Source organism: Lycium ferocissimum, chromosome 9 (genome assembly GCF_029784015.1).
Source record: "Lycium ferocissimum isolate CSIRO_LF1 chromosome 9, AGI_CSIRO_Lferr_CH_V1, whole genome shotgun sequence".
Classification (NCBI taxonomy): domain Eukaryota; kingdom Viridiplantae; phylum Streptophyta; class Magnoliopsida; order Solanales; family Solanaceae; genus Lycium; species Lycium ferocissimum.
The window spans coordinates 1,712,345-1,784,433 of NC_081350.1; the positions used below are offsets into that span (position 1 = coordinate 1,712,345).

The following is a 72,089-nucleotide window of genomic DNA, read 5'->3' on the forward strand; positions in this document are numbered from 1 at the left end:
ATCTTGAACTTGTAAAAGTTTAATAGTTTCTAAAGAACTATTGATAGCTATGGTTGATTCACAAGTCTTGATGTTGTAACTTTTTACAAAATCAAACTTTCCTGTATTATAGATTGAACGGAATGGTTCCTTAGGAATATTCCAATTTTGTAAATCATTTTCTACTTTAGCTATCTTAGTAGCTACAGCTGATAAATTGTTACTATTTATTATCTCTTGTTTATCTGAGGTTAAACTCATGATTAATAAGAGGCTGAATATTTACGAAGTTGCTTTTTGTGCCACTTCTTATTCATTCTTGTTATTAGCAAATTTTCTTTGCTAATCTGTATTTGGACTTCAAGATTCCAAATTGTTTCAATAACATCTTCTAAAATGATGTTTCTATTTGGATCACCTTTATTATAGGCTTCCAAACACCTGGGGTTCATTAGACTTTTAGTAAAGGCTAATTCAAAATCTAAAGAATCTAGTTCTTTTTCTTTTTGTTTTATTTCATTCCTATAATCTCTAAGCTCTTCGTTATAAAAAGCTATTTTTTGAAAATAGGGAAGGGTTTTCATTTTTACTTAAAACAGATTTTCTTTTTTGAAAAGTGGTATGGGTGTATACTACCTTCTATGGGTACATCTACTCTCACTGTTATCATCCCTTATGTTCTTCTTCTACGGGAGTCTACGGTTCTCTTGTTTATCTTTCTTAATTCTTAATGTCCGTTCCTCTAGGGTGCTAAGTGTCTAAGTCTCTTGCCTATGTGGTCTTGGGGATGGGAACACCAAACCGTGTCCTGCTCATTTCACGGCCTCCTGCCTTTCGAGTGACGGCGGTCTATTCAGGCTTACCAACGTCTTAGCCGGTACTTATCCGGTTACCTCACACTAAGACCTCAAGACGGTTGACACTGTTTTGACACTGGAAAATAAAGACATTAAAGACTGAGGAAGATGAACAGTAGTTCTGGACTACTAACAGTTTTAGAACATGGAAAGATTATAACAGGATTTCGACTGAACCCTAAGGTAGTATGAGATTTAGCCACTCATACTTGGCTCTGATACCATTTTTAAGGTTTAGAAACTGTATGTAATAATTGATTTGTATAATTATTTTGTTGGATTATCTTATTGATATCCTTATGTTTAATATCGGCATTGGAATCCATACCTTCTCTTTTAAAGGGAGAGGCAGTTATGGTTTCTTTACCTTTGGTATTATTATTTCTTCTAATGGTGAAACTAGGGACTCTATGGTTCCTCTATTCCTAGTATACCATTTACTAACTATCATGGATAAATATCCTTTGTTAGGAACTTTTCCAGTCTTCTTAAACCAACTAAAGAATTTTATATTCTTTCTGGTTCTTCTTATGTCATCTAACCATTCTATCTTATGGTTAAGTCTTGTTTTGAAATGTCACGACCCAGCCCCGTGGGCCGCGACTGGCGCCCTACTTGGACGCCCAAACAGACTTTCATATCAAGTCAATATATTTTAGCTAGCTCAGACATTACATTCACCATTTTAGGCAGAAGTGGAAATAAATACCATCTTAAGCGGTCGCGCGTACAAAAATATCATATCAAAACCAAAAGAGGCGGCGGAATGCACATCGGATATAGGCACACACATACGGACATACGGGCCATTTAGGCCGTATCCAAATACAGTAGATTGGCGGAATATACATCGCCGGATACATACACGTATATAGACAAATGGCCGTTATGGCCATAGTAGCAAACGGGACCGGCCGTAAGACACGGATCATAAACAAACGGACACACACATGACCCATGCCCACATATATGACTACGGCCTCTACAAATCGAAACGAGAAACATATGGCGGGACGGGGGCCCCCGTACCCCAAATAATCAAATATACAAAAGCATAAACATCGTAGAAGATAGGTACCAACATATGGGCTCCGGACCAAAAGGAGCACTCGTAATAGCGAGAATGTGCGGCCTACCCGGCGGACCAGAATCTCACCTACGGGCATGAAACGCGACCCGAAGAAAGGGGTCAATACGAAAGATGCACTGAGTATGTAAAGCATAAGGTACAGAAATCCAAACCATAACTGAAGTGAAAGGTATAGAAAGAGAGTACCGGATCAACATACCAAAATCTGTACTGAAGACATAGGTATATAATGCAAACAAAAATCATGCATAAGGCTCGGGAACGTGGTCACCACTCGACGCCGGTGCACGCCAAGATACTCCAGAAGGTTTCAAATCTCCGTACACCCCGAACACAACATATCATATCATCACACATATCATAAGCCATATCACAGCATAACTCCATAAACGGAACCCGGCCCTATGGCGAGGTCTCGGGAACCGTAACACGAAAGATTGCCAAATTTATCATGGTGCGCACGATCACAAACCGGCCGGAACCGCGAACGATGTCATAGTATAGGCACGAGCGAGTAGTGCGGAAACTAATGCAATTTACATATCAAAACATTTATGACACTTGACATAATCATATGGTAACCAGATTGGGTAAGCTAGTCAAAACAACCGATCAACACACAGCTTATCTCACAAAAATACTTTTGAAATCGTATTTATAGTTTAAAATATAAATCGAATATCATGAAGCAATCAAAACGTTGTTCTATAATAGCCAAAATCATAAGCAAAGGTCTTTTCACATTATGCAAAGATAAGTGTATTAGGGCAAACGAAGGAGTCTCGGGGCTAGTGGGCCCACCTCGGGTCAAGTCGAGGTGGCGGACCTAATTTACGAACATTAGACTCTAGGGAGTCGTCCATGTAAGTTTCAAAACGATTCTATCACATTTGTGCAAATTATGGAGGTTCGGATAGTTTTCCAACAAACATAAGAATTATAATTCAATTACATTGAATGAATAGTACCTAAAATCATACTCGGATTTCGATGAACAGAATTGCCCCCGAGGCTCACATCTCAACCTAGTATGTCTAGGACATGCCAAAAGAAGGAAAGGGATGGCTTTACATACCTTTTCCGCCTCCTATACGTCTCCAAAATCAAGTCTCAAGTTCGCCAAAATCTACAATTTGATCATATTTACCAAATGTGAGTTATAGCTTCTAAGAATTCAACTTAAATTCATATTTGTCTACCGAAATTTCGGCAGCATTTCCCCTATAAATTTAACATCCCCGAGACTTAGCTAATTTTATAATATCAACAACAACAACCACAACAATAACAACAATCATCAAAATCGCAACAAAACGCATTCTAACAAAATTTTCCCTTCCTTTCCACATAATGTAACTCTTCCATTCTAACTTCACACCATCCAACTAATATCAACATTTTTCCACATTCATTATCTAACTCAAGATTACTTAAATATATTTCAATAACATTTCAAGCAACACTCAAGGATTCAAGCAATTCCGCCAATTCCATATTCTATCCAAAACTTCAACAAATGCGACGAAACTACCAAATCACCTTGTTTTCTTCCAAGTTCATTAACAACAACCATAATTCACCTTTAGAAACTTACTTTCATAGTTATATAAAAATTATATAAAAAAACACATAATTTCCCATAACTACCTCCAACCAATTTCAATGCCAACTCAAGCCATTTAATCTCCATTTACATCATAATGATCACAACAATACAGCTAACATATTAAACAAAATTAGTTCATCTCCATTTCTTTCTCCCTACACCACACGGCCATACTCCATAATTCTAACCATAACCAAATTCATTCAACTTTCATTTCCAATATAAATTCCACCATAACCACAACTAGAATACAACATAAAATTCAACTCATATCACCTATACATTGACACACACACACGGCCACATGTTCATATGCACACCCACTTTGCAAACTTCCATATTTCTATAAATTCTACTCATTTCTACATACTACAACATAAACACACCTTCATAACATAATAAAAAGGAATTAATTCTTACCTTTTTCTCCAATCTTCTTCACTTGACCAAGTTGTCAAATTGATGAAACAAGTGCCCTTTCTTCCAAAATAACTACCCAAGTTGTAGAGCGCCCTTGAATTAGTAAGAATACCGCAAGAGAAAAAATTTTGGAACAAGATTTCAAAGGGTGAAATTTTTTTCACCATGGCCGAATGGCCCTTAGTTTTTGCTCTTCTTGTTTTGATTCTCTCCTTTTCTTCTTCTCTTGAACCTTCTAAATGATAAAGACCCCTTATATTAATTATCACATGGGAAATTTGCCATGGGTTTTGGGCTTGTCCATAGGCCACCCCATGGAAATTGGGCCTAAATTTTTCTTATTTTATTTGAGCCCAATTTATTATGGGTCTTATTTTGTAATTCCCGAAACTAATTTCCAAAATTTCAATTTTGCCCTTGGCCTTCCTCCGTATTTCTGCATCAATATTTTTCATGCATATCACATATATGTTGAATAAAATAAAAATATAGCCTTATTTCTCACAAGGCAAGGTTATTCCAAATTTTTCCAAATGCGCAAAAACGCGGAACATAACACGAAACTATGAGTTTCTTTATACCATTCATATTTCTTTTTATGACTTTTCATTTCTGCATCTATGGTATAAACTCTTCTTTAATCATACCTAAGGTATCTCCTTTAGGTTCTTCTGCCACTTCTTATTCATTCTTGTTATTAGTAAATTTTCTTCGCCAATCTATGTAATTTTTTATAGATTTGGCTTTCTGCTAAACCATCTATATTCCATTCACTAATATCTGATCCACTGTGAGATACACTAGTTAGATAAATATCTTCTTCAAATTGGACGTCTGGAAACGACGGTCGTTTGTAGTAATTCTTTTTTGAAGGGTGTCTTATATTGGTTAACCTTTGAATTTCTTTAGAATTCGGGGAAACAGATTTGAGAATTTTAGTTGTGGGGTTTGAGTTTTATTTAACTCTTTCCATCTTTTTAACTCTTCTTCAATTCTTTAATACTAAGTTTTTTAGTATTATCTTTTGGATTACTAGAAGTTGCTTTGTTAGCAATCTTGGTTTCAGTTATTTTTAACTGTTTATTAATTTTTTCTAGAATATCATCATCTAGATTAAATTCTTTATTTAATTTTGGGAATTTAGAAAATTCTGGTAATTTAATAATTGGATGTTTCTCCAAGCTTGATTAGTAGTTTTACGGGAATTTCTTGTTTACTAGTTTCTTTTATCATTTGTTTAGAAACTGTATGTAATAATTGATTTGTATAATTATTTTGTTGGATTATCCTATTGATATCCTTATGTTTAATATCGGCATAGGAATTCATACCTTCTCTTTTAAAGGGAGAGGCAGTTATGGTTGGTTGAATATATTATTCATTATATTCTGAAATTATGATGGGGCATTCTTTAACCCAAAAGGAATTACGTTCCATTCATATTGTCCAAAGGGGACATTGAAGGCTGTTTTATATTTATCTTTTTCAGCAATTTGAATTTGCCAAAATCCTGATTTCATATCAAACTTACTATAGACATTTGTTTTGTGAGTTCTTTTTAATAAATCTCTTTTGTTAGGTATCGGGTACCTAATCCATTGTAAAACCTTGTTTAATGGTTTATAATTAATAACTAGTCTAGGAGATCCTCTTTCTTTTTCAGCATTTTTATTTACATAAAAGGTTGAACATCTCCAAGGGGATCTAGAAGGTCATATTATCTTCTTTTGTAGAATATCATTGATTTCAGTTTTACAAACTTCCATTAATTCATGGTTCATTTGAATAGGCCTTGCTTTGGTAGGAATAGCCTGTTCATTAAATCCATCAATATATGGGAGTTCTACTATGTGTCGCTTTCTTTCCCAAAAAGCATTTGGAAGATCAGAACAAACTTCTTTTTCAAGTTGATCTTGAAATTTCTTAATTTTCCCTATTATTCCCGGGGTTTTTTAAGTTTGTTCTATCTTTTTAATCTTAATTTCATTTTTTAAGAATGAAACTTGATTATATAGACAATTAATTTTAAAAATTGTTTGATTTTTAACTGAATCACTTTCCTCTTGGGAAATGGCTGTCAAATAAGGAAATTTAATTTCCTTTCCTAAAATGGTGGCATAGATTGCGTCTAGACCAGCATAATAAGGTTTTATTTGAGTTATAAATGGTGTTTCTAGGATTATTGCTTCATTAATATCCCTAGTAACTACAAATTCATTTATAAAACAAATTCCATCATTACAGATGTGGCCTTTTGAAAGCTTATAATTTATTTTTAGCTTTTCGCCAGTAGCTGAATATAACTTAGCAGTACTTTTGTCTAAGTACTTAGTAGGTATTAATCCTTCAATGATGCAGTTTTTATCTGCTCCTGAATCTATTAATGCTATCTTGTCTAGCACAATGTTACCTACTCTTAAAGTGATAAGGACGTGCCAGCTTTGGGCTTTAATCATTAAAGTTTTATCAATAGTTTCACTATTGTTGATAATATCATTGTGGTCTGTGACATCATCCGTGACGTCATTATTTTTGGAGTCTTGTGATGATTGACTGGATACATCACTTTCATTATCTTCTGCAAGAGATTCCTTTCTTGTCTGAGATAAGATTTGATCAGTGATGTAATCCATTTCAACTTTATTAAGCCGACTTTTAATATCTTTAATTTCGTTTTTTACCGAAATTAATTCTATCTGTAAATCTTGAACAGTAGGTTGTTGTTCTTTTGAACTAAACCTATTCATAACATTTTTCATGTTAAAGGGTTCAATATGGGGTTTATCCCGGCCGTGAAATGAGCAGGACACGGTTTGGTGTTCCCGTCCCTAAGACCACATAGGCAAGAGAGTTATGGCGTTAAATCGCCATTCATCTTTTGATAAAATATCATCCCATTTTATTAACTTAGGGACAAAGGTACTACTATGTTCTTGGCTTGATTCCATGAGCATAGTAACTCCTTTGGACTTACTATTTTAGCTTTTGGAGCTAAGGTAGTTTTCATTAGTCGTAATATATTCGTATATTACAACTATTTCTTTTTGTATTAACTTTGCTATTCATGTTTCTAGTTTTTATATTAAGGGTCAACGTATCTAGTACGTTTTGGTCATTAATATCTCTTTTGAATAATTAGGATAACAATTAAAGTATACCTACTAAGTACTTAGACAAAAGTCTTTTGCTAAGTTATATTCAGCTACTGGCGAAAAGCTAAAAATAAATTATAAGCTTTCAAAAGGCCACATCTGTAATGATGGAATTTGTTTTATAAATGAATTTGTAGTTACTAGGGATATTAATGAAGCAATAATCCTAGGAACACCATTTATAACTCAAATAAAACCTTATTATCTTTGGTCTAGACGCAATCTATACCACCATTTTAGGAAAGGAAATTAAATTTCCTTATTTGACAGCCATTTCCCAAGAGGAAAGTGATTGATTAAAAAATCAAATAAATTTTTAAAATTAATTGTCTATCTAATCAAGTTTCATTCTTAAAAAATGAAATTAAGATTAAAAAGATAGAACAACCTTTAAAAACCCCGGGAATAATAGGGAAAATTAAGAACTTTCAAGATCAACTTGAAAAAGAAGTTTTTTCTGATCTTCCAAATGCTTTTTGGGAAAGAAAGCGACACATAGTAGAACTCCCATATATTGATGGATTCAATGAACAGGCTATTCCTACAAAAGCAAGACCTATTCAAATGAACCATGAATTAATGGAAGTTTGTAAAACTGAAATCAATGATCTTCTACAAAAGAAGATAATAAGACCTTCTAGATCCCCTTGGAGCTGTTCAGCCTTTTATGTAAATAAAAATGCTGAAAAAGAAAGAGGATCTCCTAGACTAGTTATTAATTATAAACCATTAAACAAGGTTTTACAATGGATTAGGTACCCGATACCTAACAAAAGAGATTTATTAAAATGAACTTACAAAGCAAATGTCTATAGTAAGTTTGATATGAAATCAGGATTTTGGCAAATTCAAATTGCTGAAAAAGATAAATATAAAACAGCCTTCAATGTCCCCTTTGGACAATATGAATGGAACGTAATGCCTTTTGGGTTAAAGAATGCCCCATCAGAATTTCAGAATATAATGAATAATATATTCAACCCCTACAGTCATATGTCTATAGTTTATATAGATGATGTTTTAATATTTTCTGAGGACATTGATTCTCATTTTAAACATTTAAACATTTTCTTTAAAATTGTTAAACATAATGGGTTAGTGGTAAGTGCTAAGAAGATTAAGTTGTTTCAAACAACCATTAGGTTCTTAGGACATGACCTCTACCAAGGTACGTATAAACCCATATGTAGAGCCATCGAGTTCTCATCCAAATTTCCAGATGAAATTCCTGATAAAACCCAATTACAAAGGTTTTTAGGAAGTCTTAATTATGTTGCAGATTTCATTCCAAATGTCAGAAAAATCTGTGAACCCCTTTACAAGCATCTCAAAAAGAATCCAGTCCCATGGGGTCAGAGTCAAACAGAAACGGTCAGAAAAATTAAGACCATTGTCAAAAAACTCCCATGTCTAAGGACCTTTTGCAGGCTAAAATCATATACTTAAAATACCTGCTAAGTACTAGATACGTTGACCCTTAATATAAAAACTAGAAACATGAATAGCAAAGTTAATACAAAAGAAATAGCTGTAATATACAGAATATATTACAGACTAATGAAAACTACCTTAGCTCCAAAAGCTAAAATAGTAAGTCCAAAAGGAGTTACTATGCTCATGGAATCAAGCCAAGAACATAGTAGTACCTTTGTCCCTAAGTTAATAAAATGGGATGACATTTTATCAAAAGATGAATGGCGATTTAACGCCATAACTCTTCACCAAAAATTTGAACCAGAAAGTTCAACTATTAAGCAAGTTATTCGGCACCGGACGGATCTATTGACCTAAAGTTTCTTAGATCCAACTCGGTTAATGAATCATCTTCAGGTAGCCGAATGTCTTATTCAAGACCTTCGTCCAGCCATAGAATGTCTTTTACAAGACCTTCTTCTTCTAAACCCCCGGAGGAAGTAGGTACAAATAATAATAATTTCGTGGATGAAATTAACAGAAGGCTTAAAGGAGTAGATTTTCAACAAACTATCCCTAAAGTCTATTATCATTTACAACAGTCAGAAGTTAATTCAACTAGTCCAACAGCTAGTGATATGAATTTACAAGAAGAACCTAAAGGAGATACCTTAGGTATGATTAAAGAAGAGTTTATACCAGATTATAAAGGTATAGATGCAGAAATGAAAAGTCATAAAAAGAAATATGAATGGTATAAAGAAACTCATAGTTTCGAAACAAGACTTAACCATAAGATAGAATGGTTAGATGACATAAGAAGAACCAGAAAGAATATAAAATTCTTTAGTTGGTTTAAGAAAACTGAAAAGTTCCTAACAAAGGATCTTTATCCATGATAGTTAGTAAATGGTATACTAGGAATAGAGGAACCATAGAGTCCCTAGTTCCACCATTAGAAGAAATAATAATACCAGTAGGTAAAGAAACCATAACTGCCTCTCCCTTTAAAAGAGAAGGTATGGATTCCAATGCCGATATTAAACATAAGGATATCAATAAGATAATCCAACAAAATAATTATACAAATCAATTATTACATACAGTTTCTAAACAAATGATAAAAGAAACTAGTAAACAAGAAATTCCTGTAAAAACTACGGAATCAAGCTTGGAGAAACATCCAATTATTAAATTACCAGAATTTTCTAAATTCCCAAAATTAAATAAAGAATTTAATCTAGATGATGATATTCTAGAAAAAATTAATAAACAGTTAAAAATAAACAAAACCAAGATTGCTAACAAAGCAACTTCTAGTAATCCAAAAGATAATACTAAAAAACTTAGTATTAAAGAATTGGAAGAAGAGTTAAATAAAACTCAAACCCCAACAACTAAAATTCTCAAATCTGTTTCCCCGAATTCTAAAGAAATTCAAAGGTTAACAAATATAAGACACCCTTCAAAAAAGAATTACTACAAACGACCGTCGTTTCCAGACGTCCAATTTGAAGAAGATATCTATCTAACTAGTGTATCTCACAGTGGATCAGATATTAGTGAATGGAATATATATGGTTTAGAAGAAAGCCAAATCTATAAAAAATTACATGAAATGGGTATTGCCATAACGGCTTACAAAGCTAGAAAATTTGGTGATAGACATGAAACAACCATGATTGTTTCGGTTTCACGGGAACATTAAAAAATTGGTGGGATAATTATCTTACTGAAGTAAATAGAAACCAAATTTTAGGTGCAATAACAATTGAAACCACTTTAAAATTAGAAGGTGATTTACAATTGGCAGTTGATGAAGCTAGAGAAGACGCTTCAGCAACATTAATTTACAGTATTGCTAAACACTTCATTGGAGAACCAAAACTTTTCCAAGATAGGAGTTTAGAATTATTAAACAATCTTAGGTGCCCCAAATTAGATGATTTTAGGTGGTACAAAGATATTTTTTTAGAAAAAGTCATGATAAGAGAAGACTGCAATAATGATTTCTGGAAGGAAAGATTTATTAGCGGTTTACCATCTTTGTTCGCCGAAAAGGTAAGAACAAAAATTAAAGATAGATTTAATGGAAGAATTCCTTATGAGAATCTTACATATGGAGATATAATTAGTTTTATTAATGTTACAGGACTTGATCTCTGTACAGATTTAAAACTAAAAGAATCTCTTAAAAAAGATCAACATCAATCTCGAAAGGATTTAGGAAGTTTTTGTCAAGACTTTGGTTTTACAAAAATATCCGCCCCTTCCAAAAAATTGAGAAAATTAGAAAAAGGATCATCTAGTTCTTCAAAACATAGAAGAAAGAAAGATCCAGAAAAATCTTATAAAAAGAAAAGATTTAAAAGAACCCCTAAAAAGAATTTAGGTGATACATGCTGGACATGTGGCAAAAAAGGCCATAGATCTAATGAGTGTAAGGTCAACACTAAAAAGAAAAAGAAGATTAATCTTTTAGATGTTGATGATAAAATTAAGAATGAATTATATTCAATTCTTGAAGAAAATGATAACTCATCATCTTCTCCAGAAGAAGATAGTGATATTGAAATTACTACAGACAGTAGTTCTGCAGATTACTCTTCAAACGAAGGATGTGATTGCACAGGAACTATATGTACTTATGGTCAAAATTCAATAAGAGTTATTAGTAAAGAATCTAAAGAATTCTTATTTGATATAATTAGTCATATAAATAATGAAGATGTTAAGAAAGAATATCTAATAAAATTAAAAGATATCGTTCTTAATAGTTCTAGGGATAAACCCCATATTGAACCCTTTAACATGAAAAATGTTATGAATAGGTTTAGTTCAAAAGAATAACAACCTACAGTTCAAGATTTACAGATAGAATTAATTTCGGTAAAAAATGAAATTAAAGATATTAAAAGTCGGCTTAATAAAGTTGAAATGGATTACATCACTGATCAAATCTTATCTCAGACAAGAAAGGAATCTCTTGCAGAAGATAATGAAAATGATGTATCCAGTCAATCATCACAAGACTCCAAAAATAATGATGTCACAGACCACAATGATATTATCAACAATAGTGAAACTATTGATAAAACTTTAATGATTAAAGCTTTAGTGATCCAGATAGAAACATCCTATTAGAAGATGTTATTGAAACAATTTGGAATCTTGAAGTCCAAATACAGATTGGCGAAGAAAATTTGCTAATAACAAGAATGAATAAGAAGTGGCACAAAAAGCAACTTCGTAAATATTCAGCCTCTTATTAATCATGAGTTTAACCTCAGATAAACAAGAGATAATAAATAGTAACAATTTATGTTTGTAGCTACTAAGATAGCTAAAGTAGAAAATGATTTACAAAATTGGAATATTCCTAAGGAACCATTCCGTTCAATCTATAATACAGGAAAGTTTGATTTTGTAAAAAGTTACAACATCAAGACTTGTGAATCAACCATAGCTATCAATAGTTCTTTAGAAACTATTAAACTTTTACAAGTTCAAGATATTAAAAGATATCAAAGAAATTTTAATTTCTTGCACATAGGACTTGTCCAAGTTGCGGTCAAACCTCTTTACAGATTAGGTTTAGATACGCCTTTATGTCTCTTATTAAGAGATGATAGATTATTAAACTTTGAAGATTCGTTATTAGGAGTATTACAAAGTAACCTAGCTAATGACCCGGTATACTTTAATTGTTATCCTAATTATTCAGTAGATATTAATGACCAAAACGTACTAGATACGTTGACCCTTAATATAAAAATTAGAAACATGAATAGCAAAGTTAATACAAAAGAAATAGCTGTAATATACAGAATATATTACAGACTAATGAAAACTACCTTAGCTCCAAAAGCTAAAATAGTAAGTCCAAAAGGAGTTACTATGCTCATGGAATCAAGCCAAGAACACCTAAGATTGTTTAATAATTCTAAATTCCTATCTTGGAAAAGTTTTGGTTCTCCAATGAAGTGTTTATCAAAGTTTCTTAAATTAATGTTCTGAATCAAGCTGAATGTCTTCTCTAGACCTTCATCAAGCCAACAATTGTAAATCACCTTCTAATTTTAAAGTGGTTTCAATTGTTATTGCACCTAAAATTTGGTTTCTATTTACTTAAAGGAGATAATTATCCCACCAATTTTTTAATGTTCCGTGAAACCGAAACAATCATGGTTCTTTGCGTGTCTATCACACAGAAACAAGGAGATTTCTAGCTTTGATTAAGCCGTTATGGCAATACCCATTTCATGTAATTTTTTATAGATTTGGCTTTAAAAACCATCTATATTCCATTCACTAATATAAGATAGAATTGTGAGATACACTAGTTAGATAGATATCTTCTTCAAATTGGACGTCTGGAAACGACGGTCGTTTGTAATAATTCTTTTTTGAAGGGTGTCTTATATTTGTTAACCTTTGAATTTCTTTAGAATTCGGGAAATAATTATATTTGAGAATTTTAGTTGTTGGGGTTTGAGTTTTATTTAACTCTTTCCATCTTTTTAACTCTTCTTCCAATTCTTTAATACTAAGTTTTTTAGTATTATTTTTTGGATTACTAGAAGTTGCTTTGTTAGCAATCTTGGTTTCAGTTATTTTTAACTGTTTATTAATTTTTTCTAGAATATCATCATCTAGATTAAATTCTTTATTTAATTTTGGGAATTTAGAAAACAAGTAATTTAATAATTGGATGTTTCTCCAAGCTTGATTCCGTAGTTTTTAAGGAATTTCTTGTTTACTAGTTTCTTTTATCATTTGTTTAGAAAATTATGTAATAATTGATTTGTATAATTATTTTGTTGGATTATCTTATTGATATCCTTAAGATCAACTTGAAAAAGAAGTTTGTTCTGATCTTCCAAATGCTTTTTGGGAAAGAAAGCGACACATAGTAGAACTCCCATATATTGATGGATTCAATGAACAGGCTATTCCTACAAAAGCAAGACCTATTCAAATGAACCATGAATTAATGGAAGTTTGTAAAACTGAAATTAATGATCTTCTACAAAAGAAGATAATAAGACCTTCTAGATCCCCCTTGGAAGATAGTTGCCTTTTATGTAAATAAAAATGCTTTGACGAACATTAATTCTCGATAGTTGCTAAAGAAGATCATCGGAGAACCAAAACTTTCAAGATAGGAGTTTAGAAAAACCTTCTCTCCTCTCTCCCAATGTAAATTTCCCTTTCAAGCTTTCGATGTTTGAATAAAAAAGCTCCAGGCTTTGATACCATTTTAAAGGACCTTTTGCAGGCTAAAATCATATACTTAAAATAAGTAAAATAAATGCGAAAAATAAGAAAATACTTACAAAAGCTTGGAGCTTTTTTATTCAAACATCGAAAGCTTGAAAGGGAAATTTACATTGGGAGAGAGGAGAGAAGGTTTTCAGAAATCGGGGGTGATTTTCTGATGATTTCTAGTTACAACTTGAGAACCTTATATAGGCCTCTGAGAAATTATTGACACTCTAGGATGTCTACACGTGGACGGCTATCTTTAAAGATGCCATTTCTTCTTTATGAAAAGTTGGGGCTGCTACTTTTGTAAAGTTGTCTGCCACCTGTTTGTTTCTTTTTTGAAAGTTGGACGGCTGCTTTTGTAAAGTTTGTCGGCCACTTTTCTGCTTTTTGACTCTTGCCTTCTGCTTTTGCTGAAGAGGCAATTTTATCTTAAGTCATAATCAAGATATGCTTGGGTTGTTCCTTGTGGGTCCAACATATCTCCGTTGTCACTGGTTGATGATGAAGTTGTATCCAATAATCCTTGGATTTCTAATGGATCTGCTTCGTCTAATCTGTTCAAAGCTTGTAGTAGCTTCTTCTTTAATTCTGCTTTGGATTCTTTGGATCCTGTCTGGCTGCTGGTTGATGGTTGTTTTCCTTTCAACTTTTTGTCTTTAGGAACCCATCCTTTTATTTTTATGGTTTTGCTTAAATGTTTAATCCTATGAACTTCAGTTATATCAAATGACCAACTGAGAATATAGGATATCCTTTTAGCAACATAATATTTGCATAATTTAATATGCTCTGGTAAAGTTGAGATTCCTTGTTCTGTTTGGAATGTCTCATAGTGTTTGCGGAAGTTTCTGGGCATGGTGAGCTCATTACCTCCAAATCTTTTCCACCAATCATAAAACCATCTAGGAACGATGGATTTGGAAAACTGTTCGCTATACTTTACGAACCATGTGTGGGTGATAGGTCGTACATACATGAAGTTGTACCAAGCTTGTTCATAATTGTAATAATTATAGACTTGGGGCCTATGTTGTTTTGATAGGATCATTGGTGTGTGAAGATGGCTTACATTCCATTGAAATGGACTGATGACTTTGTTAATAGTGAATTTTGAATATTCAATACTGTCTGGATCACTATCATTTTTTAACTTATGTTCAATGGTTAAAGATCCTGTATCTGTCAGGATGAATTCAAAATATCTCCTAGTTTTAATAGGATCATCTGTATCAATGTAGTTTCGATTAGTGTAGCAAGGTATCAATAGGTCTCCTACCTTCCAGTTTTCATATTGTTTATCAAGTGCCAAAACTGGTATCTCGATTTTGTTAATGACAGCAAAATCTTCTTGAGATTTGCGCCGGTTTTCTCCTTCCTTGGAGAGAATATTGGGATTAATCGCTTTGTCTTGCAAAAGACTCTGGGGTCTTCATCTCATAACAATCACTGGTTTGGATTTTTCCCTGTGATGAGCTGGCAGAAAGTTCTTGGTCTTTCTTGAATGGGGATGATGGTCCTGTTTTGGGAATAGAACCGAGTATGGTTAAATTTGGTCTGGCATTTGGTAATGTAGGCCTCATGGGCCTTAATGGTAGATTAGGAAATTCAGCTAATGCTGAATACCTGTTTGGCTGATTGGGCCTAATTTGGTTGGGTTTTTTCTGGAAAGGGGATGGTGGGGCTGTTGGCCTCATGTTGTCCCTGTAGAAATTCCCTTGTAAGAAAATCTGGTAAAGAATTTAAATCTCCTTTAATAAATTCGATTTCAAAATCAAAACTGGATAACAGTGCTTGCCATCTGGCAAAAATCTGTTTTGAAACAAGATTTTTGACATCTTTTTGTAAAATCTCTTTAGCTGATTTACAATCAACTCTTAATAAAAAAGTTTTGTTTATCAAGTCATCTTGAAACTTTGTAGTACATAGTACTATAGATAAAATTTCTTTTTTAACAGTACTATAATTCTTTTGTGCGGAATTCCAGATTCCAGAGGTATAATGGACTAACTGTTCTTGAGAATTCGAAGAGACTCTTTGTTTAAGAATTCCACCGTATCCTTCATTAGAAGCATCGGTTTCGACAATCATAAAAGCATCTGGGTTAGGAATACCTAGACATGGGAGTTTTTTGACAATGGTCTTAATTTTTCTGACCGTTTCTGTTTGACTCTGACTCCATGGGACTGGATTCTTTTTGAGACGCTTGTAAAGGGGTTCACAGATTTTTCTGACATTTGGAATGAAATTTGCAACATAATTAAGACTTCCTAAAAACCTTTGTAATTGGGTTTTGTCAGGAATTTCATCTGGAAATTTGGATGAGAACTCAATGGCTCTACAAATGGGTTTATACGTACCTTGGTAGAGGTCATGTCCTAAGAACCTAATTGTTGTTTGAAACAACTTAATCTTCTTAGCACTTACCACTAACCCATTATGTTTAACAATTTTAAAGAAAATGTTTAAATGTTTAAAATGAGAATCAATGTCCTCGTAAAATATTAAAACATCATCTATATAAACTATAGACATATGATGTAAGGGTTGAATATATTATTCATTATATTCGAAATTCGATGGGGCATTCTTTAACCCAAAAGGCATTACGATCCATTCATATTGTCCAAAGGGGACATTGAAGGCTGTTTTATATTTATCTTTTTCAGCAATTTGAATTTGCCAAAATCCTGATTTCATATCAAACTTACTATAGACATTTGCTTTGTAAGTTCATTTTAATAAATCTCTTTTATTAGGTATCGGGTACCTAATCCATTGTAAAACCTTATTTAATGGTTTATAATTAATAACTAATCTGGGAGATCCTCTTTCTTTTTCGGCATTTTTATTTACATAAAAAGCTGAACAACTCCATGGGGATCTAGAAGGTTTAATTATCTTCTTTTGTAGAAGATCATTGATTTCTTTTTTACAAACTTCCATTAATTCATGGTTCATTTGAATAGGCCTTGCTTTTGTAGGAATAGCCTTTTCATTGAATCCATCAATATATGGGAGTTCTACTATGTGTCGCTTTCTTTCCCAAAAAGCATTTGGAAGATCAGAACAAACTTCTTTTTCAAGTTGATCTTGAAAGTTCTTAATTTTCCCTATTATTCCCGGGGTTTTTAAAGTTTGTTATATCTTTTTAATCTTAATTTCATTTTTTAAGAATGAAACTTGATTAGATAGACAATTAATTTTAAAAATTATTTGATTTTTAACTGAATCACTTTCCTCTTGGGAAATGGCTGTCAAATAAGGAAATTTAATTTCCTTTCCTAAAATGGTGGTATAGATTGCATCTAGACCAGCATAATAAGGTTTTATTTGAGTTATAAATGGTGTTCCTAGGATTATTGCTTCATTAATATCCCTAGTAACTACAAAATCATTTATAAAACAAATTTCATCATTACAGATGTGGCCTTTGGAAAGCTTATAATTTATTTTTAGCTTTTCGCCAGTAGCTGAATATAGCTTAGCAGTACTTTTGTCTAAGTACTTAGTAGGTATTAATCCTTCAATGATGCAGCTTTTTATACGCTCCCGAATCTACTAATGCTATCTTGTCTAGCACAATGTTACCTACTCTTAAAGTGATAAGGACGTGCCAGCTTTGAGCTTTAATCATTAAAGTTTTATCAATAGTTTCACTATTGTTGATAATATCATTGTGGTCTGTGACATCATCCGTGACGTCATTATTTTTGGAGTCTTGTGATGATTGACTGGATACATCATTTTCATTATCTTCTGCAAGAGATTCCTTTCTTGTCTGAGATAAGATTTGATCGATGATGTAATCCATTTCAACTTTATTAAGCCTTGACTTTTAATATCTTTAATTTCATTTTTACCGAAATTAATTCTATCTGTAAATCTTGAACTGTAGGTTGTTGTTCTTTTGAACTAAACCTATTCATAACATTTTTCATGTTAAAGGGTTCAATATGGGGTTTATCCCTAGAACTATTAAGAACGATATCTTTTAATTTTATTAGATATTCTTTCTTAACATCTTCATTATTTATATGACTAATTATATCAAATAAGAATTCTTTAGATTCTTTACTAATAACTCTTATTGAATTTTGACCACAAGTACATATAGTGTCTGTGCAATCACATCCTTCGTTTGAAGAAGTCATTTGCGAATCATCGTCCGTAGTAATTTCAATATCACTATCTTCTTCTGGAGAAGATGATGAGTTATCATTTTCTTCAAGAATTGAATATAATTCATTCTTAATTTTATCATCAACATCTAAAAGATTAATCCTCTTTTTCTTTTTAGTGTTGACCTTACACTCACTAGATCTATGGCCTTTTTTGCCACATGTCCAGCATGTATCACCTAAATTCTTTTTAGGGGTTCTTTTAAATCTTTTCTTTTTATAAGATTTTTCGGATCTTTCTTTCTTCTATGTTTTGAAGAACTAGATGATCCTTTTTCTAATTTTCTCGATTTTTTGGAAGGGCGGATATTTTTGTAAAACCAAAGTCTTGACAAAAACTTCCTAAATCCTTTCGAGATTGATGTTGATCTTTTTAAGAGATTCTTTTAGTTTTAAATCCGTACGAGAGATCAAGTCCTGTAACATTAATAAAACTAATTATATCTCCATATGTAAGATTCTCATAAGGAATTCTTCCATTAAATCTATCTTTAATTTTTGTTCTTACCTTTTCGGCGAACAAAGATGGTAAACCGCTAATAAATCTTTCCTTCCAGAAATCATTATTGCAGTCTTCTCTTATCATGACTTTTTCTAAAAACATATCTTTGTACCACCTAAAATCATCTAATTTGGGGCACCTAAGATTGTTTAATAATTCTAAACTCCTATCTTGGAAAAGTTTTGGTTCTCCAATAAAGTGTTTAGCAATACTGTAAATTAATGTTCTTTGAAGCATCTTCCCTAGCTTCATCAACTGCTAATTGTAAATCACCTTCTAATTTTAAAGTGGTTTCAATTGTTATTGCACCTAAAATTTGGTTTCTATTTACTTCAGTAAGATAATTATCCCACCAATTTTTTAATGTTCCCGTGAAACCAGAAACAATCATGGTTGCTGCGTGTCTATCACCAGCGTTTCTAGCTTTGTAAGCCGTTATGGCAATACCCATTTCATGTAATTTTTTATAGATTTGGCTTTCTGCTAAACCATCTATATTCCATTCACTAATATCTGATCCACTGTGAGATACACTAGTTAGATAGATATCTTCTTCAAATTGGACGTCTGGAAACGACGGTCGTTTGTAATAATTCTTTTTTGAAGGGTGTCTTATATTTGTTAACCTTTGAATTTCTTTAGAATTCGGGGAAACAGATTTGAGAATTTTAGTTGTTGGGGTTTGAGTTTTATTTAACTCTTTCCATCTTTTTAACTCTTCTTCCAATTCTTTAATACTAAGTTTTTTAGTATTATCTTTTGGATTACTAGAAGTTGCTTTGTTAGCAATCTTGGTTTCAGTTATTTTTAATCGTTTATTAATTTTTCTAGAATATCATCATCTAGATTAAATTCTTTATTTAATTTTGGGAATTTAGAAAATTCTGGTAATTTAATAATTGGATGTTTCTCCAAGCTTGATTCCGTAGTTTTTACAGGAATTTCTTGTTTACTAGTTTCTTTTATCATTTGTTTAGAAACTGTATGTAATAATTGATTTGTATAATTATTTTGTTGGATTATCTTATTGATATCCTTATGTTTAATATCGGCATTGGAATCCATGCCTTCTCTTTTCTAGTTATGGTTTCTTTACCTACCGGTATTATTATTTCTTCTAATGGTGGAACTAGGGACTCTATGGTTCCTCTATTCCTAGTATTCCATTTACTAACTATCATGGATAAAGATCCTTTGTTAGGAACTTTTCCGCCTTTTTCTTAAACCAACTAAAGAATTTTATATTCTTTCGGTTCTTCTTATGTCATCTAACCATTCTATCTTATGGTTAAGTCTTGTTTCAAAACTATGAGTTTCTTTATACCATTCATATTTCTTTTTATGACTTTTCATTTCTGCATCTATACCTTTATAATCTGGTATAAACTCTTCTTTAATCATACCTAAGGTATCTCCTTTAGGTTCTTCTTGTAAATTCATATTACTAGCTGTTGGACTAGTTGAATTAACTTCTGACTGTTGTGAATGATAATAGACTTTAGGGATAGTTTGTTGAAAATCTACTCCTTTAAGCCTTCTATTAATTTCATCCACGAAATTATTATTATTTGTACCTACTTCCTCCGGGGGTTTAGAAGAAGAAGGTCTTGTAAAAGACATTCTATGGCTGGACGAAGGTCTTGAATAAGACATTCGGCTACCTGAAGATGATTCATTAACCGAGTTGGATCTAAGAAACTTTAGGTCAATAGATCCGTCTGGGTGCTGAATAACTTGCTCAATAGTTGAACTCTCTGGTTCAGCTTTTGGCTGAGTTATGGCGTTAAATCGCCATTCATCTTTTGATAAAATATCATCCCATTTTATTAACTTAGGGACAAAGGTACTACTATGTTCTTGGCTTGATTCCATGAGCATAGTAACTCCTTTTGGACTTACTATTTTAGCTTTTGGAGCTAAGGTAGTTTTCATTAGTCTGTAATATATTCTGTATATTATAGCTATTTCTTTTGTATTAACTTTGCTATTCATGTTTCTAGTTTTTATATTAAGGGTCAACGTATCTAGTACGTTTTGGTCATTAATATCTACTGAATAATTAGGATAACAATTAAAGTATACCGGGTCATTAGCTAGGTTACTTTGTAATACTCCTAATAATGAATCTTCAAAGTTTAATAATCTATCATCTCTTAATAAGAGACACAAAGGCGTATCTAAACCTAATCTGTAAAGAGGTTTGACCGCAACTTGGACAAGTCCTATGTGCAAGAAATTAAAATTTCTTTGATATCTTTTAATATCTTGAACTTGTAAAAGTTTAATAGTTTCTAAAGAACTATTGATAGCTATGGTTGATTCACAAGTCTTGATGTTGTAACTTTTTACAAAATCAAACTTTCCGTATTATAGATTGAACGGAATGGTTCCTTAGGAATATTCCAATTTTGTAAATCATTTTCTACTTTAGCTATCTTAGTAGCTACAAATTTGATAAATTGTTACTATTTATTATCTCTTGTTTATCGAGGTTAAACTCATGATTAATAAGAGGTACGAATATTTACGAAGTTGCTTTTTGTGCCACTTCTTATTCATTCTTGTTATTAGCAAATTTTCTTCGCCAATCTGTATTTGGACTTCAAGATTCCAAATTGTTTCAATAACATCTTCTAATAGGATGTTTCTATCTGGATCACCTTTATTATAGGCGTCTAGACATCTAGGATTCAATAAGCTTTTAGTAAAAGCTAATTCAAAATCTAAAGAATCTAGTTCTTTTTCTTTCTGTTTTATTTCATTTTTATAATCTCTAAGTTCTTCGTTATAAAAAGCTATTTTTTGAAAATAGGGAAGGGTTTTCATTTTTATTTAAAACATATTTTCTTTTTTGAAAAGAGGTATGGGTGTATACTACCTTCTATGGGTACATCTACTCTCACTGTTATCATCCCTTATGTTCTTCTTCTACAGGAGTCTACAGTTCTACTGTTTATCTTTCTTAATTCTTAATGTCCTGTTCCTCTAGGGTGCTAAGTGTCTAAGTCTCTTGCCTATGTGGTCTTGGGGACGGGAACACCAAACCGTGTCCTGCTCATTTCACGGCCTCCTGCCTTTCGAGTGACGGCGGTCTATTCAGGCTTACCAACGTCTTAGCCGGTACTTATCCGGTTACCTCACACTAAGACCTCAAGACGGTTGACACTGTTTGACACTGGAGAATAAAGACATTAAAGACTGAGGAAGATGAACAGTAGTTCTGGACTACTAACAGTTTTAGAACATGAAAAGATTATAACAGGATTTCGACTGAACCCTAAGGTAGTATGAGATTTAGCCACTCATACTTGGCTTTGATACCATTGCTTGTACAACACTAATTGTTTAGACGTTGCAATTGCTTGTATTTGTACATGGGTAAGGTGTTAGTATAATATATACACTAGTATTAGTACAACACTAATTGTTTAGGCGTTGCAATTGCTTGTATTTGTACATGGGTAAGGTGTTAGTATAATATATTTGATTTAGTATAATGTATGATCCTTTTTGTATAATTAATTAACGAAGGGAATTGCTTGTACTTTCTTTTTGAATACTTTTACATGTATAAGGTGTTAGTGTAATGTAATTGATTGAAATGACCCTTTTTGTGTCATTAATTAACGAAGGGAATTGCTTATACTTTCTTTTTACATACTTTTACATGTGTAAGGTGTTAGTGTGATGTAATTAATTGAAATGGCCCTTTTGTGTCATTGATTAACGAAGTGAATTTTTTGTACTTTCTTTTTAAATATTTTTACATGTGTAAGGTGTTAGTATGATATAATTGAAACGTTTCTCGAATAGTTGAAGTCATAATTCTCCATTGTATATATAAGTAAGTTGAAGTCGAACAAACTATATTTACCAATTGTCCGTACCGTAAAACATCGAAACCGAAGTTAAAATTACCGAACCATGCCGGATTAATTTGGTGGTAATGGTAGTACTTTTAAAATCCTAAAATCAAAATTACCGAATCGAAATTTTAAATACCGTACCATACCTTATCATACCATGCCCAGCCCCATGTGAATTGTGACCAATTCATTTCCGTGAATATTTGCAAACCAACCGGTTTGTCTACAGTGACATCCGATACGTCTTGTTTAACATCTGTAATGACCCAACCCAGAGACAACACCACCAACAATAACAAATCTATTGTAATCTCATAAGTGGGTTCTGGGGCAACCCAAAACAAACATGCATAAATTATAAACTAAGATTGCCGTGTAAAATTTGTAAAAAAATAAATAAGCAAATATAGAAAATATTTTACTGACCCACCAACCGGCCTAGTTTTGCTGAACATTTCTTTTAAGATAAAAGGGGCATTTACGCGGCGTGCATTAGCGGTAAAAGATTACGCAATAATATCCATTTAAAAAAATATTATACTCCATGTCTATTTAGGAAAAAAGATATTTACAAAGTACCCAACATGTATTACTTCGATACCTTTTAAATATACAATTTACATTTTGTATACCTTAAACACTATTTGAATGACTAAAAGAAGTGTCATGCAAAATGAAACACGTAGGGTAATTCTTTCGTCTTGAACGAGGTTATACAACATATTTACGATGTACAATTAATCTTTTTGCCCAGGTATTTGATGTTGGCGACTTCAATATTCCTTACAGTTAACTAAGGAAAAATAACATACATAACTTAATAATTTTAAAAAATTGACAAAATCACGCTAAAGGCGAATGTTTATAAAGAATTTTTATCACAAGAAAAAAGGGTAATAAAAGAAAAGTATGGTTTCCAATTGCATCTCTCCATTAAAAGCACCACAAATTTCATCAACCACCACGTAAACGGTAAACCGTTCAATCCTTTCACCAACATAGATAATCATTTTCATCTCCATCATAAAGCCATCACCGAGATGCCCTTAAACCATCCTTTAACCCTCAAAAACTCTAAAACAAAGCTTCCCTTCGATAGAGTTCAGTTGAAGAATGATAGCAAAGATGAAAGAGAAAAGAAAAAGAAACAAAATGAAGGGGAAAAAAAAAAAAGAATAGGATGAGAGAACTGGAAAGGGACAAAATTGCCCCTCAGCTATACAGGATAAAACACCTTTACCCTTTTCTATAAGAATTTTTGATTTTTTAAAGATTCCATTAGTTGAAATGGGAACAATGATTCTAAAAAGATACAAGGACAATTGTTAACCACTTTTGTAACGGCGAGGCATAAAAGATGCCCAACTATTAATGACATGCAAATGTTTCCCTGAGCATATAATTCAACATATAATACAGAGGGAATTTTGGTCATTTCCCGTTATTTAAACATGAGTCAGCCCGCCTCTAAATTTCGCTCTACGGGTTAGAGGGTACGAAAACTAGTTTTGCATAAAAAATTGCTGGTGACAAAGTAAGATGAAATTTAACCAAGGGGTTTGGGGGGGAACCAGAGATTTTCACTTTTTTTAATGACGATGCTGTTATAATCAACTTTGCCTTACCTCAATTATTCGTAAGTCACCTCCACTACCTCCCACCAATACAAGTACCAAATAACTCTACCCGCCAAAATTTAGAAAGATAAAGAGAAATCACCAAGTATTTTTCGTCTAAGAGCTCTCCGCTTTTTCACAGCCTCTTTCTTTTTATCAAAATTACCCCCACTATATTTATCCTTTTGAAGTTCTCTGTCTTTGAAATTTATCATCTTCTGTGTGGACAAGTTTTGCAAGAGAAATAATTTACGAAATTTGAATCCGAGCTAACCAAGTCTTACAATAAATGACAATTGAAGCAATTTATCATGGTTCAACAACAATGAGCCTCTATTTTGTGCAGGGAAGCAACGTATCTACACAGGGAATATGCAGTGTAAGAACTCATCAGATTACATATCTATATACAGAGAATATGCAGTGTAAGAACTCATCAAATTATATATATATATATATATATATATATATGTGCAGCGTAAGAATCCCATTTCCCAGATCAGAACCTATCAAACACAACTGAACTGAAGCAAACAATGTACGAAGATTCAAGACAGAAAACTTAACAGCAAGTGGTAAAGGTGGGTATGCAAGTTATAAGGGCACTGTCCACGGAAGTTAGAGAAGAACTAACTCTCTTTCTTTAAGTTAGAGAAGAAGTAACTTGAAAGTTATAAATCAGGACCGTGGAAAGTTTCAGAATAACGAGATGAGCAGTAAACAAAACTTTCTAATGCTTTTAATTGATATGAGTAAAAAAAAAAAAACTCAATAATGAGCATGGCATTTGCAACTGTTAGTGCTATTGGACTCTAATGACTTTTCCCTTTCTCCAACAGTCCTACAAGCTATGCCAAGAGATCTGGAAAATGGATAAAAGATTACCGCCCTACACATTTAATTACTAGCAAGCTCCTAATGGATGAGCAAGGCTTGAGGATGAGACCAAAAACCACGTCGTCAAGTGGTGCAAGACGAGTCTGAGACCCAGTTTCAAGAATGGTTGAACCAGGGCCTGATAGAACCATTTACATGTCCATTACTCTGAATTGCAACACCATTTGGAATCAGGGAAGGGGGCCGTCCAACAGCCATAGGAGGAGGAGCAGAAGGAAACAGTGTATGAGTGGGTGGAAGGTTATGGGGGCTTACTAGAGGACTACCAGCTGGACTTCCTTTACGCTGTTGGATGGAATGGATCTGGCTAAGTCCTTCTTCATGAATCCGTGCTAATGTCTCCAACTCCTTCATCGATAAAGCTTCCAAGCCAGCCCCATATAATGGGGCATGCCGAGACATTTCTTCCTGAAGTGATGCTTCTAACTGACGGATGTAGTGCTGAAGATGAAACAACCAATAAAATGATAAGGCATCAGTTCTGACTCCTAGTCTCGTATCACATGTAAGTTTTACAAAATAACAATGCATGGTCAGATGTGGAAGATGGTGAAAAGAGAAAGATGAATATACAAAGGACAAGGGCAAACAAGTAAACGGTCAAACTTGCTACAACATGATAACAAGTAAATGCTCAAACTTGCTACAACATGATAAAAGAAGCCCCCGAAAAGATTATAAAGACGTTGGCAAATTTCTTGCTTTTCCAGCTCTTGCTATACCCATCTTCAGGAGGAAGTGCAACCAAAGTCGCATGGAACAATAACAAGAGGAAAAAAATTCATATAATGCATCATATGCGGCATCAAAGAAAGAGGAAAAGCAGTATCAAGAGCAAAAACCTGGCAGGCTTCCAATTTGGATTCCATCCCGTCAATAAATGCTTCACAGCGAGCAACCTGCTCCTCCTTTTCACGTTTCTCCCCTTCCGTTTGTCCAACTGTTTGTGTCAACCGGCGTACTTCATCCTCAAGCGATTTCCGTATTTCTTCTCGTGTCACATTTTCTGTCGCATAACGTTTCAATTCTTCATCGAATCTTTTTCGAGCAGCTTCAGCATTTTTCAACCTTTCAGCAAGAGCATTTTTCTCCTTCATCACTCTCTGTAAGATTGCAAAATTACTACCAGTGGCCTAGAAGATAACATGTCTTAAGTGTCAATTAATTTGGGCAACCCCCCCACCCCCCCAAAAAAAAAAAAAAGCTCCAATCGATGTATTATTATTCAACAGCAATCTACATATTATAATCCCTGCACAACTAGTTCGTGAATCAAATGAAATCTAAGGTGACATTTGGTTTGGGGACAAGTTATACTGTAATTATAATGTAGGATTACTGTATGGGGATTAAATAATGACGGGATTGTTTAGTGGATATACTTTTATCAGTGGATGTTTGGTTTATTGGACTAAAATGGGATATACAAGGTATAATATAAAACATGTGTTTGCTTTAGATTAGATAAACTTGGATAAACTTTCATTTTCAATTTTAAACTTGGCTTTCTTAAAAGACTTCGGGAGAAAAGGCTTGGAGAAGAGCACATATGTCATTTGTTGTTTTATTCCAGGATTAGTAATCGGGGGATTGTTGTCCTACATAGAGTGTGGCATAAAAATAATACCACAATTATGGAATAAACAATCCCGGGATTACTAGTCCTGGAATTAAAAATTCTACCAAACGTGGGATAAAATAATCGCACATTTTATCGCAGGATTATAATTCCTATCCTTTTATTTTATATATATATATAATAATGGTAAGGTATATTATAATCCCTTATCCCCGTGACCAAACGACCTCCAAGAATTGGACATTTTATATGGTGTTTCTATATAAACGACCACATTTTATACAGTGTGTCACAATTATCCCCTTTCAATCACACAGGTTCATGAGATTCCCATATTAAGGAGACTACAGCATGGTTCCTAAGAAAAAATGTGTGAATCTACACTTTTATTTCCTTCCATTCTTAATTTTCTTCACAGGTTTTCCAGCAACGAAACAGCAAAGAAAAGAGCACACTATTTAGGATTGATAAACCTAATTAGGACGTAAAAGAGGATTAATTACGCCATAACTAAGCAATACACTGACAAGTTGAACCAACTTGACACTTAAAAGTACATGAACTATTGTACACATAATTTCTTTCTTCTTCTTTTTTTTTTTTTTTCACTGACCGAGGAATCTGACTTTTCAACTTTGCAACTCAGGAATAATGAACCCACTCAGCAACTCCTCTACCCTTCTCCACTTAAATACCAGATTTGGTGCAACAGCAAGGCAAACTGGACATGTGTCTACCACACATTTAGCAATGTACTGCCTTTGCCGTTGAGTTGAATCCCTGTGTACCATTGTACTTATAACCAATTGAATGCATAAACAAATTCTGGTTCAATCAGACCAAGAATCCCAAATTCAAAGAATGTATGACGTCTCTAGTTACATAAATTTGTATAATAAAACAACCAAAATTCACAACTCAAAATGATTCTCCCCCTTCACCAAACATAAGCAATATTTTGATTCTCCCAAAAGAAAAGAAATTACTCCCGTAATTCTAAAATGCATGATAAATTTATAACTAGTCAGAGTACAAGTGCTAAGGAGTCCAAATTTCAGGTTGATGTAGGATACTGATATGAGTTAAAATTAAAACTTGTATATTCTGACACTACACTGAAAGGCATTGTTAACCACGCTTATCAATTTTCTACAATTACTTAAGAAAACGATAAAAGGAAAAGAAGTTTAATCCTCCAAGATAATTTTGTCATACCAAATGAGGTAGTGAGTAATGAAAACAGGCAGCAAAAAGATAAGAAATAAAAAAGAGATCACTGGAAATTAAGGCAGAACATGGAGTGAGGGCCATTAAGCTTTGAAGCTATCTATAAAAAACCAAGCGTCTGCGGAAATGACAGGACTGAGCATAGGGCTAAATAAAGCCTCGAAGCTACCCAAACAAGATTAAACTTTAATTTTGCTTAGATGGTATTAAAGTTCAAAATTGTTTAGCTTCAAGGCTTTAATAAACTCATCAAGAAAAAAATACAAAATCAAGCCTTTATGAAAAATAATAACAGGTGCCAATTCAAAAAATGAACTGCCGACCTTCAATTCATCATGTTTCCGTGATTTCAATTGGGAAAGTTGTGTTTCTGCATCATGCAAGCGATCTTGAAGAGCCCTTTTCTCTGCTGTGAGCCTAGTAATTTTGTCATCACGTTCAGACCGTAGCCATTCAAGTTGACTTTCAACTTCTTGTATTTGTTCCATGAGTTCCTTCCTTTCTCCAGCAAAACGATCCATCTCAGCCCTCATCTCAGACTGCGCCGTAAAGTTTGTCAAATTAAATTTCATTAAAGAAGATATTTCTTCACAAAAACATCCACCAAGAAAAAGAATCAGACACCCAACACAAATGATCAAAATACCTTGAGACGACTATTAGTAGCCTCTGAATCGTTAAGCTTTTGGGAAATGGTAGCTTTCTCTTTAGCCATATTGGCACTTTCCGCTTTCCTTTCCTCACGAAGGCGTAGAATTTCGTCTTCACTGGTGCAGTACTGATGCCAAAGTGCAGCACGATCAACATTTGCAAGTTCAGCCACCTCCCTCATCATGCTAAGAACTGGTCTGACAATTTCTTGCTCCTCATTAATCAAGATCACCAAAATCTCCAAATCTAAGTCTACTTCACGTGCACCTTCTGTAGAACTTGTGGCACGATCAACAAGCCTCTTGAGGATCCTCAATCGGTAAGACTCGTCAGCATACCATTTGAACAAAATGGTGTAAAGCAGCTTTACAAAACCTTTTACATGCGGATCTCTAGAAAGTGCCAATGTCTCGGCAAGACCAAGAATTGAAGTAAAGTCATCTCGCTGAGCTCTTAATTGCTCAATGGTTCCCTCTTCTACAACCAAATCGGTATGCTGAAAATTTTCAGCAACGTATTGAGAGGTCAAATTTAATCTCCGAGCAAGCCGCCTCTCCAAAACCATTGCTACAGACTGGGCGACAAAGGCCCCTCGAACTACAGCTTTTTCAAAGGTCTGGGAAGCTTCAACAGCAAGGCAGGGAATTGACAACATCTCAATCAGTATAAAAATATCAGAAAAATGATGAGTCAAATGGAAAGCTTGTTCATCCCCTGTATGTGGTCTGTCAGAATTGTGACAACTTTCATCAACTAAGAAAAGCCCACAAGGTACAGCGGAGTAGTTGTCACAAAAATCATTCTCACAATCTATATCTCTCAGAAGAGCTCCAGCAATATCTGCACAGCTATTTACAGTTCGACTCAAATAATCAAGAACACATGCAGAGACTTCGGTTCCCAAATTTTTAAGCCTGACACGTATGGCTCTAACCTGCAGGGGAAATCAAAACGTTACACCACTAAAAAGATGAAAGGAATGGCTAAATACATACAAAACCAATTCAAAGGCATACTGCTTCTGGAATATGTTGGCAGTGAAGTGCGGCCTTGAATATAAAGTCCGCTGTTGCTGCCAGAGGTTCATCATTGGAATCTGCTAAAAGATCAAATGACTGAAAAAGAACACGTTCCCATACATCACTATTACATTCCAATTGGCCGAGTGCACTGAAGACCTGAAAGAATTAGCAATCAGATCATCAGAACTGCAACTTTAAGGATCCGGAATCTATATTATCCCAAGGCTATACATGATTAAAGACCAAAGTTACATTTTCATATCTCAAATGAATAAAAGAAAGATGATTTCTGATTATCTTACTGGCATCCTTAGTGCCGGTTCGGCATCTGGCTTCTGAAGTCGTTCGAGAAGCGCACAAGCAGCAAGAGGATGTTCTGAATGCTCAACTAGTTTCGGTACAAGACCAACTAGGTCTGCTTGCAAATGCTTGGGAGCTTTATCCAGTACAAGCACTATCTTCTGCGCAGACTGCGGCCTCCTCCTTGGTTCAGGACAACCTTGAGGAACAGCTCCATCAAGTGCTCTCAAGGAGTTGATTATCAACCCAAGAAGCTCCTCGGATTGCTCCGGCCATTTGGTCTGAAATTACAGTGTCTTTGAATGGTCTATACAAGCAGTATTATTAAAAGCAAAAAGCGCAAAAAAGCTCTAAGGTCAGCTGGGGCTTTAAGCGCAAAGCGCAAATAAAGCATGGGCTTTAATGAAACAAGGCGCAATGGTGAAAAAATACATATATATATGTATATATAGTCCAAGACTAATGATAATAAGCATGAACAACAAATATATGGACAACAAAATTGTAAAAACATTAGGATAAAGTGAAATATCAATTATCTAGTGTCACCTCTTCAAGAGAGGCTCATTATCAAGGAAAAGTATGTCTTAGAGCCTTGTTGATGACACTGAAGCGCAAATAAAGTGAGGCGAAGCGCTCAACATGTTTTGAGCCTCGCTTGTGGCTTAAGCGCGCTTTAAGTGCGCCTTTGACAACACTGTATACAAGAACAAGTTAAACCATAAAACTTCAAGAACAAGCTGGCAGCTGTACCTTTGCGCGCAGTGAAGGATTTTCGGAGAAACTACCAGCAGATGTTTCTGATGGACAAATAGGCTGGACCGAGAAAGCTTTCTCAGGAGCATCACTCCCACCAATGTCAGAGCTTTGCACAGCAGATGAATTCATGCTTTCATCCGCCGCTGAATCCTGTCTCTCATGGACTAAAGGTTGCGAAGGTTCATTTGCACCATTGCACCTATCAGACTCCAATTGACTACTTCCTCCACTGCCATTTGCAACAGCTTTAGAACTCACTTCAAATGACTCATTGCTAGAACTTTCTTCCGAAGGTTGACAACATTCGACCATTATATCCAAAAGCAAATCAATGATTGCTTGCTGCAAGACTTTTACGCCCATCAGCAAGTTCATTAAACTGGGGGAAGATTCTTCACTCTTATTTACTTTCTTTCCATCATTACAGCCAGATATCTTAGTAGGAAGGAGCAAGCGCTTTACTTTAGCAGGGTCATCAAGATACACACGAAGTCCGGTCAGGAACCCAGCTATTGCACCCGCATCCATAAGAAGTTTTTCCCTTAAAGTGACCTGTGGCTGTGAAGGATTAGCTCCATAAGTGAGGTGAAACCCTGCTCTAGAAAGAAGATTCCGGAAGATATCTTCTTCATCTCCGCTGATTCCTTCGCTATCTTCTGAGTCAACGAGTTCATCAGGATCAGTTGTCAGAGCATCTTGATCATCCTCGGACGCCAACACCTAGAGGAAGAAAAAGTGAAATTGCTAAATCAAAACATAAAATTCCACCTGGATGCAAAATTTGAGAGACTTATGGCATGGTGGCATTCAAATATGTCCACCGACCACAAAGGTACCTCAATCAATCAACAACATCTCAATCCCAAACTAGCCTCTATAAATTAAGCTCTAGTCTGACCACAAAGGTGCTACTGTCCTTAAATAACTAGAGAGTGTGGCACTCGCCGTAAAATATAAAACCTCAGACTTTGGAGATCATTAAAAGATGATACGATATCCTGTATTTCCTAATGAGTTAATAATGCAAAGGGGCTCATACTTAACTCTACTGGACAAGAGCCTATATACCTGCCAAGTCAAAACCGTGGTGAATGATGCCAAAATTGTCAGTTCACATTGAACAGTTCTAAATTCATTTTAAGTTTTCAGGAGAACATTTTAATCTTTAACCATAATGAATCAAGTGACCTATAGTACTCAGTTCCCAAGCAGAATTCTTCATTTCCTTAATGCAGAAAGTTCTATCATGATATGATTACCACACAGGCACATACCCTTGCATTTTTTACTATCTTTTTGCAATTATAACATGAATATGTAGTGAAATATATGCAACAAAAGATGCTGAAGAGCAATGTCCCTTGAACCAAACCTATGGTTAGCTCAACAAAGGGGGCAGTGAAAGGAAAAGCCCGAAAAAAGTGCTTAACAAAATTATAATTACACAATGAGCTGAAAGTAGCTAGGTTGACAATTAATATTGGTCATTTACCAGTTGACTACAGATAATTAACATACTACTGTATGTTAGCTAGGTTAATATATTATGAGGGTATGTTAAGTTAAACTTCACATACAAAGAGCCCACACCAACATAGTGACAAACTGAAAGTCACACATAACTTATTTTGTCTGCATAAAGAACCGACTTCTCAATCCCAATGTCAACCGTAAATCCCAACCCCCCAACCCCCACTTGCTTGTGCATATGAATCTTTGTTTCCTTCTGGAATCTCCAACTGGATTTCGCTTTCCAGCCAACAATTTCCTTCTGCCACAATCTCCTCAGGACACAAGATATTATGAGGAGAAAATGTTGATCAAGAGGAGAATCGCAGAAGGAGATATAAGGAAAGGGACTGACATAGAAGTTTTTCTATACAAGGTAATCCATTTTCTTGAATTTCACCTTAGCTTTTGTTTTGATTACAGAAATCATTATATTTTTCCCCAATTTCTCCCTCGATTTTGGCCAAAGTACTCAAAATAGGTTGACCAAATCCGGTACGGATTCCACACCCACATCGTGTCAAGATTGGTGCGCCACCGAAAGTGAAGAGTCAGAGCAACTTTGGTCCTTATATACTTGTTGAATAGAGTACATTTATCCATTTAAGACGGATGTAATTTCGATTGATAGTAACAAAATTTTTAACTTATCATGTCTAAACTCTTTTTATTTTGGAGATAAGTCTGGACTCTAAATTCTTTTTGGGAGATACTCAGTCCTTTGGAGTCCAGATTGAATACAAAGCCCCATTTAAACTTGCTCTAACCCTCCACACTAGCCAAAGTGTGTCAAGTTCTCAGGGACGGATTTACTAACTTGTTGCGGGGTGTCTGTGCTTGTGTGCCTAGATATATGCATCCTCACCCCCTCTCCCTGTTAATTCCACCAATACTAGTGACAGGAAAGGGAGGAGAAGGAGTTTAAGTTGGATACTCAGTCCTAATGAACATCCTAGACATTCTCAGAAAGAATCCACCCATTCAATGAAGAAGATTTAACAGCAAACACGTTAAATCTATAATTCATTTGTAACCTATATGATATCCTACAGAAAAAGTGCAGCTGGAGCAATTTTCTCCTCTCATATAAAGAGGAAGCAATGTGTCGTAAGTTACATATTGCATCATGACAGTACATACAACAAGAAAAACTACAAATCATGACAGTACCTAATACTCAAAAACCTAAATTCTAGAGGCACATATTTCACTGCATCACAAATAGAGAAAAGAAGGAGAATGAACATCATCGATACATTCATGTAGATTAGGTAAGGAGCATAGTTGAAATGCATGTCTCCATAAATTAGAAAATAAGGTTACTGAAATACACTTTCATTTTGTGTTAGATAAGCCACAGAGAGAAAGAAGTGGCAGATACCTCCCAACCAACAAACACGGAAAACATATTTGCACAAGTGGGTCAATCACTAACCTCAAGGTCAGAAAATTCAAACCAGGGACAGCAATCCAGAATTTCACAAACAAAGACAACTGTATCGCGTACGAGAAATCCTGCATCTGGTTCCAACATATCTGAGACCTTCATAAATTGAAGAACGGAATTATTCCAAGTTTTAGTGCAAATGGAGGACTCCTTCCACACTGTTTTAGATTGATTTTTCTGGTTCAGAATAGCCATCCTATATCTAACCCAAAAATTCTTGTCTGGATCAGTACCAGCAGACTGCTCACTCTCCAGATATATACATATAGTGTCAAAGGATTCATATACTCCTGCATTGTAAGATAAATAAATAAATGCCAGTTTGTCAGCCATGGAATTTCAACAACGGTTTTTAGAATCACAAGAGAGAGAAGTAAAAGGAGGAGAGGAGGAAGAGGATGAGAAGGGAATAGCAACATACCAATACGAAGCTCACATCCACCTGCTTGAAAGAATTTGCTAAATATTTTCCGTGTCTCCATTATCTCCTTGAAGGACAAGAAGTTCTCCACCTTCCATGTAAAAGAACTTTTCTTCCCACCTTTGTCCAACTGGGTACCTCCATTTGCTGACTCATTATCCTGATCGATCAACTCCTGGAAGATGGATGTCTCCTTCAAAATAAGGACTTCTGCAGAGAACACAACAGTATCCTGAAAAAGAAATCCAGAATCTTGATCAAAGAGGCTAGTAAGGGTCACAAATTCGCGCCAACCCCAGTCCTTTGCAGCTTTAGAATACCGATTCTGAGATTCCTTCGTTACAGACTTCTCCTCCATCTTTTGATTCACAACAGACAACCGATGGCTCACGAAACAACTCCAGTCACTATTAGTATTCCTTGAATCTGTGACTTCAAGAAATACAGAAAGGTGGCATGGAGGCTGAGACTGTCCTGATACAGTGAATAAATGTACTACGTTAGTTTAGTGGCAGGAGCAGTAGACAAGCAACTCAAACCGCTCATATACTTCCAAATGAAAGACTGATGCAAGAGGAATCTACACATTTCATATATTCTGGAGTCCAAGTACTCATGGTGATCAGCAGTTAACATGCTTATGACTAAAACAGTTGCAATTGTCAGTACATGAACAAGTTCACAACAGAAGGAGGCATCCAAGAGTGTGCCTGACGGTCAATGAAGCTGTAGAGCCTATTTGGCGAAGCGATTGGAGGCTAAAAGCACTCTTTTGGGAAAAAAATACTCCCTCTGTTTCAATTTATGTGAACCTATTTCCTTTTTAGTCCGTGCCAAAATGAATGACCTCTTTCCTAATTTGGAAACAAATTCACTTTATGAAATGATTTACAGCCACACAAATATTCAACACTTATTTTGAACCACAAGTTTCAAAAGTCTTTCCTCTTTCTTAAATGTCGTGCCCAGTCAAATGGGTTCACATAAATTGAAACGGAGGGAGTACTTTTTTTTGGAAATTCAAGGTGTTTGGCCAATAAGTAAAAGAACTTTCAAGTAGAAGCAGAAGTAGTTTTCCTGCAGTTGGGAAGAAGCTAAAAATTTCTGCTTCTTGAAAGAAGCAGAAGCAGAAAATTATTTTTTTCAAGACAAAAATATCCCTACCATAAATACATATTTACTAAGTATATCCCGAATTAATTCATTAATTTCTAATTATGAAACAACCCGTTTGGTTACTACGTATAGCAACTCATTTTCTTTTGATTCTTCATGAGATCTCAATCATGCATTTAAATGATAAAAATAAAAGTACAGTTACTTCAAATTCTTGTACAATTATCAAGTTGTATTTTATATGTTTTATACTACAGATATAATTCATTTCTTGTCCAAAATAGACATTTATTTTTCTTTTGCTCTTCAAGCAGCTTTATTACTTGAAAGAATGACACTATTATTTAATTAAATCATCATTTTTCTTTGATTTATATATGTATTATATTGATTGAAAATGTTAATATATACTTTTCAATTTTAATTAAATAAAATTAAAAACCTAATTAAAGTATTTCATCATAAATATTTAATATAATTTCTCACTATAAAATAATCTTAATAGTAAAAGTGCATTGATACTTGTCAAACACAATCTGCTAATCAAAAGCACTTTTCAAATGAATTAGCCAAAAACAAACTGCTTCTCATCAAAAGTACTTTTTTGAAAAGCACTTAAGTTTTTAACCGCTTGGCCAAGCAGGCTCGTAATGGGCCATGGGAGACCAGTGAAAGGCAAAATACGCTAGGTGATTTGTTTTGATCTACCTAAAGCCTTGGTGCACAGAGCTACCCAGTATCTCTATAGGTAGAAGAGGTGGATTATTCAAGGTGCACGCAAGCTGGCACGGACAGCGCTATTATTTAAAAAAAAGCAGTTAAGACAGAAAGGGTCGTTTCTTAAGAAGTAAGAAGTCAAGGCAATAACCAGACAAATGTACACAATACATGAAAACAATAGCTTTATTTCTACGGAACCTTAACCTCTAATTATACCAAAACAAAATTTAAGGAAATCTGTATGTCAAAATCCAGAAGCGTCCTAATAGAGCATACCAGCATCAAATAAACAAAATTTCAGCTATGAAATTGCTGCAGACAGCATAAAGGCATACCTCTGGGGTAAACAATCAGCCGACAATCCCGATTGCCGATCTGAAACCTCCTGCTCTTTATGCAAAGCCCAGTAATCTTTCGTTTCTTTAAGAGATCTTTCAACCTTGTGAAGTTGTCAATCCTCCATGTAAACTTGCCCATATGACCATCAGACTTCCTGGCACTACTCCCACTCCTAACACCAATTAATCCTCCATTCTTGGAAAAGCTACTAAGCTCCTTAATCACGTGAAATGAAGTACTGAAAACTGCGGTATCATCCACCAAGAACCCTGAATCTGACCCTATAAAATCTGCCATCTTCATGTAATCATTCCATCCCAAGCTCGTGTTATCTCCACTCTTATTATCAGCAGCAAACCTTCCATAAGAATCCCTATGCATATGATTCAAACCCGGCTTCTGATTCAACACCGACATCCTAAACAAACACCAACAACTCCTATCTGAACTCGAACTAGTCTTGTCAATATCCTTACTCTCTAAACACATTGACAGAAAATCCACCCCATTTACCGAGCTTTGGTACACACTAATCCTCACATTACACTCCCCAGCCGGAAAAACAGGGCTCATAATCTTCTGAGTTTTAATCATTTCCTTAAACAAGCTAAAATTATGAACCTTCCAAGTAAATTTCCCACTCAAAACATCACCACCGGCTGCGCCCGTAACTACTACATTCGAAGCAGAATTAGATTGCATTTCATTGTTATTATCACGCGTAAAACTAACCGACTCATGAAGTATAAGTATATCAGCAGTAATAAGTATGCAATCATTGTTGTTAAGTAAAAACCCTAAATTTGAAGGAGTAAAATCACACCAGCCATGAGATTTCTTCTTGGACGAGAATCGATGCCACGAGTCCCGATGTATCGACTTTGAACTGTCAGTTGGATGCTCAACAGCGAGACGATAACTAGCAAAGCAGTCCCACTTAGACGACGTCGTATTACGAGGGTCCATAATCTGAAGGTAAATAGATATATAACCAGGCAATGCCTGTGAGTCACCTTTAGGGTAAACTAACAAACGGCAATCATAACCACCAACTTCAAAGTACTTGCTCCATAATGACCTAGCTTTAACTCTTGTGAAATTACTTATTGACCATTTACACACAGCCGCATACTCACCTCGCCTCTCCACTGTTATACATGATGACGTGGCTGCTGCTGCAGTTGGATCATCCACAGCCACCGTTGGTTTCTCCGATGATGACGTGGCTGCCGGAGATGATGATGACGACGTCATTCTACGTGGCGGCACGGCCGAGGACGGCTGTGAATGGTGCTCAGCTGATGATGAAACCGCCGTCTCTCCGCCCAAATTGTGGTGGTGGTGGTTTTTCATTTTCCTTCCTATTTTTTTTTTTTTTGCTGGTTTTGAGCTTAGGAATGGTTTTTTCTTTTATTTAATTTAATTTGAATTGAAAATTATATTTCCGAGTTTTCTTCTTCTTCTCTCTTAGTAATATTACATACCAATTAGTTGTGTGTATGAATGTAATAGTGGTGATGATCAATGGCGGAGAAGAAGAAAAAGGAGGAATGGGGATTATGCGAAAATGTTTGTGGGTGGAAAGAGTGAGACACAGGAGTAACAACGAGGGTGCACGTTAACTATCGTGAGCAAGCCCTTTCCTTTTTTATTTATTGCTATATATTCTATATTTTTAAGGTTACTGCCGTTTTCTTAAATATATTGCTGCTTATGTTGTCCCAACATAAGACCTATAGTAATTTTTAAATGTAATTTTTAAATAAATAAAAGGTAATGTCCCAATTAAGAATGATTTTCTCAGTCTCGTTCCCTTGAATTTTCCTCTTGACTTCTTGGAGGGAGTCCGGAACCTAAATGCCCCAAGAAAAAATCAAATGAACCAAAATATTCAATTAAAAAAAATTATATATCTACTTTAACACAGGAAATTCCTACGTTAAATTTTTCAACACGTAAGTCTTCATTGATCGTCTATATTTTCACTCTTTTTTCATACTTTAGCCAACGATTAGTCATGTCTAAAGACTCTGGAACGTCAATTTATATAGAACCAGATATTTGTTTGTACGAACAATAATGTAGGCTCAATACACCAAGGATACCAAATAGTTCAGGTCGTTATTTTAGGGGTTGTAAAGTGCCCGAAGTAAGTTTTGTTTGGAAACTTTTTTTTTTTGGTAATAACTGTGAATATTACCATTAACAACCAAAATATTTACAACCTAAAGAGTACCAAGGACTACAGCCACCTTCCAGGAAGGGTGCTGCAATCTCCTAAGCCTCCGACAGAAAAACCAAAACAAACCAAACTAGTTACACAATTTTTGTATCAGGTATTGACTACTCAATTTCGAACTATGCAGTATATCTAACCTATCTCTCATCTCCGTTTGAATCTACCTAACAACAAAATTGGAATTTAAACTTGTATTCCTAAAGATTTCCCAGTTCCTGGTCTACCGTATGTGATACACCATAGCTCCCAAACAGCAGCAAGCAATTACTTCTTCATTTGACTCCAATGCCTTCTTTTAAACCATCTCAAACACTATTGCACCTCTTGTTGCTTGAACTAGAGCCCTACCCAATTTGACAAACCATTCCTCACCTCATTCACCCAAGAACAGTCAACAAATAGATGTTTTGGGTTCTCCAATTGGTTCTTATCACACAAACAACAGGTAGCACTATTTACTAGAATGTTAAGCCTCTAAAGTCTATCCTTGGTTAGTAACCTATTTTGGCTAGCCAACCATACAATAAACATGTTACACCTCAAACTTTTTTCGCGTCGTTGTGTCGTAAGTAAACTAATGTAAGCACGGATAGGTCATGAAACCCCTATAAGCTTAAGGAAGGCCTTGAACAAGTGTTAAGTGTATGTCGTAAAGGTTAGGGGTTAAACGAATTGAACGAAGCGAGTTTCATCAAAGTTGTAACGACCCATTTAGTCGCTATAGTGTCTTGACCCATTTAACCTTGTTGACCCTTCCCCAAGTCCCGTTAGTATGATCGATGACTTAATGAAGTCATTGGATTGGTTTCCGTAAGGTTCGAGTGTAAATTGAGTTATTGATGGAGAAGCTAGTTAAGTTAGCAAGTTAGAGTTGACCACGGTCAACGTCGGGTTAGAATGACTCCGTACCAATGTTTTGGAAGTTCCCACATGTTAATATAATGATTTTGAACTTGTCCACAAGTTTTGGTGAGGTTCCAAAGAGTTTCGGATGGGTTTGGGTTTTTTCGCGCTCGTATTCGATGTTTTCGCCATAGGTCTGTGGATAGAAATGTCTCCAGATTGATCAAACGACCTTTGTTTTGAGTGAGGTTTGAACCATTAGATCCGTATCAAAATTACAAAGCCATAGCAAAAAGAATCGTCGCATTTGGCCTCCGTATGAGGGAGTTAGGCCTATTTTCGTTCGGACTGTTTCAACTGGCCACTGGCAGCGACCAAAGGGCCGCCATAGCGGGGCCGCTGCAGCGACCACCTGACCGCTGCCAGTGAAAGACGGGGAAGAATGCTCTTTTTTATACTCCAACTCCTAACCATTATTCCCAAAACTCCAAAGTTAGTTTTCAAGAGAGAAAGAGGCAAAATTCATTCCATTCTTTGGTGAAAGCATCTTGGAGGGTAAGTCCCCATCTTTATTTGTTCCTTCTCCTTTCTTCTTCAAGTTCCATGATTATTTTAAGGTCCATCAATGGTGGGTGAAAATCCTAGAACCTTAGAATTAGTAAACCCTTAAATAATTAGTGGGTTGTTGATTTTGTTATTGATTAATCGTCAAGGAGTATATATTATCACCTTTTAGGAAGTGAATTTGATTTCTTATGGTTGAAATTGCATGTTGAGACTTAGGGTTCTAATAAAAATAAAAATTTTGTCCTAAAATCTGTTTGGAAGGGTAAATTGATTAGAAACCCATGGATTGAAGGTTAATGATTGTAGAGATAGAAGTTATGATAAATTCACCATTAAAGGATGGTTTCATCCATTGAAGAGGGTAGAAGTAAGTAGGTCTTCTTCCCCAAATTGTTGTTCTTGTTTAAATACATGGTTTGTTGCTTACTTAGCATCATATTGTTAGACTTTGACCGTTATGAGGCGCTTCGGAAATAGAAGACTCGTGTGGAGTAGTTCGTGGCTCCTGTTCTGCATTCCAGGTAGGTTATGGTTTTTTTTAGTTAGACTTTGATTAGCAAAACGTATGTATTATGTAGAATTGACGGGAGAAAGCATGATTAGGTCTTTGGACATGGTGTTTTGGTTGGATATTAGCTAGGTTGGTATGACTTCTGATTTTGTGGGCTCGTTGCCATTACGTTATGTACTGAAATATGAGGTGTAGTTGTATTCATACTGTGGCGTTTCGGGATGGATTTCTATTGGGTTGATTGTTGTTGATGGTGGCTCGTTGCCCTGTTATTATGATTAGACTTATTACCTAAATTGTCGTGTTGTACTCAGTTCTCTCTTATTATGACATATATTATCAAAGAAAGGAAGGATAATGAGTTTAGGCTTGAATTGTGATATAAACTGATGACAGTACATAGATGAAAACTTGATGTATAGTTTACTGTTGATGATAATATATAGAAAAATATAGCATCTTGGTGACACAAGACTTAGTTATGAGGCGTACTTGTTATGTATGGAAGTAAAGAGGGACAGAGACTCTTATGTTGGTTGAGACGATTTGTATGATTCATTTCATGGTTGAGTTGATCCAAGTCTTGATATGACTTGTGGCTTGTGACTTGTACCTTCACTGTTGCTTTATTGGTTTGCATTGATTTACCATGTTTACACTCATTTATGCATTCATACACTCATGCATGATGGAAATGGTTTGGAAGACTTGTGGCATGATGTTGAATGCCTATTGTAATATAATGATGACCATTGACTGAGTTAAATTGTGGATTAGTGACTCTACCTAGGGAAAGAACTTGGACTTGTGATTATCAGGTGAGATTATTGAAACTTGACGGACTTGTGGGTTAGAAGCTTCATCTTAGGCTGTGACTCCATCATGGGATACTCTGTGACTTGGATTTGAGTGTTAAGTGCCTATCTGTTTATCTTGTTGATTTTATACTTACATGCGTGAACTAATCTTAGTCGGCCTATGATGCTTACCGGTACATAGTGTTTATACTGATACTACCTTGCTGCACCCTTTTTGAGTACAGATTATGTTCTAGAGATTACATCTCTAGCTTGAAGCTAGTTTGCTCGATCAGATTCGAGGGTGAGCTTCTATCTATGTCATGCCACCTGAAGATCTCTCTTTCCAGATGTCTATTTTTATTTCAGACATTCTTTGTTATTATATTTGAGATATACTTCATTCTTTAGACATTGTTAGTTAGACTCCTTGTACGATGACTTTCAGATTTTTGGGGTGTAATAGTTAGACTTCCGCACTTATATTATCTATTAAGTATGACTTGTTTTATTTATTCATTCATTCACTTATCTATTGACTGTTAATAAATGATTAAAGAAGTTGAAATTGGCTAATGATTAATGGGTTAACGGGTAAGGGTTCACCTACTAGTGATAATAAGGTAGGTGCCCGCACGATCGATAATTAGGGTCGTGACAGTTTGTATCAGAGCCTAGGTTCGTGAATCTCGTTGTACAAGGACGTGTCTTGTAGAGTCTTGCGGATCGGTACGAAAAGCTCCGTACCTATCTGCGATAGGCTATGGGACAGTTAGGAAACTTCCACTTCTTTCATTCTTTCATGCTACTTCATTCAAATTGGTATCTAGACGGTTCTAATTGGTATCTGCACTTCGTTGTCTTATTCTTCCACGAATGGTCGAAACCCTTCCCCTAAACTCTTATGCGAGCGGTTTGTGTTATACATGGCCTGGTATGGTACTAAATGCGTCTTCCTGATTCGGACGCATGATCCAAGTTCAGTTTCCAGTTGTGACTTGAAGTTTGATCGTATTGAGTCCATTTGGGGTGTGGCGTAGGAGATTAGACCTCTGTTGGGTATTCTGAGGCCATAGGTGTATTCGTATGGTGTTTTTACATTAATATACATGTTTTGTTTGTGTGTGTTAGGCCTCGGATGAAATGTTGAGTCATAGGGTGGAAAATTGGGCAAAAAGTCGAGCTCACTGCCCAATTGGCACCGCTGTGGTGGAGGGTGTACCGCTGTAGCGGTGAGTCCCTCGCCGCCAGCGGTCGTTTATTATTCGGGTGTCCGCTGTGGCGGGAAATGTACCGCTATGGAGATGTCGCTATAGCGGAACATGGCCCGCCATGGCGGTGGTTAGTTTCTCTGAGGTCCACTATAGCGGGCAGTTGGCCATTATAGCGAGACCGCAGCAGCGGCGTAACAACCGCTGTAGCGGTCGACGAAAAACAGTAGCCATGTTTTAAAACACTTAGTCCGAATTATTTATTCTCTTAAATCCAACACAGTTCCAAGAAACACTGAGGGTAACTTGGAGAGTTCTTGAATTTGTTTCTTTTAGGGGTGAGTTCTCTTGCCTTATCTTATGATTATCTATCATCTTAGGCTTGAATTAATGGTGCAAATGTATGGGGACTAGTTGGAGAAGATAAGTTTCTACCTTAGCATTGAGAATTGAATAATAGGCTTTAAATATTAGTTTAATTGGTGAGTCTTGCCTATAGTAAGATGGGATTTCATGAGGTAGTAAATCATAAGCTTGAATCTCTAATCTAGACTAAGATTGATAAAAAGGGGATCGTTCGAAACAAGAGCTAATAATTTGAGAGTTATGTTGAGGTTGTACAATGTGAAGTCGACTCGAGGGTTATGTATGAATTGGTAAGTTCTAGTATGTCATAGGCTATAGGGAACATTGGTTGGATAACAGAAATGAAGACTTTAGTGGTGATTGTGTTACTTATGGCTGGTGAGAGATGATATTATTTATTTTATTATATTTTCGTAATTACCTATGTGATTATTGAGCTTACTTATATGTTTGTTGGTTGGTGTTGCCGAGTTGTACGACATCTTGCTAAGGTAAGGCTTATTCCGCGATCTCTGAGTTAAATTCGGTCGTATTAAAGTGATAGCGATCTTAGTTAAATTAGTTGTCTAAGTCGGAAAAGGGTTAAGTATGAACGTAGTGAAGCAGGTGTATGAGTCCTGGTTTGTTGAGATAGATATGAGGAATAAGTAATAAATTGATGGTAGTTGAGATTTGTCTAAGAGTTGATATATTGTTGTGACTTTTTGATAAATAGTAAATTTGTCATTATGTGAGAAATATAGGGATGTTAAACAGTTCCAAGAGGACGAGATGTTATGAAAAGTGTCCTAATGAATTAGTCTCGAGGAAAAAAGGTAAATGAGTCCTTTTGGAGTGATAGAAAAAAGGTTAACTGTTATTTTGGCTTGAATGGTTGATAGTAAAAGGTTGACATAGTTAGTAGCTTTTCGCGTCGTTGTGTCAAAAGTAAACTAATATAATTGGGCCGTATGATAGGTCATGAAACATATGTGTTGTGGAAGCTTAAGGAAGGCCTTGAACAAGTGTTAAGTGTATGTCGTAAAGGTTAGGGGTTAAGTCGTTATAGTGTTTTGAATTTAAAGCTAAGTCCCGTTTTCATGACTTAATAAAGTTCGGGGGTATTGAAAGGGCGTTTTGCATCGCAAAACTCATTCTGCCTCGTAGAATGGGACGCGGGTTAGAGACGACAATGTTTTGGAATGCCAAACTTTCTTTTTGAATTTGTCCACAAATGCGAGACGGGTTTGGAGTGCGGTCACGTTAATATAGTGAATATGTTTATCTTGTTGATTTTATACTTATATGCCGAACTAATCTTATGCCTATGATTTCCAAGGCGGTACTTATACTACCTTGTCTTCGCTTTTTGAGCGCACATTGTTCGTTTTATATATATCGTTGATGTCATTTTTGGTCATTTCTCGACCAAAATCAATCTATTTTTATTTAAACATTTTTTGTTATTATATATATGAGATATGCTTCATTCTCTAACATATCCTTAAGGTTCGTATGAGGATGAATTCGGGTGTAAATAAACGCCTTATATTACACCTTAAGAGACTAAAAATATTCATTCACTTATCTATTGATGTTAATAAATGATTGTTATGGTATTGAGGGTTGTTCCTACTGATAATAAGAAGGTTCGGGTTCGGGTTGCGTGGTTGTTGCACCTCTTGTGCTTACTAGAGTAAGTTAAACCTTTTCTCTTGCTTATCATTAAGCTTAGCTATGTGTTGGTTAAGTTCTTTGATGAAGAAGCTACAAGATAACACTTGAAAGTTGTGCAAGATATTGCTATCTCTTGTTGGATTATTTGATGTGGTTCGTGAGATGATATAGAGCGTTGGGTTTTAGGTTTCAAACCTAGCTTGAAGGTCATCGTGTTATATAGTAAAGTTCCATTGGTGATGTTTGTGCACTTATTGTTGTGTAGATTGAAGTGCGTTGTGACTCCTCTAACATATCCTTAAAGTTGGCTTTGTCGAGACTAGAAAATTGGCTAAGGTATGTTAAGTTACTTTCTATCTTTTCTCTTGCTTATTTGGCATGATTAAGTTCTTTTTGTACAATGAAAAGATATCGCTTATCTCTTATTGGATTAACATAGATGAATAATATTCATAACGACTCTATTCTCAATAGTTGTAGGAGCTTATGTCTTTGGCCTTCATGATGTATCTCTGATTCATATTGTATTGCTTTTTGACTCATAATGATGATGTTAGTTCCATAATGTTAATCGGAGGTGTAACGACCTTGCGTCACTCTGATAGGCTCAGAATGATGATGAGGATGCCCACAGAGGATTGATGGCGTTATATACGCATATATATATATGACGGCGTTATATACTTGTCACTAATTAGTTGGTTATTATGATAATGATGTCCACAGAGGCTTGACGGCTTTATACACGCATATATATACATGTATGACGGTGTTATACTGTACTCATGCATATCATGTGTTACACCTCGTACTTTCGTACGTTGAGTTTCGCCGTGAGTTGGTCATTGTAGACTTGGAGAGCGGGATTCTCTTTGAGGTTATATGAGATTACATATGTCCATCTGAAGTATACAACAGTTTAAGTTCATGTTTAGTAAGTTTTGGAAGGATTAGAGGTTAAATGAATCGACGAGAATACGTTTCGATGAAAGTTGAGTTTTGAGGGGTGAGAGACGGACCGTATATTGGGAAATGGATCGTAAAATTGATAGAACCCATTGTATAATTGAAACAGTGGGGGTGGTATTCTGTGGCTGATTTATGGTCCAGTTTTACGAACCGTATATTCATTTACGATCTGTATATTAGACCGTATATCAGTGGCGGTGGAGACTTAAGTTGCATATATTTTGACCCCTTTTAACTTTTGCTTCATTTTAACATTTCCCCATATTCCTAAATGCTCTAAAACCCCTCTCAAACATATCTAAGGTAACCTCAAGGTGAAATCCAAGATTAAAGTGTAATTTAAGTGTTGAAAGTTTCGGGTTACTTATTGAGTTCTAGTTTCTCTTCTTGTGGAGGTTCTGGAAGATACTTCATGGTAAAGTAATCCCTGAATTGGTGTGTTCTTGAGTTCTTAAGGTAAGTTACCATCTCATCTTCATGTTCATGCAATTATTTAGCCCTTAAACAACTTGTTTAAAGAAAGAAAGTGTGAAAGAAAGCTCAAACTTGTGCTAGAGCTTATGTTGAGCTTATGGACCGTTTTGTCTATGTTGTTGTTGTGTTGTTGAGGTCATTTCCTTGTGTATGGATAGGATTTGATGTTGTTATTATGTTGTTGTTGTTTTACCTCATGAATTTGGAAGAAGGGTGTGCATAATGTATTATATATGAAGCGTATATTGGGGTTGTCTTGGTGTATATTCTTGGTTATTGATGGTACGAGTTTAAAAAGGATTAACAAAGGTTGTTGTTACTATTGTTGGTTGTTGGTGGAGTTGTAGTTGTTAAAGAATAGGGGATATGCTGCCCGATTCATTTTAGAACCGAATTACCAATTGATATACACGAGATGGTGTGAGTTTAAAAAGGATTAAAAAAAGTTGTTGTTGCTATTGTTGGTTGTTGGTTGAGTTGTAGTTGTTAGAGAATAGGGGAATGCTGCCCGATTCATTTTAGAATCGAATTACCAATTGATATACGTGATATACTAGTGTCATCTAAGTTCATATATGCATTCATTTGTTATAGGATTGGCGTACTAGCTATGACCAGTTCGTAGTCAGATTATATTGGCAACTTGAGGTATGTAAAGGTTGTTCCTTCTTTCCTTAGCATGATTCCAATCTTAGCAAGAGCGTAATGAACCTTATGATTAGAGACTTGTCAAGTAGAGCTTGTCCTATTGCTGTATAGTTTTCTGAGTGTCACGTTAGATTCCTCGTGAGTCCTATGTCCCCGCCTTATGTCCTTGAGGTTATATAGAGACATAAGAGACAAGTTATAGTTTTATTACCTTTCAGCATATGCATGATACACAGTATGATATATATGTATTTTCTTTAGCCTGGCCACTTGGTTAGTGAGATAGTATTGCCTGGCCGCTTGGTCAGTGGGACAGTATTGCCTGGCCGCTTGGTTAGTGAGACGTTATCGCTTGGCCGACGGGTCAGTGAGACATTATTGCCTGGCCTTACGATCAGTGAGATTTTACAGTTGCCTGGCACTTGGTCAGTGAGATATACATTATTATTATCTTGCATTATGACATGAGACAAATCAGGTGAGTCAGTTCAGGGTATTCCTTGACCCCCAAATTATTATGTTTTCAGTTCAATTTCAGTTATTCTATTATCTTACATACTCGGTATATTATTTTGTGATGACGTCCCTTTTGCTGAGGGCACTGCATTCATGCCTGCATGTGCTGATAGACAGACTGACAGATCGCCCCAGTAAGCCGGACTAGATATTAGCTGATTGGTGAGCTCCACTTATCTGGAGTTCCCAGGTCCAGTTTGAAGTCTTTCTTTTTGTGTATATAGATATGTTGGGTAGGTCGGGGCCCTGTCCCAACCATGACACAGTTCGTTACTCTTTAGAGGCTTATAGACGAGTAATATATGTAGTATGTAGTATTGTGGCCTTGCCGGCCCTTGTACTCATCTATTTTGGTATTGTTAGTTGATGGCGACCTTGTCGGCCTGCATAGTATGTGTGTGTGTGTGTGTCTATATATATATATATATATATATATATATATATATATATATATATATATATATATATGGGTGTGTGCACCTTCCGGACTTGATACCTAGTTTCTGATATTCGCAAGCGGCCTTGTCGGCCCTGTTGGTATTGTCTGTTTGCAGGTAGGCTTTGTCGGCCTAAGTTGAGGGTCACCCCTCCAGAGTTACAGATTCAGAGTGGTTTGCTCGGGCCGAGTACGGCACCAGGTGCCGGCCACAGCTCTCCAGATTTAAGGCGTGACAAATTTTGTATCAGAGCAGGTCTATCCTAGGGATTCTAAAAGTCATATCTAGTAGAGTCTTGTTTATAGATGTGTTGTGCACCACATTATATAAACAGGGAGCTACAGGGCATTTAGGAGTTGGTTACCCTTCTTTCAGATCTAAATCGTGCTGTAGAGCCGAGTTACAGGAGATTTGAGTTAAACTTACCCTTTTGTGTTTGCATACAACGATGCCAGTGACTAAAAATACCACAGCTAGCTAGAGAGATAATGTGACAACTGGTGAGGGGACTAGCAGAGCATACCCAACAGAGGCCTAGGGTGAGACCCCTTCATAGCCATCGTCGACTCCTCCACCACATGAGGAGCTTCCGAGAGAGGCAACACCTCCAGTACCCCCTCCTGAATCGATTGATCAAGACCTTAAGAGTGCGATACAATTATTGACTTAGATTGTGGCTACTCAGAGGCAGTCGAGAGCACCTACTGGTTCAGGACCTACTGAGGGGCCCAGCAGTTCGAGGGTTCGAGGGTTCGTGAGTTCTTTGAACTAGAGCCCCTAGAGCACTCAGGGATCAGGTGAGATAAGGACCCACAACATTTCGTAGATCAGCTTCACCGCATCTTTAGGGTGATGTATGCTACCTAGACCGAGGCCGCAGAGTTAGCAGCTTTCAGGCTTCGAGATATGGTATGAGGGGTGGGAGCATTCTAGGGGTTCTAAGGCACATCCAGCATGTTGGTCTAAGTTTTCAGAGGCCTTTCTTGTCCATTATTTACCGTTGGTGATATGAGAGGCTCGGGTTGATCAGTTTTGACGTCCAGCAGGGAAATTCTAGCATTCGTGATTATTGCATCTGATTCGATTCTTTGGCCAGATATGCTCCATCCTTCTTTGATTTGTCGAGGGCCAGGATCCATATGTTTATATCTGGATTGCACCCCGATTATGTTGAGGTTTGTACCACCTGCTACGGTGAACTATAATATAGACCTTGCTCATATTCAAGCATTCAGGTAAAATTATGAGGATCGTAGACGTCAGCAGTGGGTGACTGAGAGGATTGAGAGGGAGCATCATAAGAGGGCTAGGTCCGCCGGCGGGGGTGATGGTCAAGGGAGTTTCGCACGCCGCATCGGGGTAGGCCATCCAGACACCACCATCTCGCCCCTCGGGTTCAGACGTTATAATGTTATACCGGACTGGGTTAGAGCTCCCCGTACGCATCGTGTCACAGTAGCAGAGGTTCGAGGGACTCGCATCATCATTACCACGCAGGGGGTAATCGTGCAGAGCGCACTACGAGCGATATCGGCATGGGTCGCGGGCTTGTTATGCGCGGCCCCGCATCATTTCACGAGAGTGCCCGCGTAGGACGGGGGTGGTACGGCACAGCCTACGGTGTTCCGCAGCGAGGTGGTCCTCCGCGTCGAGTCCTTCTGGGCGTGAGTCTCAGTCTTCAGTAGGTAGAGGTATGGGTAGAGGCGGAATTTTGACTAGAAAACTCAAAGCCTCATCACTCTTACTTCTTACTCTAGGTAAGTCACACCCATAGTTACTCAACATCAAGTGACAGCCTCTTACCAACTTAATCTTTCAAATTCATGAACACACACTCACTAGACACTGCACTTAAATCCACTTTTTGCAAACAGTTCTTTTAATCAGACACAGACAGAGGGAAACAAGTATGCAGAGTTGCAGGACAAGGAAATATACAAGCAGGACAGCAGGTTCTAAAGCCATTTTAAACCAAGTAACATATGATAATGCTATAGCTATTGCAAGTTAGGACATGCCCTATACAGGACTGTTTCATAAGACAACTTGTAAACAGGTTCAAAAGGATCAAGATATCATCCTTTCATCACATCTTACTAAACATAGGACTCTTAATAATTATCATGAGCCTCACAAATTATGAATGCAGGTTTGTTTAAAAAATACTGAATTTGGATTCTAATACTTGACACACATTCTGGGATCTTTGATATGAAACCAATCAATCAACCTAATAGCTTAAGCCTCATAATTATCCAAAGGGGAGTCTATAAAAGATCTTGGTCACCATGCCATTTTAGTCTTAGAAGGTGCAGTCTTAGTCTAACCAAAACCCCAAAGAGACTCATGTACAACTTTAGCTTTTAGCTTTAAAGTTCATTAGGAATGATATGCAGGCAGTTTCAGATCAAGCAAAAAGCAATAGACAAATACCATTACTAACTAAACAAGAGACTTCCAATTTCAGACAAAGTGCAAGGATTAATCAGGTGGTTCTTTTCAGTGACCTAGTCTTAAACAAAACCAAGCATGATATTTCATGGCACCAGATCCAATAGAAGCTACTATAAGATAGGAGTAACATATTTGAACATGATTTAACTCAACAGGATCAACCACATGACTTAGATAAGGTTTCCTACACTTATTAGTACAGTATTACCCATCAAACATGAGACATTAGGCCCAACAGAACCAAACCTACTTAGGTAAGTTATAGCAAAACAGTTAAGCTAACACTTAATCTTACTAATCATATTCAAGCCCACAATATCTAACAATGATTTAACTAACTCCCAACAAGATAGCAATACACACATCGTTCCACTAACATATTACATGTTGGACATAAGTAAATTTAGACATGAAATAAATAAACAAGAAGGGCATATTTGGCCACACAGGTCAGACTTAAAGAATTTATACTTAACTAAGTCGAAGAAAACTACAACAACACATGATATGGCTAATTTGATTTAAACAAACATAAGCACCATTTCTTTGCTATGTTAGGATCAACTAAAGAATCATACTTTTATTAAAAGCAGGTTGGATCAGGCTAGCAAATGAGGCATGTCAATATAAGTTCACACAGGTGTCTTATAAGGATAGGTGTGAATCAATTTTCGGGCAAAACAGTAGGACATTTGATAAGTTCATCCTATCAAATTAAGTTAGTTTTTACCATTAGCACAACAACAGGCCACACATATCCATATTTAAAGACTAGATAGTGACAAAATGACCCACAGTGCTCAGGTTTGAAACACATAACTGATTATTAGTTCAACATATAGTTAAAGGAGAGATCTTAATCCACAGAAAAAAACAAAAGAGGAGCAACTAAATGTCCTAGACAAGAATAAGAGTCAAAACAGGTCTTCACTTAGTCACTTAGGGTGTCTAAATTTCTTTCAAAGTTATTTTCTTCCAATTAGAATACTAACACAGTTCATAAGCTAGAACAAACTCCTAACAAGACTGTGTAAACTTGTTTAGCAAGTCATGGATTAAAACTAAGATAATAAACAAGTTTAGCTGCAAACCTTCCAAATCACATTGAAACATAACTACAGCCAAACATTAATATCAATGAACCATTTCACTAATCTTAACTTATATATTAACTTTATACAGAATCACATAGATAGGATTAATCCTTAGCTAAGATAAACAGGGCATTTTTTTTCCAAAAATCCACATCAAATAAAGACTAATCACAAGGTAAATGTTAGATATCTAGACTGATTAGCTACTGTTTTAAACAAGTTTTAGCATGTTAACCTTCAAGTCATCGTGAATTAACCAGCAAAATTCATGGGTTAAGCTCAAGTCATATATATAAAGCAAGCACTGACCAGGATCAAGTCATACACAAAGGGTTTAAAACATAACATCAATAATTTAGACCAATACAAAACATCCCCTGATTACAATAAATCTAAGTATTAGCACTGACATAGCCAGTAACTAAGTTAACAAACACAATTAACTAGACAAAATTAGTATTCAACTAACTACTTAATTTAAACTAGACAAAATCAACTTAGCAAACATAATTAACTACATTAAGATAAAATTAACACTAAACTAGCAAAGCATAATCAATAGAAAAATACAAATAAAATAAAAGAGATAGGATACCTTTTTGATGCGCAGCTCAGAAGAGATTTGGATTTGTAAGAACCTTTACTCCTCAAAATCCTAACACTCGGCCACAAAAACCAGCCAAACAAACGAGAACAATATTTTTAAAATTTTTTTTTACTTGACTCAGAAAATTAAAAGATCTCAAATATTTTCTTTGAAAACTTTAAGTATTTTCGAGTCTGTGAGTATATTTTAATATCAATATGCCCAAACTTGTTGCAATAATGAAAAATAGAGTTCTTTAAATAGGAATCCCCAAAATATCAAAACCCTTTAATTCACGATTTGGGATAACTTCCCATCGATGGGATTTCCTCCTCACATCCCCATTGTAGGGTCGAGATTAGCTAAAAAACAAATGAAGGGTCAGATCTGTTTTGAAATAGGTCGATTTGTGGGGTTCTTCATGAACCAATAAAAATTGAGTATTCAAAATAGCAAACCACCAAAAATAATTAAAGATTTTCAGGACATTACCATTGAAAATGTAAAAGGTGAAGGAAATGGAGAGGTATTACCGTGTTTGGGGCGGTGTTAGGTGAAATCGAGTTGAAGCAATTAATGCTTTACTTGTTCTAGCCACACCAAGCCTGAAAAAACATAGCCCGCCTGAAAGTTTTCCATAAATGGTGACGATGACGTAGGAGAGAAGGGAGTTTCCCCTTGGCGGCTAGGGTTTCATAAAGAAACCTCAGCAAAAATACAAATGACCCCTTAGGGGTCCGTTTGTCTGAGGAAAGGGACATATGTATTTACTGTTTGGGCCGGCTCTAGCCCTATTTTCAATGGGCTTGGCCAATTTAAAAAGAAAATAAAAAGGCTTGCATTTATATACACATGATATATCGAGTATACACGTATATTTATGTATATATATCATGTATATGGGCGGGTGAGACTATGAAATTCAATAAATAGCCCAATTTTAAAATGATGTCCACTAATTTGACATTTAAAAATAAGACCCCATTGAACTAATTGGTCTAATTCAAAAAGGAAAGTAACAATAGCACTAAAATAGCAATAAAATAAATAAACTTTGTCAAAAGACCTTAATTCAATTTTGACTAGTTTAAATTATTGTCACAATTGGCTAATAATTAATTATTTTAATTATAGATGCTTAATGGCAATTTCAAAATTAATTACAATTAAAACTCAATTAATTATGATAAAAATCCAATAATTGATCAAATAAGAATTTAAGGATAAAATGACTAATTTACTTAATTAAATAGATTCCTTGCATTAAACAGAGTAAAATACTTTGCAAATTGCTATTTAAATAATTTAGACAATTAAGTGGATAATCATGAAAAATTACCCTCTCTTCTTGTCTAATTTAGCAAAAGTTTAATAATTGTATAATACTTCATTTAATTTATAATATTACATAAATTATCTTATCAAACAAAATTGGCCGAAATATAGCCTTAATAAATTTTAGAAAATTATTTTGACTTCTAAAAACATATTTCCCTCTGTTTAATATTTCAAATACTATGGATAATTAAAGCAAATTATGGGAGCTCAAAAATTAGGTGTCAACACATACAATAACAACTATCATTCTAGCATCCAGATGACCCCATATGAGGCTCTATATGAGCGGAAGTGTACATTTCCTATCGGATGGTTCGAGGTCAACGAATCAAAGTTGTTAGGGCCTGACTTGGTCCAGCAGGCGGTTGATAAAGTTAAGCTCATTTAGGAGAGATTAGCAGATCAGAGTCGTTAGAAGTCATACGTAGATAATCGACGACGAGAATTGGAGTTTCGAGTAGATGACTGGGTGTTCTTGAAGGTGTTGCTAATGAAGGGTGTCATGAGGTTCGGCAAGAAGGGAAAGCTCATCCCTAGATACATCATCCCTTACAGGATTGTGCATAGAGTAGGCCAAGTAGCCTATGAGTTAGACTTAACTTTGGACTTGGAGTCTGTAGATCCAGTCTTCCACGTATCCATGCTCCGTAAGTGTCGGAGATTCTTCCAGAATCGTACCAGTAGATGATGTCCAGGTTATAGAGCAATTATCATATGAGAAAGTTCCTGTTCCTATTCTAGACCGCCAGGTTCATAGGTTGTGGACCAAAGATGTAGCCTCTGTAAAAGTACTCTTGAGGAATAAGAACGTTGAGGAAATGACTTGGGAAGCCGAGAAAGCTATGAAATCTAGATTTACCTAAATGTTTTCGATCTCAGAGCTAGTTGTGTCGCTATACTCTCATCTTCAGGTGAGTACTATGTCACCAGTTACTTTCATTGGTCGTGTGAGGCCATTATTGTTGTGTTGTTGTAGCCTTATGTGGCATTGTGTTGTGTTGTTGGGCTGTGTGGCAGGTTGGTAGTAGTACGATTACAGAGAAGACTTTGCCAAAATCTCTATAGACCTTTGTCATGCCTCAAAACCTGCCCTCAGCTCAACAGGCATTCGATGTTATGAACAACATCGGAAGCACCTTATAAAATCAATAAACGTCTAATCTCTTTCGATAATCTTTCAACAATTTATCAATAAGTTATAAATAGCTAACTAACTCATGAACACCATCATTAATAAAATCAGTAGAAGTCTATCATAAATGTATCCTCATAAAACGTAGCAACACCCAAAGAGTCAAGCAATGACTTCAAAAACTAGCCGCAGAATTAACATCTATATATGGAGCCTCTAAGATGATAAATAAAACATAATCTAACTTCAGGACGCAACCCGAAAACTAAAGCAATAACTATGATAGGATGGTGCCCCACGAACAAGCATGTGGGCTCACCAAATAGTCCAGAAAGTAGCAAGCTCTTCTAATCCGTGCGAGTATCATGAACTTGCTCCTCAACATTACCTAACACACCATAAAAAACAATAATAGTATGCCTGAGTACTGGGTACTCATTGAGTGTCTCCGGAACAATAGTTAATATAACAAAATAATATAATGAGGATCAGTAAAATAGAGTCAATAAAAGTAGTTTGAAATTCAAAGATAGAATAAATCATCAAACTCAGTAACACCATTACTGAAAACCATTAAAGAAGAAATAAATCAATTTCAACTCATTGTGTCGTTTATCATATTTAAGTCTTTCAATCATGAACTCAAGATCATCCATAAGCCACTCACAGGAAACCAAAGTAACACACGCCAATACAGGCCCAAACCAATATAACGAAGGGATGACCATTAAGGTTACGAAAATCGCATATAAGCACCACATTAGGGTTATCAATACCAATGGCTACTCTTCCCCGAATAGCTAGGCAGAGACCACACCGGGATTGAGAATCCTCGATTGCCACTCTTCCTCCCGAATGACTAGGCTAACCCCAATAAAATCCATAGTGACTACCCTTCCTCCCAAATAGGTAGGTCAAACACAAATAAGAGAATCATAGCATTAAAGCCGAATCACAATCAAAGCATGGAAGCCGATTTACTCATTATGAATTATGTTCTTCATCCCATTAATAGGTGTATACAAGCGTTAACGGCTGATTTAGAAATCATATTCAACCATTATTCAATTACGACTCAACTCAACTCATTCATAGGATAAAACATTTCAATTGTTACTACCATTCCAATTCTTATGCAAAACATCTCTTATAAGGTAATTCAAGTTTAAGTTTAAGGTTTTATACTTGTGTCAACAAACCATAGCTAGAAAACAATGATTTCATATATAGACTATAAAGTTTAAGGTTCCATGAGGGCTTGTCCCTCACACACATGAAACCTTGTCAAAGAAAACATATTTCAAGTCGAATAAGTATAAAGAGAGACATACCTCAATTCCGGCTATAACATTACCAAACGGGGTTTTCGAGGTTCAAAAATCACACTATAATGGTTTTATATAAGAAATATTAAAACTTTACACCTTTCCATAGAATTCCTACCTTTTTGAAAACTAGGGTTTCTTAGCCAAATCTCGTGTTCTTGCTTTTATGCATTTACCCATGGATTTTGATGATATATAAATGATGTATAAACCCCAAACAACCCCCCTCCATATCTATACTTGAATTTCAGAAACTTACCTCATGATGAATTCCAACAATTCTCCTTTTCGACAGTTTGAATCGAATTCTCACAATCTATGAAATAGGTGACGTTTCTAATGTTAATATTCGTTCGATTGAGGTAATAATCATTAGAATTGATCAATAACTTACCTTAGATGTTTTGGGGAAGCCTTAGGGTTGTTTTCTCTCAAAAAGTCATCCTTCAAGGGTTTTCTACAAAGTTGGAATGTCTGATAAATGAATTTTCGAGTTAAGTGCTGAATTTATAGCACTAGACATTTGGACCCCCCTGGCTCGTCGAGCAAGTTCCAAAGTGAGGGGTGAACTCTCTATGGGTTGTGCTCAGCAAGCTCTATAGCGAGGCCCTACCTCGCTTTGAGCCTCGCTCAACGAGCTAACCCGTAAAAAAGGACTTAGTCGATTTTTTCTTAAATTTTTCACTTTTGGAACCCTCTACCTCGCTGAGTGGGGGTTAAGGCAAGCTCCTGTCTTGATTTGGGGCTCGCTTAGTGAGCTCCCCTACCCATTTCATACTTAACCAAAGTTTTATGATTTTTAAACTTTGTTAACATCATTCAGTAAAATGGGCATAAATGTTAGCACAGAGCCCAGTTTGAGCTCCACAATATATGGTTGGAAAGGTATTCAAAGGGCTACAACTTTCATGATTTACGTTTCCTCAAATTCTCAATGAATTTTCACGTAAACAGGATGGAAGTCAGGACTACTGAAAACTTAGTCGATTCTATCGAATCTTTTTTTGGTCAGACTGAGAAACTTCCATTCAACCAAGTATAATTTTTACAAAACCAGCTAACTCATTTTTGACTAATGAGATTAGCTCACAGTATGCCTTTTTGTACATGGTTTCCTACTCTATTCTATGACATGGACTTTTAAATCTTACAGAGAAACTTTAAAGGAACAAACACATTACAAAGGATTTCCTACACTAAGTAAAACTGAAAGCTAAGTAGGTACTCCTTATAATCTTCTCAGATGACTCTGCCATTTTAGCTTCCACTGGCCAGCAATTTGAACTTGCAATGCAATTTCCCTCAGCCTTTAGGTTGTTGATATAGCGTTCTGCTTGAACCTCCTGTTGTTCCTTTCAATCCACACATTATACATAGCTGCTGCAAACATAAATCCTGTATCTCCGCATCTTGGTCCCATTTCCTATGTTGGTTCTGCATCCATCCTATCTCAGTATTCTAATCTCTTGGTTGTCTCTGTATATTCATCCATCTTAATAAAGAACACCGCGCATGCCTTGAGTAATGACATTCAAAGAACAGGTGCTCAAAAGTCTCTTCAAAGTTGGAGTTGCAAAGCACACAGTCTTTTTGGACTTGTATACCCCAATTTGCCACTCTGTCCATAGTTGCTAGTCTTTTGAAGAGTGCAATCCACAGGATAAATTGATGACTAGGCAATGCCCCTTTTACCATAACCAGGTTTCTCCATGAAACTCTAGGAAACTGTGGCTGTAACATTCCATTTACAGTCTTGATACTGTAAGTGCCATCCTTCATCATAGGCTGTAAGCTCTACACCACCTCCACCTGATTTTGCATCTATTTCCTTGCCTCAAAGATCTTCCTAACTATCCAGCAAGGCTATTTTGGTACTGGCATAGTAGATAGATCTTGCCCTTTCATGTAGAAATTGTGAACCCACACGACCCATAGTTTTTCTTTCTTCATAGCCAATGCCCATAACAACTTTCCTATAGCAAATTTTTATTCCATGTAATCGCATCAAGCACTTGTATTCTCCTGGTACTCGATCTTCGTCTGCAGATCATCTCCCAAGCCACAAGTGACTTCTTAGAAAATTCATTGCTTCCCGTCCCGCCGTGAAGGTTTTTGCGTGACAAGAGGTGACTATGGCAATGATCTTTTGGAAGCAAGAAGATCTATGCCCAATAAGTCCGCATTTCAAATAAAATACTCTGACAAGACGGAGTCCATACTATATGATAGGAATTTTATTGACCAACACTTTACTCTTGCAATCATCTTTTCTACCAATGGCAAACATTGACTTACTATTAGCTTCTTTGTAAACAACGGTACACCCAAGTATTTGAAGGGCAATTCACCAGCTGTTAGATGCAACTCCTCCAATATTTGGGACTTGAACCGATCACCAACCTGTTTATATGTACAAGTCGCTTTTCTCTATATTAGCCCGTAGTCCCGAAACTTCGCAGAAATGCTGAAAAGCTTGGAATAATAAATGAATGGATGTAGTATCTCGCCCGCAACACATTAGAAGGTCATCAAAGAAACAAATATGGAACAAATTCATTTTTGCACATCTTGGGTGGTGTTTGAACTGAGGATTGCTTCTTAACTGCTGGAAGGACCTGTGTAAGTACTCCATGGCTAGAACAAAGAGATAAGGGGACATAGGATCCCCTTGTCTCAAGCCTTTCTTGGCTGGGAAAGCAGGTGTCAATCCACCATTTATCAGCAGAGAATAGGAAACTGTTGTTACACATTCCATAATCCAATCCACCATTATACTAGGGAAACCAAATTCAAGTAGCAACATCTTCAGAAATGGCCACTCTACTGAGTCATATGCCTTCCTAATGTCAACTTTGATGATAAATCTAGCTGAGACTCCCTTTTGTGTATACCTCTTCACCATTTCATGAGCTATTAAGACATTATCCAAGATTTTCCTTCCTTCAATGAAGGCAGATTGTGATGGACTCACAATACTATCCACCACCTCTTTAAGTTTTGCAGTTAGTATCTTAGAAATAATCTTATTCATAGTTGAGCAGCATGCTATGGGCCTATACTCTTTAACATAAGTAGGAGAGGTGACCTTAGGCACTAGGGTCACTATTGTTGTATTCACACTCTTGAGCAGCTTACCAGTATGAAAAAATTATAAAACAACATTTGTAACTTTCTCTCCTATTATATCCTAGTGTTGTTTAAAGAACTCAGCAGGAAATCCATCAACACTCGAGGCTTTGTCAACTGGTAAGGCCTGTACTACTTTCTGTACATCTTCACTAGTGACTGGTCTCAATAGTTGTTGTTGTTGCTCTATAGTTGCTGCATTCCCTACTCTAATCGCCCAATATTCAAGCTTGGTAGTTCAGGCCGCTTCTCTAGTAATTTGTGAAAGAAGTTGACAAATTTCGCCGCATTTGCGCGGGGATCACCAATTTACTCCCTTGTTCATTATAAATGGAAGAGATTCTCGTCTCGGGTCGTTTAGCCTTAAATGAGCAAAGAAGTACTTGGAGTTTTTATCTTCATGTTGTATCTAAGTTGCCCTGGACTTTTGCCTTAGCACTTTTTCATTGACTTTCTCCCATTTCTCAATTTGTTCCAAAGCTCCTCTTTCATCATCTATCAGTTGTTGATTAAATAGGTCCTGTGCCATAGCATCCTGAATTGCCTCAATCTCTTGTTTCAGCAAAAAGAGCTTCTTCTCCACTGAATTATACTCCTTCTGTATTGATTTAGCTTTGTGCTCTATGGATTACAGCTTCTTCCAAACACTGAATATAGCAAATCCCTGAATATGGTGGCACCAAACCTGTCTAACCACTTCTTTGAATCTATCCAATTGATTAACTATTGTTAGTAGTCTAATTGGCCTTCGGAGCTGAAACTGTGCCACCAAGGTAGTAATGTATATAGGGGAGTGGTCTGAGCATCTTGAGTTCAAGTAGTCTGCCTCTAAGCTCCCATGTTGCTGAAACCATGTGTCATTACCCCATGCCCAATCAATATGACTGTAAACTCTAGAGTCACAATCCCTCTTATTACTCTAAGTAAAATGCCAGCCCTTCCTTGGTAGTTGCCCCAATCCTATATCATCCACACATCTCTGGTAGTCTGCAGTCTTAGCCTGACAAACTAGCTCACCATTTTCTCTGTCTTCATGTGATAGGACTGAGATAAAGTCTCCTAGCACTAACCAAGGTCTTGTAATAGTATTTTCTACACTCCTCAGACTATCCCACAGTTCAAGTCTCTCAGCAGTAGTATTATACCCATAGACAAAGGTAGTATAACTCACAAATAAGGAGCATTTGTCCTGTATATGGCAATGTATAAGCTGACCAAAAGTGCTTACTATATTGAGGTTGACCTTAGCAAGTTTCCAGAATGCCCATATCCTTCCTTTAGGGGAGTAAGTGTAGTTTGTAGCCACCACCTAATCATCACCAAAGAACGTTTTTTCCTTAACTTCATTTTTTGCCCTTACTTTTGTTTCTAAACACCCTATAACATCCACATTGTAATTAAGAAGGAATTCTTTAAATCCCTTCTTCTTTGAGAGCTTATTAAGCCCTCTGATGTTCCCAGAGCAGATAATCATGTGGTTGTGGCTAAATCAGGTGCTTTAGCTCTGTTAGCCATTATATCTTGGATGGGGCCCAAATTGCCATGGGCTTTGTAAGTAAAACAGCAACCACTTCTTGAGCAGTCTGAGGACTAGGCCCCTTAGAAGTACTGACCACTACTGGATGTGCACCATCTGAGTTTACAACACCCCTATCACCTGGTGCATTCAAAACAGGATCTATTGCAAGACTTGTCTCAATCCCCTCTGATGTCACTTCCTTTTGCTTAGGACATTCCCCACCCACTTTGGCTTCCATTGAGGTGCTGGTGGTCTTCTTCTAGTCTTTCTCTTTCTAGGTTATGGTGGAGCTCGTTCATGTGTTTCTTTATCCCCCTTGGCATGACATTCCTTTGTACAAGCTTCAGCTTTTGCAAAAATTATAGCACACATTTGGTCTTCATTCATATTTAACCTCTTGATACCTCAAAGACTCCCATCGCCTTCTTCTATTATTAATGCCTCAAGTAATAGTTGTGTAATGTCCATTTCTATCAGTACTCTTGTATAAGACACCCTTCCAATCTGAGCTGTAAGCTGGTCTACACATACTGGCTTGCCCATACAGTTAGAAATTTTACTGAAGTTATCATCAGCCCAGTACAAGATAGGCAATCTAGGCAACTGGACCCATAGAGGCATAATACGTAGTAGCTCAGGTTGAAATTGGAATTCATGTTCCCAGTCCCTCAAAATAATCCGCTCCGCTATCGAATTAGTAAGTCCATACTCAAGCTAATCGCTTCCTTATCTTCCTTAGTAGCAAACAAGAAAATATAGTAACCATCATCATGTAGATAGACTCTAGGTATTTCAACAAAATCCCATAAGCTATGGACAACTTGTAGCATCACTTTACACAAAGGAGTACACCCCATAACATACCCTATTAATGCATTTTTCCATCATTTACGTTGTGCTTCTAGCTCAGTTTGGTTAATCTGCACTATTTTCGTACCATCTTTAATTATCGGAGGAATGTAACTCAATTGCATACCTTTAATCTGTCTATTGCCTTTGAGATTAGTCGTATTTGACTGAGTAACAGTCAGAGTCTCTATTCCAAGCCTGGCCTTCCCTTTCTCAACATCTACCACCTTCGAGCTAGTAGCATTATCCATGTGTGTGTATTTGCTATAGTGCTAGGGTTCGAACTAGCTGTGAAATGCAATTTGCGAGATGCCTGGTTGATAGTCTCATCTTCAATCGTCTTTGCTGCCTTCAGTTCATCGAGTTCCGGCAGGGGTATCGCCGTCGCTTCACCCTCATCCCCAGGCAACCAATGGGTAAGCTTCATTGGCCCTAAAGTATGGGGTATGCCAAAATTTGGAGTCACTATCTTTCCGTTATCCCTCGTAGGTGGTGCCTTAGTGGTTTTGCCTCGGCGGCGAGCCATGGGAGGTACGTCAATGTACATTAGCAAGCGTTACGTAATGTACACCAATCTCGCTGAAATTGATTCTTGCACTCACAACCCTATTGAATCTTACGCACCCCACTATTCGTGTTGATCTTAAAACAACTATTTTTATCCAAATTCATCTCGATAGGACTTCATATGTCTAAAATGTCACATTAATATTCTTTCAACATAGGCACACCTAATTTGAATTTACGGAGTGTTACAACCTCTGAGAGTTTAACATTCGAGGATGAATGCTTCTGAGGGGGGAAGGATGTTACACCTCGTACTTTCGTACGTTGAGCATTATCGTGAGTTGGTTGTTGTAGACTTGAAGAGCACGATTATCTTCAATGTTATTCGAGATTACACATGTCCATCTTAAGTATACAAGAGTTTAAGTTCATGTTTAGTAAATATTAGAAGGATTAGAGGTTAAACGAATTGACTAGAATACGTTTCGACAAACGTTGAGTTTTAAGGGGTGGCATATGGACCATATTTTGGGATACGGTTCGTAAAATTGATAGAACCCCACCGTATAATTAAAACAGTAGGGTGGGGGGTAGATTCTCTAGCTGATTTACGGTCCAGTTATACGGACCGTATATTGGACCGTATATCAGTGGCGGTGGAGACTTAAGTAGTATATATTTTGACCCTTTTTCACTTTTGCTTCATTTTAACATTTCCCCAGATTCCTAAATGCTATAAAAGACCTCTCAAACATATCTAAGGTAACTTCAAGGTGAAATCCAAGATTAAAGTGTAATTCAAGTGTTGAAAGTTTTGGGTTGCTTATTGAGTTCTAGTTTCTCTTCTTGTGGAGGTTTTGGAAGATACTTCATGGTGAAGTAATCCCTGAATTGGTGTGTTCTTGAGTTATTGAGGTAAGTTACCATCTCATTTTCATGTACGTGTAATTATTTTTCCTTTAAACAACTTGATTGAAGCAAGAAAGTGTGAAAGAAAGCTCAAACTTGTGCTAGAGCTTATGTTGAGCTTATGGACTGTTTTGACTATGTTGTTGGTGTGTTTTTGAGGTCATTTCCTTGTGTATGGATAGGATTTGATGTTGTTATTATGTTGTTTTGTTTTACCTCATGCATTTGGAAGAAGGGCGTGCATAATGTATTGTATACGAAACGTATATTGAAGTTGTCTTGGTGTATACTCTTGGTTATTGAGGGTGTGGGTTTAAAAAGGATTAAAAGAGGTTGTTGTTGCCATTTTCGATTGTTGATTGAGTTGTAGTTGTTAAAGAGTAGGGGAAATGCTGCCCGATTCATTTTAGAACCGAATTACCAATTGATATACATGATATACTAGTGTCATCTAAGTTCGTATATGCATTCATTTGTTATAGGATTGGCGTACTAGCTACGACGAGTTGGTAGTCAGATTATATTGGCGACTTGAGGTATGTAAAGGCTGTTCCTTATTTCCTTGGCATGATTCCATGCTTAGCAAGAGCGTAATGAACCTTACAACTAGAGACTTGTCGAGTAGAGCTTGTCTTATTGCTGTACAATTTTCTGAGTGTCATGTTAGGTTCATGAGGTCCCATATCCCCTCTTTATGTCCTTGAGGTTATTTAGAGATAGAAGACATGTTACAGTTTTATTACCTTTCAGCATATGCATGATATACAATATGCTATATATGTATTTTCTTTAGTCTGGTCACTTGGTCAGTGAGACAGTATTGCTTGCCCGCTTAGTCAGTGAGACAGTATTGCCTGGCCGCTTGATCAGTGAAACATTATTGCTTGGCCGACGAGTCAGTGGGACATTTTGCCTAGCCTTACGGTTAGTGAGATTTTACAGTTCTTGGCCACTTGGTCAGTGAGATATAGATTACTATTATCTTGCATTATGACATGAGACAGATCAGGTGAGTCAGTTCAGGGTATTCCTTGACCCCTAGATTATTTTGTTTTAAGTTTAATTTCAGTATCAGCTATTCTATTGCCTTACATACTCGGTACATTATTTCTTTTTGACATCTTTTTTGCCGGGGCCGCTGAATTTATGCCTGCAGGTGTTGATAGATAATCTGACAGACCTCCCAGTATGCGGGACCAAATATTACCAAATTGGTGAGCTTCACTTATCCGGAGTTGCCAGGTCTAGTTTGAAGTTTTCGTTTTGTGTATATAGATATGATGGATAGGCTGGGGCCCTATCTCGACCATGACACAGTTGGTTATTCTTTAGGTAGATGAGTCTTGTTTGTAGTATGTAGTGTTGTGACGCACCCTTGCTGTACCCCCCAAAATTTTTTTTTTTTTGGTACCGTTGGTCACGGTGGCCTCACGTCCGCACGCATGTATATATATATGTTTTGGGTGTGTATGCCTTTCCAGACTTGATAGCTAGTCTTCCAGATATTCAGGATGCGACCTTGTCGGCCCTGTTGGTATTGTCTGTTTGTAGGTAGGCCTTGTCGGCCTAACTTGAGGGTCACCCCTCCAAAGTTACAGGTTCATAGTGGTTCGCTCGGGTAAAGTACGGCACCAAGTGCCGGACACACCTCTCCAGATTTAGGTCATGACATCATGGCTTGCAGTGGCAATTCAGATATCAGGTTGATCTCTCTATCCCTATGTTATATTGTTGTCTTATTCATGTCGTTATATGCCTTATATACTTGGTACATTTTCTTGTGCTGACGTCCCTTTGCCTAGGGACGCTGCATTTCATGCATGCAGGTCCCGATAGACGTTTTGACTATTATCCACAATAGGTTACCAGCTCAGCGCAAGGGGTTGGTTCGCTCTACTTGTTTCGGAGTTACTGTTTAGCGTCGGCATGCTTATGTTCATAGGTTCATGGGTATGGGGGGCCCTGTCCCTACCTTATGATATTTATCTACTCTTATAGGCTTGTAGACAGATGTACTGTGTGTATATATCTTGCTCAGCCTTGTTGGCCTGTGTTTTGATGTACAAATGTTCTTGATGGCCTTGTCGGCTGTATTCTCATGTATAGATGTTTAGGTATATCAGTTGGGGTTGTTTTATTTTCGAGTTGTCTGTTATGATTTTCCAGATTAACGTATGAAGGCCTTTTGGCCCACTTATATGTTATCATGGTTATCGATGTACGTTATGGTGGTACTCGAAAGTAAGGTCCGGGTGCTAGTCGCGGCCCTCTAGTTTGGGTCGTGACAAAACCTTTGCTTAGGCTGCATGACTCTAGACCAAATAAGATCAGCTATATCCATCCTTCTCTATACCCCCAATGAAGCATTATATCTCTATGTAACTGAGTATGCTTTAGATTGTATAAGCATGTATCTGTCATTCTGGTACTAGTGAAACATGTCCACCTTAAGTGAATTTAGTTTTTTCCAATACTAAATGCAATCGGTTGGTGGTATGTGCTCACATATATTTGTCTTATGCTTCATATATAGTTCATGAACCCATTTCACCCATAAGATATCTTGCTTCCCTGACAATTGACAAAGTAGTTTTACAACAGATGCCTCATTCCATGTCCTACATCCTTTTATGTTTAGACCACCATATTTCTTATGTGTACACACCCTCTCCTAGGCCACCAATGATACCCTTTTATCATCAACAGTTTTCCCCTCATAAGTAGTCTCTACATTTCCTGTCAATCTCTTTGAGAACACTTTGGGGCAATATGAAAACAGCAACCCAAAAGTTGTAAATAGAAAACAGGATAACAATTATGATTTGTAATCTCCCAGCATAAAAGATATTTCTAGAATAAGCATCAGTGATTCTATGCATGATCTTTTCAACTAGTTGATGATAATCTATTTCCCCTATTTATTTGAGGACAGAGGTAATCCCAAGTATCTTATTAGCAGGGAGCCCATTGAGAAACCTGTAATTTCCAGTATATCTGCCTGAACAGTATTTGTAGTGCCAGCCAAGAAGATGTTGGACTTTTCTTCATTTGCCTCTAGTCCAGTTACACTACTAAAGTGTTTAAGTGTTGCCATGACCCTGTTAACTTATCCCACATCCCTTTTACAAAAAATCATAATGTCACGACCCAACCCCGTCTTTGGCGCCATAACACAGCATACTCCAGAACACAGCATAACTCCGTATCACGGCATAACTCCGTATCACATCATAACACCATAACACAGCATAACACCATAAACACATCATAACACCATAATATATGTATACCGTACCCGGCCCTCTAATGAAGGACTCGGTGAAAGATGTAATAACAGTATGCACGAGCAGAGTAGTGAGTGACCATATGCATATAAATCATCTTTTGAGACTCAATAGATAAGTAGACTAACCAACGCTCAAGTGTTAAAACGATAGTCATGTTAAGTTCTTTCTAAATGTCGCTACGAACTATATTAAGGAAAGTCTCAGGGATCATAGTCATGTATCAAACCAATACGAGACAGCGTATGAAAGTTAAAGACGTTATTCATTATAGAATCCTTTAAGAGTAGGAACTCTTTATGCATCATTTACTATCCAATCATATAAAAGACTCGAGGGCAATAGCTCGACTACATTAAGAATTCTAACATCAAGAAGTGAATAAGAATCGTAAACATGCTCAGAACTTATGAATAGAGTTACCCCAAAGCTCATATCGTATCTTACTTACATCTAGGACATGCCAAAAGAAAGAAGGGATAGGCTTTACATACCTTTAGCGTTTACTCGCAACACAACACGTATACGCTGCCCAATAGTACCTCAACCTATATTAAGACGTCAAGAACTATGGTTAAGCTACAGGGAATTCAAAACGTATTCTAACGTTAGTAACTCCTTTCTAAATAATTTGACGACGTTCCCTTCACATTCAAACCAACTACATACAACCAAGCCAACATCAATGATTATATGTTCAAGTATCAATCCGAGACTATTCAAACAAGACTCGAGAACACTCAGGGCAGCCCGTACAACACTCCAAAATAGCCCAACCAACACACAATACAACATATAACTTTCCAAGTTCAACAAGAATAGCAACAACACGTTCTTTTCTTCCAACTTCATGAACTATACCAACAACCACACGTTAACAACATCATTTACATAAATGCAACAAACTATATTAACATCATATTAACTTCTACAACAGCCCACAACAATTTAACTTCGACTTTAGCCATCAAATATACTCATTCTCACCATAGAATCCATGACAATAACAATCAAAATTCTAATTAAATCAATCCATCATTTTTCTCCTAAAACAGCCCACGGCTTGGACAGCCTTCCAACATCAACATACACATTTTTTTGACACATCCAATTCACGTTTATATATGTTCACAACGCATCCAAACTCACCCTAAAAACACATATAGGAAGTGATCAATTCTTACCTTGACACTTGACGCTTCAACGGCTAGAATTGCAATTTGAAATAACACTTGTTCTTGTTGCTTTAATGAACACTTTCACACCAAAATTGTCCTTCCAATTCAGCTAGAATACCTTGAAAAGAAATCAATTTGGATCAAGGTTGGAAGCTTGCCAAAATCAGCCATGCCCGAGAGCCTACAAAAGCTTTCATGGCATGTTTGTGGTTTCTCCTTCAATTGAAACTTGAAGATAATTATGTAGAACACTTTAGGACTTGATTTGCCATGGAAATCATCATTTTTTTCTCAAGATCAGCCATGGCCGTGAGCTGCCATGGCTGAGTTCCTCTCCTTTAAGTTCCATTTTTGGATGAGAAATGAATAGGCTAGTCATCTTTTTGATATATATGTCCTCCATAGTGGTGACACATGTCCAACCCTTGACATGTGTCCCATTATCCTTCATGGATCAATCATATTCATCCATGTGTTGTGGGGCCCACTTAATGGTCTAATTAGGCTAATTAATCATAATTAATCACTAATCCCCACTTCATAATTTAATCATGGTTAATTAATCCCTAATCTCCATTAATATTTCTACACTAATGGAAATTGCAAACAAGTCGTGCCATATTAATATCGGGGATTAAAAGTCCTTGTCTCATATCCAAAAATAATCTTGTCCTTGGATTTATGTCGTTTGGCTTACGAATAATCCGTCGTATAAAAATACGGTGTATAACACATAAGGTCATCTATAAATATCAAATGAGTAAGCTTCAACCCTTTACACATAGCATGAAACTTAAAGTCTGGGAGTCCACTTATCATGTTTATAGTTCTTGTCAGATACTCCAATACCAACATAAAAATTAGGGGTGACATTGGATCCCCTTGTCTCAACCCCCTCTTCTCTTCAATATATCTATGCCCATCTTCATTGACCTTGACTGAGAACTTTGTGGATGTTATACAAACCATCGCTAACTGGACAAAGGACACTGGAAATCCATATCCAATCAATGCCTCTTCTATGAACTCCCAGCTCACCATATCATATGCTTTCCTTAAGTCAATCTTCATCAAGCATCTTAAAGTTGTTTTCCTATTATAGTGTCTCATCAGTCATGGCAAATAAGAACATTATGCATTAAAGATCTGCCTACTACAAAGGCTGCCTGATTTTCAATAGCCAAGTGTGACAAAGCCTTTTTCAGTCTTACACAAGTCACCTTAGAGATGCATTTGCAAATCACATTACTGCATGAAATGGGCCTGAACTAGCTGGTCATTTGAGGAACAGATATCTTAGGGATTAGGGAAATCATTGTAGAGTTAATCTGCTTAAGTAACTGCCCATTCCTCATGAACTATAGGACTTGTACCATAGCACATCCCTGAATAGGAGTATACCACACTGCCTTCATTGTATCCATAAAACATGGATGTTCAGACCATACATTGCAGTACTTGAATGGCCTTCTACCTATTTTCCTTGAGTTTAGTTGCTCAATCCTGATGGGAAAATGATCACTAATCCCCTCAGGTAGAAAGTTTGCACTGCAAGCTGGCATTTGGATTAGCCACTCATTATTAACAAAGACCTAGTCTATTTTGGAAAATCACTCTATTTCCCCTATGCTTATCACTTCATGTATTTGCTTCCTTTTAGAGGAAGTTCTAATAACTCACGTGAGTCTACATATTCTTGAAAGTCCAGAACCTCAGCCACAGATATTTGGTTTCCTCATACTCGATCCTCCATGTTGAGGACAAAATTTAGATCACCCATTAGTATCCAAGGGCATGTACAACCTAGTTTTACAGCTTCCAAATACCTCGATAAACTTTTCCTTTTCTCCCTTGTGTTGTAAGCACGTACATGTCACGACCCAACTCGGGGGCCATGACGCAGCACCCTATGTTAGAAGCCCACCCGGCACCCTTAACGCACTTTACGTTACATTCTAGGTGAGCCATATAATTATATCATACTTTTCTTTCATCATCATTCTAATCTCATCGGGCAGCAACATATCTATATCATCAATAACGTCTATGTCCACATAAATGTACATGCGCCGACAAGGCGATCAAACAACATCCCCAAAATATAGGCCGACAAGGCCGAACATATCTAACCATATACACAATGTCTACGAGCCTCTAAGAAGGGTACATCATGTCATAACATATGGGTGTATGACAGACCCCGCCGTGCCCATGAATATATATACACAAAAGAATCTATACCAAAAGTCGGCAAATTTCGAGTGAAATGGAGCTCGCTATGCGTGGCCCCCGAGAAAATACAGCTATGGATCAAGTCTCGTCTCCCCGGCCACCGCGGGCATGACGCGCCGTCCACAACAAAAGGACGTCGCACGAAGAAACCGAGTATGTAAAGCATGATCAATATCAATATGGAAGCATAATGGATAACATATGAAATAACATAAGATGGGAGATAATATCATCATCATCATAGCACTTACTTGCCTTCCATAGGGACGTTCCATTCCTATTGCATATTCGCGTACATACATTCATATCCTTGTTCATTTACCTTTCGTATCTATTTTCCCTTCATACTCATACTCGTATCATATACTTTGCACATACATAGCCCTTACTTGGCACTCACATGGTCTTAACATATTCATACTCTAACCGATGTCATATACATAGCATAATCATACTTATATGAATGTCATACATATAGCTTATTCGTACTCATATAGATGTCATATACATAGCTTTTTATATAGCGTACCCGACCACGGAGGTTCGGTGTATCACGTACCTAGCCCTACCAAGGCTCAGGGTTGTTCGTACCTGGCCCTACCAAGGCTCAGTGTTATCCGTACCCAACTGCAGTGGTGTGCGCGCGTCGTTATATATAGATATACATATTCGTTATATTCTACCCGGCCATATAAGCTCGGGGTTCACAATAGCCTCTCATGGGCACACATACATACACATATATATATATATACATATTTATCATATTCTACCCGGCCATATAAGCTCGGGGTTCACAATAGCCTCCTCGGCATGGGCATACGTACATACAAGCTCATATCTATCTCTAGTCTTGTTACTAACGTCATTCATTACCTTCTATCCTTAGAGCATTACTCGTCGTATAAGGAACTTAGTACAATCATATCATTTGAGCGTCATTAGCTTAATAGCTTCTCGAGCTAGGATCATTAGAGAGTATCTTGAACTCATAAGAAGATGAACATTTGGCCAAAGAACCATGCCTTATGAAAGAAGGGTTAGCCTTACATACCTTGTCGTGTAACTATTCTATCACTGAACGCTCTTCGTCAAAGCTCACGTTCTACCTTCGTTCAAGTGCATACTCATATTAGATACTAGATAGCTTAGCATTCATGACTAATTCTAGAGAAAATCGGACAGCATCTCCTTTATTTATACGGCTTCCATCGTATTACCTAGCAACTCCCAACATCAATAATAACGTTCACAAGATAATCACAATAGGCTTTAGCCACTACATTACTCTTACTTCACGATTCACTTCCATTCATTCATATCCATAGTCATACCTTGACAATACGCTCATTCACATACAATGTCGATTTCTATACTTCCAATATCACTTATAACATGATCATATTCATAACGCATCAAAAATCATAACTCGTTCCAATCATTTACTCAAAAGTGATACTATTCACATATTCATGACCCATTTCTTACATTATTTTGTAACCCAAGTGTTTCAACTTCCAAATACTTTAAAAAACATGGAAACATCATAAAACTCACCTTAGATGGCGTTGGATTGAACCTTGGGTGCTAATATCTCACTTGAGCAAAACCCTAGATTTTCCCTCACTTGGATTCTTACTTTGGATGAACTTTAATGGGTTTCTTATACTTGATTCATTTGGTTTGATGAAGTTGAACACTAATTCTCATGAAAACTTGTGGGAGAAATGTGGTGAGACGTTTTAGAGAGAAGGGGAGTGAGAGATGAAAATGAAATGAAATAAAACTTGAACCCTCATTAAATACACAAATCTGTCCCGACTCGGATATACGGACCAACATACGGTCCGTATAATTTTCACGGACCGTATCTCTGGACCGTATATTTGGTCCAGTGAGGCATGCCATTCTGGCTGAACCTACAAACTCGGACATACGGTCCGTGTATTTTATACGGCCGTATGTCCGGCCGTATAATGCCCAGTGGTTCCGATCTTGTTTTCGTCGACTCGTTTGATCTCCAATCCTTATGGAATCTTCTTGGCACTTGTCTAACACCTCAATACCAATATAAGGGACGTTATAAGTCTTCTCCATTATCTCCTTAAGTCACCATTAACTCGTTACTCGTAATTTCTTTCCGGTACTCATCGTAAGCTTTGCCTTCTCTTGGCAATCTTTCTCGTCTAACATCGAATGTCTTTGAAATCTTACTTAAGGTCATCAAATGCTACTTATTACTTATCGAGACATCATATACTTCGTGCTCTCCACTAGCCTATTCATTGTGTATCAACGGAATGTTTTTTTTTTCGAGGTGTAACATTCTCCCCTCCTTTTGAACATTCGTCCTCGAATGTTAAGCCCTCAGGAATTCTACAAAAATTTCGCCAGAGTTTCCCCTATAATATGGCACTACCACCCTGTCACAACAATCCATAATATCAACGCCTCACAGGGCCATAACATAATAGCAATATAGTTTGGCCACACACGACCCAAATACATAAAAGGAAAACATACGTACCTTATGATCTTGACGTTTCATCTTGGCCCTCTCTCCGGGGGTCAAATAAAAGTAGGATATTTGGATTTCATGCTGTCCTTCGCTTCCCATGTCATTTCTTCTCGGTTATTATTTTTCCACAACACTTTAACTGAGGCCACTTCTTTGTTTCTGAGCCTCCGTACTTGCCTATCTAATATGGCAATGGGGTTTTTTTCATCATAAGCTAACTCTTCCGTTACTTGAACATCATTTAATGGGACGATCCTAGTAGGATCTCCAACACATTTACGAAGCATCGAGACATGAAAAACTGGATGGACTGACTCCAAATCAGGAGGTAAATCTAATTCATAAGCTACTTTGCCCATTTTGCGCACAACTTCATAAGGCCCAACATACCGGGGACTAAGCTTCCCCTTTTTGCCAAATCTCATGATGCCTTTCATTGGCGACACTTTTAAGAATACCCAGTCCTTAACTTGGAACTCTAGGTCCCTTCGACGATTATCCGCATAGGACTTTTGACGACTTTGGGCCGCTAACAATCGATCTTGTATACGCTTGACTTTCTCTATGGCTTGTTGGACCAAGTCTGGCCCTATCAATTTAGCCTCTCCTGTTTCAAACCACCCAATTGGGGATCTACACTTTCGCCCATATAAAGCTTCGTACGGTGCCATCTGAATGCTAGAATGATAGCTATTATTGTAAGCAAATTCAATAAGTGGCAAATGTTCATCCCAATTACCTCCAAAATCTAGCATGCATGCCCGTAACATATCCTCAAGAGTCTGGATGGTACGCTCAGCTTGCCCATCAGTCTGGGGATGAAATGCCGTGCTAAGGCTCACATGAGTCCCCAAACCCTCTTGGAAGGAC

General features: G+C 36.5%; 1 protein-coding gene across 1 annotated transcript; it reads right to left on the minus strand.

Moving 5' to 3' along the window:
* Positions 1-24,565: 24,565 nt before the first annotated feature.
* Positions 24,566-37,587, minus strand: LOC132029506 (uncharacterized). The gene is made up of 10 exons (XM_059418748.1): positions 35,931-37,587; positions 33,760-34,233; positions 33,327-33,628; positions 30,377-31,102; positions 29,626-29,904; positions 29,318-29,479; positions 28,297-29,235; positions 27,974-28,189; positions 25,687-25,947; positions 24,566-25,285 (listed from the first exon to the last, which is right to left on the minus strand). The coding sequence occupies exons 1-10, from the start codon at positions 37,285-37,287 to the stop codon at positions 24,941-24,943; spliced, it is 5,061 nt and encodes a 1,686-aa protein (XP_059274731.1). The 5' UTR covers positions 37,288-37,587; the 3' UTR covers positions 24,566-24,940.
* Between the last annotated feature and the right edge of the window lie 34,502 nt (positions 37,588-72,089).

Bases quoted from the DNA above. Each gene is read 5' to 3' on its own strand.
- LOC132029506 (XM_059418748.1), bottom strand. From the start codon at position 37,287: ATGAAAAACCACCACCACCACAATTTGGGCGGAGAGACGGCGGTTTCA. The intron at 34,234-35,930 runs GTATGCCTTTAT...TCACTGTATCAG, and splicing joins GCTGATTGTTTACCCCAGAG to GACAGTCTCAGCCTCCATGC. The intron at 29,905-30,376 runs GTACAGCTGCCA...CTGTAATTTCAG, and splicing joins ATCCTTCACTGCGCGCAAAG to ACCAAATGGCCGGAGCAATC.